At 36.2% G+C, this 72,089-nt stretch overlaps 1 pseudogene; it reads left to right on the top strand.

Moving 5' to 3' along the window:
* The first annotated feature begins 38,548 nt into the window (after nucleotides 1–38,548).
* On the top strand, nucleotides 38,549–40,007 carry LOC113311730 (annotated as a pseudogene).
* Nucleotides 40,008–72,089: the final 32,082 nt, after the last annotated feature.

Genomic DNA, 72,089 nt, shown 5'->3' with positions numbered 1-72,089 from the left:
GAGGAAATTGAGATCGCTTCCATGGACATGAACAAGAAGCTGATGCACATACTGAAAATGGGATTCGTGGAAAGATTGAGCTCATTGTATTTTCGCTGGATTGGGTAGATGGTTAGAGTTGTTACTACCGGGCAGGAAAGAAATGCACATCACTGAAGAAGAGAAATGTCAAGTGGTCCAATGGAGCTGTTCGCAAAGGAGATGAATGGTCTGTTGGATGTTTGATCGAATGGAGGATGGGTGTTGTGTTCGAGCTGTTGTCGCTGCCATCGGTTTAGTGTCTGCACGAAAGGGTTCGATCTATGAAGGCATGGATGCTTTTTCTCTACAATCTACAGTAGATTATGACTAAAAATGGTGTTGTTTGGCAAAGATAAACAAGGGTTAAAACTGTCGAGAGTTGGAGGTTAGGAAGTCGAAGGTGGGTGAACAACTGTTGCCGGTGATGACTTGGAGTTAGCTGTGTTGGATTTGCGTCCTCTAATGACTGAGATAAGTTTAGTTGGCGAAACTGGAATCGAAATAGGACTGTGGTTCATACTGCGAATTAAAGATAGAGAATGTGGAGATAAAACTGCGACTATAATGGGAACTCGAAGATGGAATGTTTGTTGGCTGATTTGAATTCGAAGTGGAGATGTTTGTTGGCTGCACTAGTCGAGAATAGATGAGATATTGTTGTTGGTTAGCTGGTCAGAGAATAAGCAAGGAAGTGGAGGGAAGAGGATGCATGATGTATGAGTAGTCGATTGAATCAGAGGTGTTGCTGCTGCCATGACCTGAACAAGGAAGCTAAGACTTGATTGATGCATTACTCGTTATGCAGATTTGAAAATGGTTGCATAACCTGTTATACATATACAAAAGTTGTTGCATAACTTGTTATGCAATTTAGAAAATGGTTGCATAACACGTTATGTAGTAACTTTTTTGTGACTATTGAAACCAATAAAAATAAAGAGAGCATAACTTGTTATGCACCTATAATAATATCTGCATAACAAGAACAAAGACCGCATAATTTGTCATACACCTATAATAATATCTGCATAACATGTTATGCAGTCGCGAAAATGGATGCATAACCTGTTATGCATCCGAAAATATGTCTGCATAATGCATTATGCATCGAGAAAATTGTTGCACAATCTTTTATGCATCGAGAAAATAGATGCATAATGCATTATGCATCAATTTTTTATGTAGTTACGCACTAATACAATGAATACATAACTTGTTATAGATGCATAACTTTGTTATGCAAATTATGCAGTGGAGAAAATGGTTGCATAATTCGTTATGCGTCTGCAAAAGGTGTTATGCATCTTTTTTGGTGACTGCATAATGGTTATGTATCAAGTTTTCGAAAATTTAGCCTAAAATGATGATCACCTCCGATTTTTTCGTGAAAAACAAAAATTTGTTATTGTTGTTTGTACTCGTTGTGTAGCTCTCTTAAAAAGATTTACAACAATATAAAATTTGTAAAATTCCAAGACGCGGATTTTTAGATATGTTATATCCAAGTTGCGTTGCCAATTATGCCCCTGAAAAATTAGGCTGCATAACGAGTTATGCCTGAAAAATAGTATGCATAACGAGTTATGTATTAATTCTTAATAATTTTGGATAATTTTGGGTGTCATAGAAATAATTATGGGTGTCACGTTATACACATTTAATTGTGGGCCTGAGAATGAGAATATTATTTTTTTGGGGTCTCCCCCTAATTTCCCCTTTTAGAAACCGAGACGTACTGATTTTTTTATTTTTATTTTCCAGGCATGCTAAATGATTTTCTTTGAGTCATACTAAACTACGACATCATATAGGATATTTTTTTAAGTGGGTCCATGTCAAAATTACTAGGTTACCTTTATTTAGATTAAATTATTTAAATACCCTTTAATTTAATTAAAAACTTAAACTAAAACTACTTAGATCACTGAAGTACTCTTTGACTAAATTAAAAATCTAAATGAAAACTAATCAAAACAAAATATCTGTCAACACCTTTCTTCATTCTCTCTTCTTCTATCTCGAGCAGCCGAACACACTCCATAAACCGATTAATCGTTTAAAAAATCTTTGGTCGTCGATTAAAATCAAAACAAAAATAATATCTAAAACGAAGCGTTGCATTAGAAATTTACTTCCATATCCGCACTTAAGAACTCAATTCAATCAAGCAGGTTTTAGGGCAAGTGAATAACAAATCCAGCTGAGGCCTAAGGGGCGTTGATTCACGAAATCCAGATTCGAATACCCCGATAATATATATTAGAAGGTATTTCATACTAACCCATCTTGATCTTTATTGTTCTTGCTCTGTTTGATCGAAATATGATTTCTTAGATGAATTTAGTTTTGAGCTGAACCTGATACTTTCAGAACAAACACTCATTCTTGTAAGGTTCGGCTCATAATTCTATAGTGTGTGCTATAGTTTAGAGACGAACTTTTGTATGTATTTCCAAGGTTTGTGCTATAGTTTCTAATTTTTCCTATGAACTTAGCGTAGGTGTGGGTATATGATCACTTCCTGAAGTTAAAATTACGCACACCGATTGAGGTCGTGGTTGATACATTTCCAATTTCGGACAAATATAAAAGTTCAAAGACCATAAGAAGAGGGATCATCCCGGAAAGATAGCCTCTTTAAGAGAAAAGTTAGACTCTATGGATTGGCACAATGTTGAATTTGAACCATATAACACGGAAGAAGATGAAGTTGTTCAAGATGAAGATATGCCGTTGGGGATGTATTACGGACTGCTATTCTATCCAAGTGAGTGTGTAAATTTCTATCCTCGTCGAGTACTCCGCAAATTTGGATTTATCCAAACAGTATCGTGGGACAATAACCAAAAGTTCAAGTTATTTCCAAAGGGAAGTAAATGTACAAAGAGCACCACCGTTCATGGAAAACCAAATATGACCCTGAGTCGTCGCTTCGTCATTAAAATAAAACGGATAACAACATGTTGATTTGGGAGGGGTTAGAGAGTTTGCGTCAAGATCTTCGTGAAGTTGTAGAAGAGTAAATGGATTGGTATAATCAAATATCTAATCCCTTTATTATTAATAGAGAAAGTCAAGATCTTGTTGAAGCTGAAAAAGCGGAGGCACGAGTAAAGGAAGTTACGGAAAAGAAAGCGTCTGACAACAATATCCATAGTGTATCCGAGGCAATGACGGTAGTGGTAAGTTACGTCTTTATTATTTACTCTTTTAAAAATATTATAACATATGAAAGTATATCAATTTTTAATTTTTGGTTTGAAATGAAATTAGTTGTCGTCGGCGACGAAGTTGTTGAAGAAAATGAAGAAGAAAATTAGTTGCAAACAGACGACATCAGAGGCTGAGAAACAAGGTTTCTGCAACAAATTGGAAGAGGTCATTTACATATATCAATCCATCAGTACGAAGAAAAAGGCGATGAAGAGTACCCGACAAGAACCCAGAGGCACAAGTGGAAGTGGTGTTGCCAATGATGAACATGAAGGCGGAAGTGGAAGAAAATGAGGACATAGAGCAAGTAAAATAGGCTGTGGAAGTGATTGTGGAGGTGGTAAAAGAGGTCGTGGAAGTGGTTGTCGAGGTGGTAGTGCATGAATATGTTTTGTTATTGCACTTTGATGTTCTGGATTTTAGTTTAAGTTTTTATTAATCTTCGACTTGTGCTTTAAATTTTGGCTATCAATCTGATGTTTGGGAGGTTAGATTATTATGCTATCTAGAAGAATATAACTTAGATTATCATCCACTTTTTTAATAATTTTATATTAACAGTGTCAGGTTCGGTTGTCCCGTAAAGATTATTAATATTCTGAACCTAGTTCCTTCTTCTTTTAAGTAATCCCAACAGGTTTGGTTGTTAGGAGAAATAGCATTTTGAGCCGAACCCGTGACTCATCAGTGGAACTTCCAAAATTTGGCCCATTCGACAAATTACTTTATAAGCCAAACCTTAATTTTCAAATTCACAAATTTCGAGGAACGACTATTTTTTTCAAAAAATTAGTCGTTACTCAGGTAGCTTTTGTGTATACCTACTCTGGATACCCATTGTTGATTCATATTTCTGGAAAAAAATGGCATTTCATGCTCCAAACTTTACTTTAGACGAAGATGTATCATTATGCACATACTATGTGACCTATTATCCAAAAAGGGGTGAAGAACGTCGCATGAATGGTATAATGATTCGGAGTTATTGGGGGAAAATTCATGAAATCTTCTGCTCTGATATCAGAAACCCTCACAACCGAGATCGTGCCGCGTTATTTTGTCAATTTTTTGATATAAGAAAACATGTCGAAGATTTTATTGCTTAAGTTCGGATTGTAAGGAGAATCGACTTAAGGGTGAAACCATTGCTGAAACTGAAGAGCGCTCTCGAGCGGAATTGCGACGATGGAAGGGAAAGGATTTAGAATATGACGCCCAATACCGCATCCTTAAGGACTTCCTCAAAAAATGTATGTGATTCTAATAACTCGTGTTTAGGTTTTATTAAACTATTTAATATCGTGTAGTGTGCATTTTATTTTATAATTGGTAACGATTATGAATGAAAACAATTATGAATGAGAAGTAATGAAATTACCAAAAATATAAGTAGGTTCGGCTCATAATCCAAATTAGAGAACCAACCGAACCTGTCATGCAAACCTTTTGATCATATGTCAGGTGCAGCTGAAAACTAGCTAATTCTTCATTTGTCAGTCGAACCTGGAAATTCCAACAAGTTTTCCTTTGATTTTTCAGGTTCGGCTTAAAGTGGTATATTAATTTTAAGCTGAACATTTGTCCGTAAGTTTGGTATCAGTTTTGCATTGAGGTTCGACTTTCTCATAATCAGAAACATAAGCCGAACATAAAGGTTCAGCTCATTTTTCCAATTACGGGAGGGTCGAACTTTATACCTTCTTTTTTCAATTTGCATTAAAAAACACATAAATAACACAAAATAAAAATATTTCATTCATATGTGTATTTGAGGATATATTGTATACAATTTATAATTTTACCTCATCCTCACAAAAAAAAGAAACGATCCTTTATGACATTTCCAAAAAGACTTTTTATTATGTCTTATGGACTTCCTAATCTTACCGTGGATTCATTTATCTCTTCCAATTAATATTTACTTGGCTCTTCATCTGTCATTACAATTATTTGATTGTTCATCCGCGGATTCATTTACCTCGTGCAAAGGTTCATTTTCGTCACGTAATTTGCACACCAATCCATAGAGTAATTATGTTGGAATCCCCACCAAAATACTTCACAATTCAAAAGAGGTAATGGGAAACCCGGATTAAGTTTGAGGCCGATAAAATAACATCCTTGAACAAACGCAAGAACAAGTCTTCTATCGTTTAAATCTTCACGGTTACCAACTATCCCGAAACAATGAATCATGCAATTGAAAATTTGTGCTATCGAAAACCCACAAATTGACATCGCATCCAATGGTCTATTGTGATGTCGACATCCACATGTAAACGTCGTTCGAATGCAATACACTCTGATGCCACCCTTTCGTCTATTCTTGGACCCCCTCTCATCATTGTATTGTAGAAGTCTGTGTTTCAGCACAATGTTTGTAACAAACGATTCCTTATATACTTAATTTCATCTCCTTGCCACTCTGAATTCTTCGCCTTTTGAAAAGGTCCTAGTTGTTCCGTTGTGACATGATAACCGCAATTTCCATCCCATTTGACGTCATCCATGGTTATAATGCACTCACGAATAATTTCGAGTAGTTCCTCCATGTAATTGTCATATCTCATATTAGTAAGCCGGAAGTACTTACCATCCTCATCCTTTTTAGGTCCTTTCATTTTGCCCACCGCATATATGTTTTTTTTTCCCCTTCATCTTGATTTATTTCCCCATTTCTTGCGAAGAAACATCTTCCTTTTGAGTATCATTTTGGTTACTTGTTTCACCCTTATCCTTACTCCTCCGACCATGTTTCCTTGAAACATTAACTTCTCCCAACTATATCACTTTCTAAATTTCTTTTTTCCTCTTTGTACCTTGCATCATGATACTCAACTCTTGATGGATCTCTTTGGGTAGCCAACAACTTTTTTTTTTGCTCTCTCATTTTGTCGTGTCAATTTGGTACTTTTTCTACCTTTACCCTCACCCTTTTCCGTTTCCAAAAGATCCTCCTCGGTGAAAGGATAGACGATTGTTCTCAAGTTGTGGTAAATGATTTGATTTTTACCCCGATTCCTTATGCAGTGTGCTGCAGAGCTTGATATTTTGCATAACCTTTTGAATCTTTCTGCATTATTCTTCTGTGGAGGAATCCATGGAGACTCAAAATGCTTATATAATTTTCAATGACCTACAAATGGCGGAAAACTACTCGTTGCTGATTTTTTTGATCCTAAAGATGTGAAAATGTGGGCTGAAGCACCTATTGCAGCTTCTGGCAGCACCATCCCAACTCCGCAGCCAGCAATGTTAACATCCAAACCACCCGCTGAAGTTTCTCCCCGTCAAGCAGTTCAGAAGAAGAAACTTCCACCACTACCTCCAATGACATCTGAACCTCCCATTTTTTTTGAATGTGTGTGTTTAACACTGGCAGGTTAACTTGAATGAATGTAAATGTGTTACACTGGAAGGTTAATGTGAATGTGAATTACTTTCGGCAATTCGGTTCCAGCTATAATTTTTTTCTTTCAAAATTGTATTATGCACATAACTTCAAAAAATGTTGTAGTTTCACATTCATTTACTGAAAACAAAAGTTATTACTTCAAATATTACAACCTTTAAGGATGTTGTGTTAGAGATTATGACTACACTAGCCAAAGGTTGTGAAAGAAAGTATAAAAATATAAATACGAGTTTTGCAAAAAATATTAACAACCCGAATAAGATTAGTGACAGGACTATTCACAATCATAGTAAGAGTTGTGAAAGAAACTCTAAAATATTATGTTAGAGTTTGACAACCTAACAAGGAGTTGTGATAAAGTTTTCTACCATACATAATGATTATTGTGGAAGGATGTCCTACAACTCTTGTAGGTAAAGTGAAAGTAGGATTCACAATCCTTGTAAAAGTTGTGTTAGGATTTAAAAAGAAATCAAAAGACAATCAGACTGAAGAAAAAGGTAGTCCAAACTTGAACCACAACTACAGTTACAACTCTTAGCTGATAGTTGTAGCAAGTCGTGGACCTTCCACAACCCCATCCCCCCACCCGTTCGACAACCTATTGAAAAGTGTCGTCATTGTGCTAATACAACCTTTATGGGGGGTCGTCAATGTATATTTTTCTGTAGTTTTTAACGAAATCCGGGTGAGCAAGAAATGGGTGTGTGACTTGGCCGAAGTCATCAAATTCCTTTTGGACCATGTAGTTGTTGTTCCCTGCCAACCAAATCAATTATTGCATCACTACTCTACCTTGCAAATCTTTCCTCCTCAAAGTACTTTTAGCGCTATAGATATTTCGTATGGTGAATTTGTTATTAGGTTCATCCGCCTTCAACTTCCAAAGTATTTTAATTGGTGGCATGCGGGATCGATACATCTTATATATTTCCAAGTATTCATGGTCTTTGATCCCTGCGACTCTTGCATTCTATGAAGATCAAGTGTGTGTGGGTGGTTATGACGACAATCTTATCTTTGTTATAGTCGAAAACGATCTTGAAAGGGCACTGTCTTTTGTTTGTCTTGGACTTATTATTTCTCCTGGAAGTGATTTAATTTGTTACCTACCAGGTCATTTTGGAAGTGATTTATATTAACTGAAGGTTCGACTAGTTCGATCTACAAGAATACTGTAGTTGCAGGAAACCCTACACTACACCCCTCACAAGATTTCATTAACATTCAACTCATTTTTGGATTAATAATCTTAATTTTATTGATAAATCTTTCGACAATCTTACAAGAAAAGATAAAGGAATCAAGAATAACCACTGCTCTATATTTTCTCTCTCCTATTTACTTGCTTCTCACTCAAAAAAGATCTCTCTCCTTCCTTTACAACTGAACGGCTATTTATAGGAAATTACATAGTGGATGACAGCTAATCTGTCCTTTATTTTCGGATATGACTTTCGACATTTTCGCAACCTTATAAATATCAATCTCGCAAACTTCCTTATTTTCGCAGGATCGTCACACTTTTCTCATGATTTGGCTGATGTCGTTTCTGAAGTTGTTCTGCGACACTGTCGTGTTGTGTTGTTAATAATTTCGCTGAGGCATTATTGCTGCGAGATTCTGATCCTACATCTGAGAAGCAAGTAAATAGGAGAGAGAAAATCTAGAGCAGTGGTTATTCTTGATTCCTTTATCTTTTCTTGTAAGATTGTCCAAAGATTTATCAATAAAATTAAGATTATTAATCCAAAAATGAGTTGAATGTTAATGAAATCTTGTGAGGGGTGTAGTGTAGGATTTCCTGCAACTACATAATGGCGCTAGAAACAGGGAAATTAGAATAACTGGTGAAGAAATTTACGGAATCTCTTACAATTCATTAGTATTAAAGAAATGGCTAGAAGGAGAAATATATCCGAACAACCGACAACTGCTAGAAGAAGAAGTAAAAGACTTGTAGGATCATAATCTCGCAGCAATAATGTCTCAGCAAAATTATCAACAACACAACAGTGTCGCAGAACAATTTCAGAAACGATATAATAAACGACGTCAGCTAAAATCATGAGAAAGATGTGATGGTCCTGCGAAAATTAGAGAGTTTGCGAGATTAACATTTGTAAGTTTGCGAGAATGTCGCAAGCCATATCCGAAAATAAAGGACAGATTAGATGTCATCCACTATGTATTTCCTTATAAATAGTCGTTCAGTTGTAAAGGAGAGAGAGAGATCCTTTTTGAGTAAGAAACAAGTAAATAGGAGAGAGAAAATCTATAGCAGTGGTTATTCTTGATTCCTTTATCTTTTCTTGTAAGATTGTTCAAAGATTCAACAATAAAATTAAGATTGTTAATCTAAAATGAGTTGAGTGTTAATAAAATCATATGAGGGGTGTAGTGTAGGATTTCCTGCAACTACATAATGGCGCTAGAAACAGGGAGATGAAGATCGAAAGTTGAAGATTGTTGTTGAGATTGTTCAAATCAAGAAAGTGATTAAATAAATCAGTGAACCAGTTAAAAGAAAAATGATTAGAGTCAATGAAGATGAAAAAAGATTGGAGTGTAATATGATAACAAAAACAATGATTAATGAATTCCACGAAAACATCAAAGGAATAATACATAAACGAAATTTTGAAGGAAGGAAGGTTTTGGCAGTAGAAAAGACATCATCCTTGAAAAATTGGGAAAAGCAAAAAATCACATTCATGGCGGCAGAAATACCAAAATAAAATTTGAACCACACATCTCCATTGGTTATTACAGTGCCTATTACGCGAAAAGAGAAGGGGACAACAACAAAATCCACGGAAGAATGGATATTGAAGAGAACTTTAGTCGATACAGGAAGTTCAGTGGATATAATATTTTATCATGCGTTCAGGGGAATGGGATTTAAAGATGAAGAAATGTCCAGTTCAACATATCTTGTTCATGGCTTTGGAAAATCCACAACAAAACCTAAAGGAGAAATAGTGGTACGAATTTCACTATGAGAGATCGAAACACATGTGACACTATGCGTGGTGGATATGGAATCGCCATATAATATGTTGCTAGGAAGACCATGGATACATGCGATAAAAGTTGTAGTATCAACGTTACATCAATGTATTAAATTCCCCACACCAAATGGAATAGGTAAAATTAAAGGAGATGTTGACAATGCGAAATTATGTCATCAAATTGAAGTAAAGCATTATGAAGGACAAGCAAAAAGGAAAAAATTTCGTAGAAAGTTGGCAAAGGAGGCAAAGAAAGAAGAAGAATTTAGAGTATACATGATAAGGGCAAAAGAAGGCAGGGGAATACCCAGCGAAATTTCGGAAGAAGGAGAAGGACCTGTGAAAAAAATAAAAGAACCAACACCAATAGGAGAATCCGAGTCCAGTTACACTACCGTAGAACCAACAAAAGAAGTAAACGTTGGGACTATGGAAGAACCTCTAATATTTAGAATTGGAACCAAGATGGATGTAGAAGAAGAAGAAAAAACTGTTAACCTTTTGCGAGAATATAAAGACGTTTTTGCAGGGAGCATGGATGATATACCGGGAATAGATCCATCAATTGCATGTCACAAGTTGGAGATTAACAAGAATGTGAGACCATTTAAACAAAGAATAAGAAAAATCTCAACAGCTTACCATTCCCAAATAGAAGAAGAACTACAGAAAATGCTTGATGCAGGAATCATAAGATAAGCTAAATACCCAGAATGGATAGCGAATATGGTCATTGTCCCAAAGAAAAACAAAGGAATAAGGATTTGCATAGATTTCACTGATTTAAACAAAGCTTGTCCTAAAGATAGTTTTCCGTTACCAGATATTCCTCAAATGGTGGAATCAGCAGCGGGAAATGATAGGGTATCGTCTTTAGATGGGTACAAAGGGTATAACCAAATCCCTCTCGCTGAAGAAGATCAAGAACATACTGCTTTCTTCTCCCTTAGAGGTTTATATTATTACACTAAAATGCCATTTGGTTTGCGAAATGCGGGAGCGACATACCAAAGAATGGTAGAGAAGGTATTCGCAAAATGGATACACAAAACATTAGAAGTATACGTGGACGACATGTTAGTAAAGAGTAAAGAATCCAAAGACCATGTACAGGACCTGAGGGAGATTTTTGAAAAAATGCGGCGGTACAACATTAAATTGAATCCTGAGAAGTGTATTATTGGAGTTGTATCGGGAAAAAATTTAGGCTACATTGTATCAAAAGAAGGAATACAGGTTGATCCAGAAAAAGTGCAAGCATTTCGTGACATGCCAACACCAGCAACGATAAAAGATGTACATAAATTGAATGGACTTCTAGCTTCGCTGGGGAGATTCATCTCGCGATCATCAGACAAATGCAAATATTTTTTCGATATACTCAAGAAGGGTGCAAAATTCAAATGGACTTATGAATGCCAAAAAGCTTTTCAAGGGATCAAAGAACATCTTATGAATACAACCATTTTACAAAAAGAAGAATCAGGAGAAGAATTATTGATCTATCTTGCGACGACGTCGCATGCATTAAGTGTTGTGTTATTGCGAATAGACGCAGGAGTGGAGAAACCCATTTATTACATTAGCAAAACTTTTAATACTGTCGAGAATAATTACTCAAAGATTGAGAAGTTGATCTTAGCATTAGTTTATACATCATTTAAGCTCCGCATATATTTTCAAGCGCACAAGATAAAGGTATTAACGAAAGTACCAATTGAATCAGTGATGAAGAATTCTAAAAGATCAGGAAGAGCGGAGAGATGGAATGCACAAGTAGGCCACTTTGATATTAAATATGAAATTTTGTCTTCACCAAAATCACAAGTTGCAGCAGATTTCTTGGCATAATTTCCTTTAGATGAAGACGAAGCGGTAAAAGAAATGATGGATATAGAAGAAGAACACGGAGATCCAAAATATTTATTAACGGAACCAAATATATGGGAGATATTGGTAGATGGATTATCAAATGGAGAAGGCAATGGAGTTGGAATTGTTTTAATTTCGCCAGAAGGAATAAAGATGGCTTTTTCATTCAGACTGGAATTCGCGTCCACTAATAACGAAACGGAATATGAAGTTGTGATACATTCCTTAAAATTTGCAATAGAAATGAAACTAGAAAATGCCAGGATCACTAGTGATTCGCAGCTAGTTATTCGCCAAATAAAGGGAGAATATACTACAAATGAACCATCCTTGAAGAAATACAAGAAGCTCGCTGAAGAATTGTCAGCAAAAATCGCAAAAATAAAATGGAGGCACATTTCAAGAAAGGATAACAGACTCGCAGATTCTTTTGCTTTCATCTCAAGTATGATGACAGATCCAACTGCGAGATGCATAAAAATACAAACACTCCTGTCACCATCAATCAATAAAGAAGAAGAAGAAGTGGACGTGATGATAATAGACGGTGAAGAAGAAGAACAAACGAACATTATCGCAGATTGGAGAACGGAACTTCATGTATATTTGGCGAAAGGAGAAACACCAAGAAATAGATTGGAAACACACAAGTTAAAAATCCGCGCAACAAATTATGAATAAAGAGATGGGATGCTATACCGAAAATCCTTTAATGGACCATCACTCAGATGTTTAACACGAGAGGAATGAGAAAAAGTGCTAAAAATGTTACATAGTGGGGATGCTGGCAATCATAGCGGAGGAAGATCTTTGACACATAGAGCAAAAATGCAAGGTTATTACTGGCCATACATGCACGAAGATGCAAAACAAATATCAAGACGTTGCGAAGATTGTCAGCTACACGGAAAGAAAATACATGCACCTGGAGCACCATTGTCATCTTCAACCAGTGTGTGGCCTTTTGGAAAGTGGAGCTTAGATATTGTGGGGTCATTTTTACCAGGTTCTGGACAAAGAAGATACTTAATAGTCGCAACAGATTATTTCACAAAATGGACAGAAGTGAAGGCAGTACAACATATTCACGAGAAGATATCTTTACATTCATATTCGAAAATATCATTTGCAGATTCGGAATTCCTGCGCAGTTGATATCTGATAATGGGAAACAGTTTGAAGGACAGAACATAGAAATGTTACTTAATGCATTTAAGATAAAATGTGGAAAGTCTACTCCTTTGTATCCACAAGCTAATGGGCAGGTAGAAGCAACAAACAAAACAATCGCAGATATATTAAAGAAGAAATTGGAAGGACATCACAGAGCATGGTGCGAACAAGTACATAATGCAGTATGGGCTTATAATACAACTAGAAGAGAAGCTACTGGAATGTCACCTTTTTGTTTAACATACGGAGTTGAAGCGGTGTTACCAACAGAAGTTGTTATTCCGACAACAAAGAGAGAAGCTTGGGAGAAAAATCTAAGTGCGGGTTTGATCTTAAACAAACTTGATGAATTAGAAGAAAGAAGACAAAAAGCTTTACAACATATGGAGAATTATCAGCGAAGATTAGCCCGAGAATATAATAAACGTGTCAAAATACGCGAATTTCAACCAGGAGATTTAGTTCTGCAAGAGATACCAATATATCAGCGAGAAAATGGTGGAAAATTAGTGAAAAAATGGGATGGACCTTACATCATTAAGGAGATAGTTGGAACAGGAGCTTATAGATTAATGGATCCAGAAGGTAGAGATGTTGGTCATAGACTTGACAGACCATGGAACAGGTTGTACTTAAAAAGATATTATCCATAAGAAGCTTTGAGAAGTTATGGATTATGAAAGAATAATTGCAAGATTATTCATATCAAAACAAGATCATGATGTGCGAAACTTTCGCAGAGATAATCACAGAAGAATGACATAAAAGAAAGGGGCGAACCTTTATGGCGTACACCCTAGTTCGCGAATGAAATTTCGCAAGAGGAAAATGTAAGACCTAAAGTACGCCATATAAGGGGGTACCTGTTGCATGGCTCAGGGAAAGGCTACACCGCCACCGGAACCTGAGTCATGGAGATTTGGGGTCAATAAAGCCCATCCGGGAGAGGCACCTTGGATTCTCAGCTTAAGCATATGACTTAGGTTGGGCGACTAAGGTAATAAGGACTCTCCCAAGGAGTGCAGATCTGATCAAGGCGCCGAGGTACACGGTTGAGTCAAGAGTGCCAGGGGTGTTTGAAGCGCACCTTGCCATTCTTGACAAGTCTTGGCTTATACTGCACTCGGCCTGAAGAAAACCCCACTTAGGGTGCAGTCTCGTAACCATAAGCCCTATAGGTAAAAGGGATAAGAGGCTGCGAAAACAACTGGTTGTTGTTAATACCGGATGGGAGGAGCTAACCTTGTATGGTAGAAGTACGCCTCCTTGAAGGGACAACCAGGGGGGAGATAAGGGCGGCACCGTCCATTAGGGAGCTGATAAGTGTCTTAAGACGCAAATGTCATGAGGCTTTTTATTCGCAAGGGTATTAAGCCTTGTCATATTTGTGTAACAATCCTGAAGAGGAAATAATACAAAAGAAAAAGATAAGACGAGATCAATGGGTTTTCGCATGAAAGTGCGAAGACATCCTGCGATTTCGTCGCAAGACGACAATATCATGGGGCTTTATTTTCGCAAGAATATTTAGGCCTGTCATATTGTCGCAACATTCCTGAAGAGGTCATAATATAAAAGAAAATATTAAGGCAAGATCAATGGGTTTTTGCATGAAAATGAAAGGACGTCCTGCGATTTTGTCGCAATGACAAGAGGTGGCATAATAAGACCTTTAATTAGGAAGGCAAAATACGATCACATGACAAAACAAAATATTTATAAGTATTCATAACAGATTATTTTTTTCGCAAGAAAGATAATGAGAGGCAAGTATGGGAATCAATAAACAAGAAGCATTATCTTTCTCACCAGCAAAATACTAAAAGGGAAAATTGATTCCAAAGTTGGTTGAAGAATATTATTCGCAAAAAGTAATAACGATAAGACAATTCAAGAATATAGAACTAGATAAGAAGCTCATGCTTCAATATTAATTCCAGTATAAGGAGATAATAGACGTTCTTCGCCAATCTTCTCATTATCGCAAGCCTCTCGTTCATTTCGATTCTGATCTTCGCCTTGATTAGCACCTTGATTATCGCCAGCAATTACTTCTTCAAAAGAGATTTCTTTTTCATTCTCATTTTGATTACCACCAGCAGATGCTTCCTTAGAAGGAATTTCTTCTTCATCTTCCAAGAGATTATCCTCTGCACCACTTTCGTAATCATAATCACTATCAGCAGGACAAGGAACTTCATCATCATCTACTTCCAAAGGTTCGATTGATGTAGGAGGAAGAGATTTAGACAATAAGATATCATTTACAAGGACTTCAGCCCGGAGATGAACTTGACGAAGAAGTGCTCTCTGATGATTCCTATCTTGAATATCCTTAAAGTAAGCAAGATAATCAAGTCTTCTTTCTGCTCGGTCGCGAGAACCAGTAAAGACAGAGACAAGTAATGCATTTTGTTTGCGAATTTTTGCATATTTAGTCTCCAAAGCAGAAATGGAGGAATGAAGGTTCTTCTCAGACTCTGCGAAAGGTAAAATACAAAATTTCAATAAGACGAAAAACTCAAAAAGATATGACAAAGAAAAGATAGTTAAGGTAGCCAAACTATTATGACTACCTTCCTTTTGCGAAATAAGATGTTGAATCAAATTCAGACAACTATTCTCCCAACGGCCCATCGCATCATCAAATTTATCTCCAACTAAACCTTTAAGTCGAGACTGAAGATTTTTCTCTTTAGAAATAAGAAAGACATTTTTCTTCGCAGAGAAGAATAATATTCTTCTAATTTGCAATATTGTTCTTTAAGTTGATTCGCCTTTACACTTAAAGCTATTCTACCTTGAATGAGTGTATCTCTTTCAACAATAGATGACTCTGTTACTTCTTTAAGTTCATTTCTCAAAGAGCGAAGAGATTGTTCTTGGTCATCACATACTTTCTGAAGAATGCTAAGTTATTGCGAAGATATATCTCCATCTTGTTTAAACAAGTTCACTTCTCTTGAGATAAGGTTTTATTCTCATCTGATAAAGTTTACATCCCTAAATTAGCTTTAGTTAAAGAATAAGAAAGGCGAGATACTTCATTACTTAATAAATCTTGCCCCTGAACTAATTGGGTATTTTCATTGGTAAGATTATTTATATGATCAAGGGAATATGAATAGAGGTTATCTAATTGGTTATAGCTATTCCTTCCACGGTTTCTTTCGAAAAGGGAAGAGGCTCAGGTAGAGAACTGGCAATGATAGAAGGTTGAGAAACATTATCAATGGGAAGAGAAGAAGTTTCATTCACAGAAGGATCAATAATGGGGGTTTCAATCATTGAAAAGTCAGTTGAAGAAATGAAGTCTGAGGCAGCTTTTTCGCGAATTGGAGATGATGGTTTATCTTGCGAAGATGTCGCAGGAGATTTAGAAGAGATAAGTAAGTGGAATGGAACAGAGGTTTCAACAGTTTTAAGGTGGCGAGATTTCTTGAGAGGTTTATTGACATCCTTATCACCTTGCGAATTACAATCCAGATAAGAAACAGAGGCAACAATATTGTTATTAGAAAAGAATAATGTTTCTTACTACCTTCTGATTCGCAGACTTTCTTTTATGCACAATAATATTATGCTGCGGTTTGGGAATATTAGGGTTCTGAACCGTAAATTTAGTGTTGGAGGCGCTTTTGCTGAAATAACAAGAGTATGGGAATCACATAAACAACATCAAATAAGGCAGTAAGCAAGATCAATTTCAGCAAAATTCATAAGGAAGAAAAAAAGAAACTAACCTTGATGAATCCATGGAAAACACTAGCATGAAGATTATTTCGAAAAAAATTACGAATGATGAAGATCTACAGAGGAAGTAGTATGAAGATGAAGAAGAACTTAAAAAGATTGAAAGAAGAAGAAAGAAGAAAAGTTGCAATAACAGGATTTGGAGAAGAACAATGAAGTTGCAGAGAAAATAAAAAGAAAGAAAAAGAGAGTGAGAAAGAGTATATATAGAGGGAATTTTTCCTCGAGAAGATAAACACGGTTAATACGGAAAGATATAAGCGGTTAAAAAGCAACGGTTAAAAAAGACGTGTCAAGAAACAGATGGGAAAAAGGATAGTGTGATAAATGCAGAATATGAAATAATGGATAACTGCGGCATTTATCACATCATTCTCTACTTCGCAGAGAAGATATGAGAAGAGGCAAGATGTAGGATCATAATCTCGCAGCAATAATTTCTCAGCGAAATTATCAACAACACAACAGCGTCGCAGAACAATTTCATAAACGATATAATAAATGACGTCAGCTAAAATCATGAGAAAGATGTGATGGTCCTGCAAAAATTAGAGAGTTTGAGAGATTAACATATGTAAGGTTGCGAGAATGTCGCAAGCCATATCCGAAAATAAAGGACAGATTAGCTGTCATCCACTATGTATTTCCTTATAAATAGTCGTTCAGCTGTAAAGGAGAGAGAGAGATCTTTTTTGAGTAAGAAAAAAGTAAATAGGAGAGAGAAAATCTAGAGCAGTGGTTAGATGAGGAAATTGGAGCGTTAGATGAAGGAATAATTCATGGAGATGAGGAAATTGGAGCGTTAGAAACGCTAAGACGAAGAATACATGAAGAAAGAAGAGCTGAATTAGAAGAACATGCAAATCTAACAAGGCAAAATCACGAATTGAGGATGGAAAATATGAGACTACAGAGTAGAAGATCGAGAAGTACTATAAGATCATATTCAAGATCGACTAGAAGAGAGATGAGGCGAAACTCACCCACGGTTAATGCTGGAAATAATATTCGAGAAGAAATACCAAATCCTAATGAAGAATATCGCGAAGATAGAGAGAGGACTGATGATCGTTACGTTCCACAAAATGAAACTTTTGATGATAGGAGAAATGATAGAAATAAAGAGAATGAACACCGTGAGGGACGAAATAATCAAGATGGCGAAGGGAATCGAGAGGAAGGAAGGAGAATTTTACATGAGAGAGAAGCTCAAAGAAATCAACAAACGATTGAAGAAGAAATTGAAACACATTATGCTGAACAAGCACGTTTAATTTGCGAACGTGAAAGATTGAGAGAGTAAATGGAAGAACAAGAGCTTCAGGAGACAATTCTCCAGAACAATCACGACAATCGAGAAAGAAGGCGTACACAAAACCGGAATAACGATAATCTCAATGAAGAGTATGATAGAGTACAGAGGATGGATGAAAGACAGCGAATCGAATTGCAAAATCATGGAGGGGAAAATGAAAGACATCATCATATGCGAATTCAAGATAGAGATGAGGAAGAGAATCGCAGGAGAAGACGAGATGAGGATGATGAAGAAGAAATGCATAATTTCGCAAGAGAAGAAAGACATGAACGTAGAAGAAATGAGGCGAAATTAAAGAGACCAATGGATCAAAATTCAGGCGTAAATAAACAAATCTTAAAAGAATTGGAAAAAATGAGAGGAATGTTGAACAATAGAGGAGAAGTAGGTAGAAGACAATTGGATGAAGCTATAGAATAAGCTGCGAAAACTCCATTTACAAGAGAAGTACAACTAGGAGGAATACCTCCGAAATGCAATTTTCCCGCATTAACCAACATCTTTGATGGAACAACTTGTGCAATTCAACACATCAAAGCCTATGTGAGATGCATGTTACAGTAGGAAAATCATGATGCCGTATTGTGCAAGTATTTTGCATCCAGTCTAACAGGAGAGGCGTTGAAATAGTTCGAAGGTTTACCAAAAAATATAATTACATCTTTCAATCATTTTGAGACCATATTCTTGGGGGCATATATAAGTAACAATTCTTCGCGACCTGGTATTGAAGATGTGTTTGGATTAATACAAAGGATTGGAGAAAGTCTGAAACATCTGACCAAAAGGTGGAGGACTATGTGTAGTGAGATGGCTGTCCGTGTGTATGAGAGATATCTTATCTTATCATATATCAATGCTATGTTCGCAACCAATCTATTATATGTCCAAATTTTCAGAATCAAGAACACCATCACAATGACCGAACTACGAGAACTTCAGGAAGAGTATATTTCTCTAGAGGAAAGGCAAAATGAGATGGAATCATACCCAATTGAGAATACCAGTTCACAAGCATCAAATGCAAGCTCATTACCCAAACTAATAAACACAGTTGCGAGCACTTCGCAAGGACAACAAGAAAAGGTGATGGGAATCAACAGAAACTGGTGGCTATGGGAAGCCGAGATCAAGAGGGGTATGAAAGAGAAAGAAATTTCTACAATCGTGGCGGAAATAATAAGATTCAAAGACTGGATCAACCGCAAGAAACCTATGGAGGTCACAAGGTAGTATGGGAAATCAAGATCCCACCTCTGAATGCAAGTGTGAAGAAAATATGGGAATCTATAATTTTGATGGAGAATATACCGACACCATGGAACATGGGAACTGAACCACCTCCAAGAAACAGAAGTCATGAGTTTTGTTCTTATCATCATTTCCATGGACATACTACAAATGATTGCAGAAATGTAAAGACAATTATTCTGAGAATGATAGATCAAGGAAAGATAAACCACTTTCTGGTAGGGCATCCACAATCTCAACCATTGCCGCCACCACCACGAGAGCATCACAGGGTAAACACGGTAAAAGGAAATTGTACAAAAGACAATCAGAGAACAATGACAAAAGAGAAGAGGGCGAACCTTTATGGCGTACACCCTAGTTCGCGAATAAACTTGCGCAAGAGGCAAATGTAAGACCTAAAGTAGTCATATAAGGGAGTACCTGTTTCATGGCTTAGGGAAAGGCTACACCGCCACCGGAACCTGAGTCATGGAGATTTGGGGTCAATAAAGCCCATCCGGGAGAGGCACCTTGGATTCTCAGCTTAAGCATATGACTTAGGTTGGGCGACTAAGGTAATAAGGACTCTCCCAAGGAGTGCAGAATCTGACCAAGGCGCCGAGGTACACGGTTGAGTCAAGAGTGCCAGGGGCGTCAGGAGCGTACCTTGCCATTCTTGACAAGTCTTGGCTTATACTGCACTCGGCCCAAAGAAAACCCCACTTAGGGTGCAGTCTCGTAACCATAAGCCCTATAGGTAAAAGGGATAAGAGGCTGCGAAAACAACTGGTTGTTGTTAAGACCGGATGAGAGGATCCAACCTTGTATGGAAGAGGTACGCCTCCTTGAAGGGGCAACCAGGGGGAAGATAAGGGCGGCACCCTCCATTAGGGAGCTGATAAGTGTCTTAAGACGCAAATGTCATGAGGCTTTTTACTCGCAAGGGTATTAAGGCTTGTCATATTTGTGCCAAAATCCTGAAGAGGAAACAATACTAAAGAGAAAGATAAGACGAGATCAATGGGTTTTCGCATGAAAATGCGAAGACGTCCTGCGATTTCGTCGCAAGACGGCAATGTCATGGGGCTTTATTTCCGCAAGAAAATTTAGGCCTGTCATATTGTCGCAACTATTCCTGGAGAGGCAATAATACAAAGAAAAAAGTTAAGGCAATATCAATGGGTTCTTGCATGAAAGTGCAAGGACGTCCTGCGATTTTGTCGCAATGACAAGAGGTGGCATAATAAGACCTTTAACTAGGAAGGCAAAATAAAACCACACAAGAATGAGATTTTGAAAAGAATCAAAATGCACTTCGCATATGATTGCGAAATAACACATAAACAACTGCGAAGTTGAGGAACAAAATAAGAAAAATCTGCAAAATCTCTCATTTGGATACAAATAACAGAGGCAAGTATGGGAATGAATGAAATTAGAAAATGTTATTTTTCTCCACATGATAGATTTACGCAAAAATTCAAAAATTAATGATTATGTTGATTAACCGTATTGCGAAGAAGAATTGTTTTAATGAATGCAGGTCGAAATGAAAGAAATTCATATATTAAGGAATATGGGGAACCAAAAGAATTCGCAAATATACAAAAAGAAGGAATAAATGTACAAGTATTACAGAAGATCAAATAAAGAAACAAAGACTACTTCTTAGTTGATCCTTCATCATGTTCATCAGACTTGTTCTTGTCTTCGTATGCATCAGAACCTTTATCTCCATCAGAACCTTCATCACCATCAGATTCTTCATCATCAGCTTCGCTATCAGAGATGGTCAGACTAGGAATATTCTTTGGGATCTCCTCCAAGAGACAAGAATAATCAGAGTGAGGAATATTATGGTCATCACAAACCATTTGAATAGTATGATTACGAAAATGCAGAGCGTCGTTCTTAAAGTTCGCAACAATGATCTTGATTTGATTCTTTAATCTAGAATATTTGTCGTTGCGATAAGAAATATTCTTTGCGAGTTCCTCTTTTTCAGCTTCAAGTTCCTCAACTCTTTGGTGATATCTACTTTCAGATTCTGCGAAGCATATATCAATTAATTAGTAACTTGATAAAAACTCGTGAAAAACCAAAGATTAATAAAGGAAAACAGTTAATGACCTTCTCTCTCAGAAATCATATCTCTAATCAAGGATGTATGCTCAACTTGGAGACTAACATTTACACCTAAATCTTTTCTGGCGTTATCCAAGATTGTCGCGGCCCAAGCGAACTCATCATCACTATTTATAAGGAAACGAGAACGGACTTGACTTTTTCTTTCGCAGAGCTCGGTATTCTTGCGGTTAGCTTCATCTCGTTCAAGTTGAACCTCAAGAAGGGTCTCTTGGAATTTCGCCAAAGCCTTAACACCTTGATCAAAGATACGATCTTTATCATCTATAAGTTTGCTAATCTTGGTTCTTAATTTGTTGATCTTCTCATTAGAATTGAGATAAAAACGTTTAAATTGGTTGGCTAAACCTAAACCAGATCTATGATCAATCTCTAAGAGGCGAAATTTGGATTTAAGTTCATTCAAAGGCAGAGATGAAAGTTTATCATTAGAGAAACTATTCAAAGATTTATTAAGATGTTCAAGAAAAGTGTCATTATCTAGGGCATCGGGAAATGAATGAAGAAGAATGGCTTCATTAGAAAGACCATAAATGTCTGCAAAAAGGATTAATCAAATAAGATAAGATAATAGGATGAATGAATGAAAGGAAAGGAGAAAAATTGCATACCATAGAGCTGATCATTAGCTTTTTGAAGAGTAGAAATTTTGTTCCTTTGCGAAGGAGTGTCGATTTTCAGTTGTTTGTTCTTCTCGCGAAGACCTTTAACTTCAGCTTCTAATTGTTCTTCTTCTCACGAAGACCTTTAGCTTCAGTTTCTAGTTCTTCATTCTTCGTACGAAATTGAAGATTCTTCTTTTCAAGAATTTCGCGTCTCCTCTCCAAATCTGAGGCAACAGCGAAAGAAGAGTGTCGGTTTTCAGTTGTTTGTTCTTCTCGCGAAGACCTTTAACTTCAGCTTCTAATTGTTCTTCTTCTTACGAAGACCTTTAGCTTCAGTTTCTAGTTCTTCATTCTTCGTACGAAATTGAAGATTCTTCTTTTCAAGAATTTCGCGTCTCCTCTCCAAATCTGAGGCAACAGCGAAAGAAGATTTTCCAGCCTACGAGAAAATGTAAAAAGTATTAAAATAGAAAGAGATTTTGAATTACAATAATGAAGAAGTAAAAAGACGAAAGCATACCAGACTATTAAGAGAATGCAGGAAGTTGGGAGTCACCGATCTAGAAACTCCGCGAAGAGAATTATCACCATCCAATAAAGGAACATCGCAAATCATGGCGAGAGCTTTGCAGGTATTAGCGATTTGACTATCTCTCATTCCTTGCCAAGAATCAGAAAAGATGCCAGAGAGCTTAGCCATAGAAGATTCAGATGGAGAATCTTCATTTGCAGCAGAGTCATCATTATCCTCATCATCCTCATCACTCTCGGAGTTTTCATGAGAAGGAGTATTTGAAGGAGAGGAAGAATGTATTTTTCTCTTTTTTGAAGGAGGAGCAGTTGGTTTTTCCCTGTGAAGAGCACCTTTGCATTTATCACTAGTCTTCGCAACATTGGCAGGCTCTTCTATTTCAGCGATAACCTTCACACACATATAGAAATAAGAAATAGAGGCAACAATATATTGTTTAAAATCATAAGAGAATATTTCTTACCTCATCTGTGTATGAGCGAAGAGCTAACAAGGTATTAGCCTTCCTAGTCCTGCGGTAGCTATCTTTCAATTTCTGGATCTGTAGAATGTCGCAAGAATCAGCGAACAAGATAATAAAGAAAAATAAAGAAATGTAAAGTGGGCGAAACTGGAAGAAACATACCTCTTTCTTCTTCTCGGGACAAGAGAATACCAAAGGTTGATAAGTAGAGAGATTCTCAAGAAGAACATTTGACCCAGCAATGTAAGGTCCTTTTAGCATCAAGGGAAAAACGCACCATTTATCATCTTTGGATTGGCGAGGGGTTGTATTCTTACCAGAGTGCCAATCAATGTCATGCATGAGCATTTTATCTTCAGCAATAACATCCTTCCTTTTCAAGCGAATACCCCAGCGAGTATTCTCTTTCTTCATGGATATTAATTCATGATTTCGAAGAAATTCGCTACTGTATACTTCTCAGCGACTATCTCTAGATCTACGAATTTAGGATCCCTAAGTTCTTTGGAATAAAGAGATCCTTTACCAGCACCACGGTTAGCGAACTCCATCATCAGACGGATGCAATCCCCACTCAATTGGAAGATAGCTCGTGAAAATCCCGAGTGAGCGAGAATCTCATAGAACAGAGGAATATCTGGGTCATAAAGAGGAATGGGGAGACCTGCGAGAATTTGACCCAACGAAACTATGATTGATTGATCATCACAATGTTGATCATAGAAAAGTTTGATAGAAAGAATTGACTTGGCACTTTCACCAGGAATGGTAGAAAGTGTGAAACCTTTCTCGGCAAGATCTTTTTGAACATCCTTTAAGGTTTTCTCATGTTTTTGACCACTTGGAGGCATATTTGAATATAGAGTATGGGAATGAATGAAAAATAAGAAGATTGAAGAGGGAATAATTCCAATAGCATAACTTACGGAAGAACAATAGAGTTGCAGAGATGAGAGAGTACAAAGAGAAGAGAAAGTAAAAAGAAAATGGAAAGAAGAGTAAGAAGAATATATAGAGAATATTTTTTTACTCGAAGAAATAAACACCATTAATGCGAAAAGACGTGAGCGGTTGAAAAGCTGCGGTTACAGAAGACGTGTCAAAAAATAGATGGAAGAAAGGATACGTGTGATAAATGCAGAATATGAAGAGATGGACAGCTGCGGCATTTCTCACATCTTTCTCTACTTTGCAGAGAAGATATGAGAAGAGGCAAGATGTAGGATCAGAATCTCGCAGCAATAATGCCTCAGCGAAATTATTAACAACACAACACGACAGTGTCGCAGAACAACTTCAGAAACGACATAATAAACGACATCAGCCAAATCATGAGAAAAGTGTGATGATCCTGCGAAAATAAGGAAGTTTGCGAGATTGATATTTATAAGGTTGCGAAAATGTCGCAAGTCATATCCGAAAATAAATGACAGATTAGCTGTCATCCACTATATAATTTCCTATAAATAGCCGTTCAGTTGTAAAGGAAGGAGGGAGATCTTTTTTGATTGAGAAGCAAGTAAATAGGAGAGAGAAAATCTAGAGCAGTGGTTATTCTTGATTCCTTTATCTTTTCTTGTAAGATTGTCCAAATATTTATCAATAAAATTAAGATTATTAATCCAAAAATGAGTTGAATGTTAATGAAATCTTGTGAGGGGTGTAGTGTAGGATTTCCTGCAACTACAAATACGACGTGGTTAGATAACTCAAACAAAGAAAATAACTGAAGGTTCGACTAATTCAAAAATTTAGAACCAGAGTCGAACCTTGGAAAATCTCAGAGTAAAGCTAGATTAGGATCATGCGAAATGTAAGTCATAAGCCGAACCTTTAGCCTTCTGAATTTCGGCTAATACAATTGTTAGAGCACTGCTCGGTCTAACTCGCAAGCGTTGTTGTCTCAATCTTGTTTTCAAGTTTAGTTTCTAAAACTATAAGTCTTTATTTCTAGTCTACTTATAGCTAAGTCTCAGATTAGGATATAAAGTGTAGTTGAGCATTAGACTTCACGACGTTCATCGATTGAAGACGAAGAACTACTAAGGGGAGCTTGTGGAACTTCATCAACAAAAGGTATGTGGAGACTTGAACTCATCTATCACTCAAAAGTTTATCTACTTTATCTCCTATTTAAGATAAAAGTCGTACACATTTGATATTTCGAGATGAGTTTAACTCGCTTACATATTTCTCGAAATATGTGTTGGTAAGCTTTCGCTTTAACCAATTTCATCTTATATACTTGACGAAAGTCAAAAGATGATCATGTGAAAATCGCTTGGTAACATCTTACATGATTTGTGTGAGACAGTCATATGATGTACACTCGGAATGTTTCATATTGATCATTCGATCACTTGAAAATTTCTTGGAAGCTAATAGTTTGTGTGAGACAGCTATTGTCGTCTTCTAAGAATGTTTCAATGATTGAAATGGGAGTTTGGAACACTTAACCATAATTGGATTATAAGCACAGTATGCGTACTTCCATATGTGTTGATGCAAGACAGGAATGTAGTATGCATACCCGTATGCGTACTGGCAAGGTCAGGTAAAGTCCGGGAGCTAGAGTATTCGTACATGTACGTGTACTGGCGAAGTCAGTTGAAGTCCGAGTACTATAGTATGTGTACCAGTACGCGTACTAGATTCAACTGAAACTTGGAAGTGTACGACAGTATGCGTACCCGTTTGCATGCTGGCGAACACAGTCCAAATCCAGCTATTTAAGTATGCGTACCCGTTTGCATACTTGAGTGGGTTATGTTCTAAAATCGGTTTGTTCATGAACTAATACATTTATATAATAAGGAATGCAATCTTTTGCAAACCGTGGCTATATGTTCATGAATTGATTCGAGTGAATCAAAATCGATTTTGCTTCAATTGTGTCTTGTATACTTCTATGAGAATATAAACAATTGAAACAAATCTAGTACTAGTTTCATTTGAGTCATTTAAACTAGTTACGGTTAAGATGAATAAGGTTAGTATGAAAGTTTTCATATGTCTAACTTTGGTTAACTATTATTGAGCCAACAAAGGTGTACACGTTTAGGTACGGTTACTCATATCTAAATGAATTCACTTTTCATTTGTGTGTAACAAGCTAAGTTCGATCTAATAGTTGAAATATATTAGCTTGAGTCCAATCAGGTTTTCATCTAACAATGAATATTGAATGATTTGTTGCTTAGGTAACATTGATTGCAAACTATGATTTGAAGACTACATAAAGGAGAATTCTAGCAACTGGGAAACCTAATCCCCACACCTCTTGTGTGATACTAGTTGCGACTAGAGTCAATTCTCCTTTAACCTTAGGTTTTTCCAAAACCCTGTAGGTTAACGACTAAAAGACTTCATTGGGAGTGTGAAGCCAGACCCAACTATTTTCTCTGTAGTTGCGTGTTCTGATCTTGTTGTTTTCTATCATGATTGAGTACTATCTTCTCTAAGATTTTCTCGAGATTTAATCTCCGATAGGAAAGATAAAAAGTAGTCACAAACATCTTCGTCTCATCGTTTATGATTCCACAATATCTTGTTTCGCTACCATACGATTAAGATTATTGTGAGGTGATTGATATTTCTAGGTTGTTCTTCGGGAATATAAGTCTGGTATATCAATTGGTTCATGTTCACCTTGATTTATCAAAAGACGGAACAAAACTCATAGGTATATCTGTGGGAGACAGATTTATCTATTCAATAGATTTTTCTGTGTGAGGCGGATTGGTTTATCAAGTCTTCGACTTTGGGTCGTAGCAACTATTGTGGGTGAGATCAGATAAGGGAATCAAGTGCGCAGAATCCGGCGTGTTTTAAAGGCGTAAGGAACGCGACTGTACCTTGATCAGTGTGAGATTGGTTAGGGCTCAACTATATTCCAGTCTGAAGTTAACTTGGAGTAGGCTAGTGTCTGTAGCGGCTTAATACAGTTTGGTGTTCAAATCTAGACTAGGTCACAGGGTTCTTCTGCATTTGCGGTTTCCTCGTAAAAAAAATTATGGTGTCTGTGTTATTTCTTTTCCGCAGTATATTTGTTTATATAATTGAAATATCACAGGTTGTGCGTAAGTTCAATCAATTGTGAATCTAACCTTTGGTTGTTGATTAAATGGATTGACACTTGGATATTGGTTTTTGATACCGTCCAAGTTGTTTCTTATAATAATCAGGCTCACGAATTTCTATCTGTTTGATTTGTTGATTACATTAAGAAACAGAGATATAACTCTTGGATATACTTTTCTTAAGATTGAGTCTGACTGTCTAGTTGATTCTCTTGAAAGTATATTGGAGTTAGTCCATACAGATTGCTAAGCGAAATATTGGGTATAGTTGTTCGACCCCCGCTTTTTCAAAAGTGAATGTACATTTACGACTGAACTTCTGAATTAGGTTTTTATTGAAGTTACACCACAATTTTCGACTGAGATCATGTTAGTCGAACATTACATTATAAGTCGAGAAACAATAACAAAAAACATGTTCAGTTATCCACTGAAAGAATTCGAATGAGCCGAACCTTTAATACTTTTTAAATCTCTTGGGTTCGGCTTTAAATATATTAGCCAAATCATTCTTCCCTCGCAAAGTTCGACTCTTATATAACAGCCGAACCAAACATTGAACTCCGGAATTTTTTGTAAAAGTTCAATTTTTTGGAGAATTGAAGCTAAAAAAAAGATTAAAAATCGTGTACGAATATACCTGTGTATTATTAGCAGAAGGTTATTCATTAATGTATTCATCCTCTGGATTTGTCTCATAAAAACCATCATCTTGAGTTTTAGGTTGAGTTGGAGTTTGAGTAAAATCATTCTTATAATCCAAAAATTTAGCCAAATATGGATCATTGTTGTAGTTGATGTGTATCTTATCTCTTTACTAGATGAAGATTCTCTCGGATCATTTGAATCATCCATTTTGAATCATAAAATTCCTCCAAATCTCAAAAACCTAGTTTCTTTTTTCCACTTCTTTTTCCTCTCTCAAAAACCCCAGCTCTCTCACACAAAAATCAGATTTTTTTCCAACTAATATATAAGACTAGTTAACAACTTAACTTAACTTAACTAGCCAATCATTAACATTATTAATTTAATCATTATCATTAATACTAAACATAATCATTAACAATAATTAAGTAAGGGTAGTTATATCATTATATAAAAAATGGTGGATATGGGATGATGGCATTTTTTATCTAGTGACCCTATTTTGGCATCATTAGGTATGCCTAAAAAATATCAGTATACCTCAAAACAGGATTCTAATATTTAATAAGTAGAAATTAACTTTTAAATTCGAATCTCCTTTTTCTTGGGCTTTGGATGCTCTAGTCATGTCCCTCAGTACTCTCTAGACCAATATTTCCCTGCCCAAACGATTTAGTCCAAATTAAACGAGTTAATCCAAATTCTCACTGATCCAATAAATATGTTTTCTTCTTCTATTACCTAGATCTTCTTTATATAAAAAGAAAACATACAATAGTTTACTCAGAAAGAGAGGTGATTCTAATTTTGAGAGTTTTCATTATTTACCAATGAATCGGGTAAGTATTTTATCTTCTTTTACATCGATTATTCTTTGATTTTGTTTTTTCTTTTTGTCTTTTTGATAGTTATTTGATCCTTTTGATCGATTTTTTTTTTATCTTGTTGATTGTTTTATCTTCAAAAATAGTTTTTTTGATTTTTTTATTATTTATAACATGTCCTGAAAATATGTTTTATTTTATCTTCAAAGATATTTTTTTTGATATTTTTTTTGATATTTTTTTTATTATTTTCAACACGTCCTGAATTTTTTTTTTCCGTATAAATAACAAAAGAAGAGATGAAATGTTTTCTCCAATCGCTGGTGTTCATGTATTTTTCGTACTACTTCTCAAACTACTCGCCTCCTCCTCAAATTACTTACACTTGTATTTGTATTCTGCAGTTGCTATAGTGAAGGAGAGAGGTGATTATCCCCTCCCATAGCTAGGTCTAAATTTTGCAAACTCGGTATGTTTGTCTCTCCCGTCTCCTATTATTACATGTCTCGGTTGATAAAATAAATTCATTTAACAAGTAAGGATGTCCATGGTTACAGTAGGTACAAATATTTAATCAATTGTTAAAAACCCTAAAGAGAAATAATAACTTTTTTAGTATGAAATAGGCAATTATGGTCCTTGTAATAATGTGAACTATGAGCCTATTATGGGTTGACATCAGATAATTAGGGTGTTGTTCTTTATTCAAATCCCCATGGATGTTGTTCTTTACTCATAGTCCCCTGGTGAATGATGGCCATGGCATCAGATTTAGAGGATCCAGTGGCCAAAGCAGGTTTGTCCATATGTTGATGGCCAGTGTTATCTTATTATAGTCCCCTGTCTTTATTCAACCTTTTGTCTATACCCTCCTCTCCACATCAACCACCGGTGTTAAAATACTTCAACCTTTTGTGTATACCCTCCTCCTCTCCACATCAACCACCATTACTCTTGTGTTAAAAAAACAAGGTACCCTTGAAAGTTTTGGCTAAATCTGAGTCGGACCAGAATGTGTCTATGAAATATTTTGTAAAATTCGCATGAAAATATTACAGTGCAGTCATAACTTTACCTTCTAAATCCATAACTTCGCAATATCATCAACCATAACAATAACCGAATTGAGATAGATAATTCGATTAACATCAACTAGTATTATATCCGGCAGGTATATTCTTGTGTAGTTTAATGGTTGGTCTATTGCTTGTCGAATCGACTTAGATATTTCACCACAAACACAGTTAGAATCGAAACCACAAACCTTGGAGTTGAGGTAAGGGGAAGTTGATCTAACACTAGAGAATAGTCAGGTTCAAACCTTGCACAAATGAAATGAAATATTTTCAGGACATGTTGAAAAATATAAAAAAAAAAAATCTTTGAAGATAAAATGAAAAAAATCTTATGTAAGTAAATGAAACGAAATATCTTTTTCATCTCTTTTTCTTTAAAGATTCAATTGTTTATTGATCTTTTCCAATTTGGTTTCATTTTAGCTTAAATGATTTTGATATAAGTTTGATTCGTTTTTGTTTTATTTTTGTTTTTGTATCTTGTTGGTTTTATGATTATACATATTCAATTGAGATCTTATGTGTTTATAATTTTTGTTTTTAGGTGCAAAGAATTTCCAATGAGGCGAAGGATTATGATCAACCACTCATCTGCATCTAACTTATTACAAAGGTAAGTTTCCACCTTAATTTGTTTATCCATCTGAGTAATATCCATATTACAATTTATATTCTTGAAAGAAATCTTAAGCATATGATCTTGACTGGACCTCATGTATGGATACCTACTTTGTTCGAATCGATGTTCGATTTTTTTATTTGTTTTTGTAGATGTGTATATGTTTGTACAATGAAATGCTCCGTGACGAATATATGGGTTTTTTTGTTTGAATCGATGGTATATTTGGTATATGTGTACATATTTGTAGAATGAAATTCTTTGTAATGAATGCATGGGTTGTTTTGTTTGAAGAAATGCTCTATTTTGTTATTTATACATACTTGTACACTAGTACGCCCTGTAATGAATGCATGGCCTTTTTTGTGGGTATGGATGCTAGATTTGAGACTTATTTCCTTCCCTTGAAAGATAGAACACCATTTTGGCAGTCGTCTTCCAAGTGAAAATTCCTTGTGCATCTTTTCTTGTTCCATATTTGTTTGTCCCATATGATTGTACATCCATGTTAGAAAACTATTCGGTTAAACCCACCAAGCGTTGGTTTTCAAGTTTAGTTCCAAAATTCGTAGTTTCTTGATTTGATTACTAAAGTTAACTTCGTTAGGTTAGACTAGGAACATGGAAATTTTTAGACTTGCTTTGATTACTCACGAAGACCTCAACATATATCGATATCAACGAAGACATCATCTTTTTGTTCGTATTAGTAATTACATAACTTATTCTATTTATATATTTGTTCTTTCAAGTCTATATTCATTCAAAACATAACATAGTGAAGTTTTTTAAAATTATTTGAGTATTGGTGACTTGGTCATTATACTAAGTATCAAAGAATGATATACTAGTTGTTTTTACAACTTGAGCATATGGAATTGTGAAGTATATTTTATCTTTGCACTTCGTGTTGTCGACATTTCACTAATTGGTATTACTTAGTGTATTGAACTTCCGGATGAATCCATACCTTGGAATTATATTTATTTACATAGTTTGAGGAAGTAGACTTGTGAAAAAAATTTCGTAATTGAAAAGGTGATTCAAAGGTCGATTCTAGGCTGATCCAAAATAATGATCTAATCTAGGATCGATCTCTAATCAGGATATATTCCAGGACTGATTCAAATATGTCTAACTGGATTTTGCACTTCGATGGGTCTGTTATCTTCGGTTTACTGCGGACATCAAGGTGTAGATGAGTTAGAATAGAATTATTTATCGATCCTGACATAGTGATTTGGGCATGCTAAACTTTAAATAATTTAATGTTCAAGCATTTTCCTTTGATACTCAAGGCATGGTCCTAAAATCGATTTTCAGTATCTTTTAGATATTTATGTTTTACCACATCCCAGAGGTTCGCATATCTCTAGTGACTATATTAGTAAAATACATGGATGTTAACTAGTTAATATTATTTTTTCAATTATGAGTGACATCGGTTTAATAGTTGGAATACGATTGGTATTTGTCAAATTCAAAAATATATCTATATCGCATTTCATAAGGATTTTTGGAATTGATAATACCTTGTCCTCCAATTAAGCCTTGGTCATAATACTATAAATAGTGGAGCTTGTATTCTTACAAACTCAACCCTCAACACGCAACTTGATAGATTTGTGCAAATTAAGCTCGTTATGAGATATGAGTAATTTAATTAGGTGAAACATCTTGTGTTGCATTTTAAAGTCTTCTTTGGGATCAAGAAGCTTTTAGTAGTACCTTTGGTGGGAAACTAAATATTTTTGTTATTTTAGTTTTTCTATTAATTGATTTGATAAAGAACTGACATTATAGTTATCCTTGATAAATTGAACGTGTTTATCTTGTAGTCCTTTTCTTCTGATATAAAGCCACACAAGTTTGTTTGAGGATTTGACTACTACATATATAGTGATATCAGATATATAGATGAAACCGTTGATTAATCAACGTTAACAAAATTCATTTTGTGTGTTGATCAACAATGGAATCAAGTTGTTTGTGCATCCGCTACTTTGAAGATTGAAGATTTTATTTTTTGTTTATGATCTTTATGATTCTTCTCGCACACTTGATTCTCCTGGATCTAATTAACAAGAAGTCTATTCAAATAAACATAAGACTTGTGGAAAGTTTCTTTGATAGAGTTTGTTTACTGAGATTGATTATTATCATCTTGGTTTGATCTTTGACCAAACGAGTTTATATCGATTAAACGGAAGATCATATACTTTACTTTATCTCTGGTCGAAATATTGATTTGAAGGATTGATAAATGAGTTGGTTACGTACTGAAACAAATTTAGTATGTTGTTGTTTCAGGTTACGATATCCCAAAGGAGTTGAGAGCAGAAGTCTCCACAACAGTGAATCAACTTAAGATAGTGGACTTTGTCTTGTGATTTAAGTGCATATGCTAGATTTGTTGTACGTGCAGGGATACTGAAGGAACTTAGTAACTAAATAGTGTTTACTTGGTCTCAACTACACGACGTTGCGGTAGTCATTTTGTATAACGGCTTAATTTTGAGAATATTCAAAACTAGACTAGGTTTTTTCTGCCCGACAATTTTCCTCGTTAACAAAATCTTGTGTGTTGTGGCACTAATTTTTCCGCATTATAATTATTGTTATAGTTACAATCAAGTAATTTTACTTGTATGTTAATCCACTTGGTAATCGATCACATATATAATATTCATTTCTGAACTTAGAGTACTATTTACCAAGTTACATATTGTTGAAGTAATTCTTTGGCCATTATTGTTTTGGTAGAATTACAAAAGGTGTATCTATGTTGGTTGATACCGAAAGATCATGTGTACTTGGTATCCTCGTTATTTCAATACAAAATTTATTTAGCCTCACATTAATCTGCATCTAGTGCTTGAGTCAGGAAGCGTATAACTCCATTCTATGCACCTGTACAATCAAGAGGTATCAGTTCATACCTCCTTTACCATTTGTTTTTTAGAAGCAACATCAAAAGTTTAATTTCAGATATGGTGTCGTTGCATGGCATCATCAAATATTCAGGACTAGTTGGTAAACCTATTACGCCCCATGGAATTATTCCCTCTGCTTGAGTTTCACCGATCACTATAAAAAGAATTTTTTGTTCTTACATGCTCAACCTCATTAACTTGCAAATCCCCATATAAGATCATAATACGCATTTTTCCAAAAATATGCCAAAGAGTATTTTTATTTTCAGAAGGGTTGGGAATTGATTTTAACCACTAGACGTATCAACAACAATCTATCTAAAATATCTTAGAGATATCGATTATAATACAAAGAAAGTGTTACATTCCCTCAATTCAATTCTTACATAAAAACAAACAATATTAATTTTACAAATATATCTAAACATTTGATCACTAATGGAAACATAACCGCTCACAAACAGTTTCACAATAAAATGATGGATTCTAGGAAGAATTTTAAGCTTCCAAAAGTGTTTCAATTAATGAATTTTGAGTATCACTGTTACTACATTTCTCACACTTCCATCTAAATTACATTATAAGCAGCCTTAACAGTAAACTTTTCATTGCAGCTAGATAATCATGCATCTAAGTTTCTCTGTACCTCTGAAAGGAATTATGATATATAGGATATCCCTACAAGCATGTACACATCTACAAAAAAAAAAAAAAAAAAAAAAAAAAAAAAAAAAAAAAAAAAAAACAAAAAATAAAATCTAGCATCCATACCCATATATTCATCATAGAGATGTATGTCCTGTTGCGCCTCAGATGTGGGCACACCCAGACAGGAGATGTCCTAGTTAAAATGAAAGGCAACAAAAAGAGATAAATACAATCAAATTAAAAAGAGATTTTCTCAGTTAATGTTATGTGCAAGAGCACATTATAATATATAAATATTATAAGAAGAAGTAGTTTAAAAAATAATAACAAAACTCGATAATATATTTATCTTATCTTAATTTGGGTATTTACTATGCACATCAATACTAGCTAAATTGTCAAAATATTTCTCATGGGTAAAAAAAAAATGTATCACGTGTTAACAACATGACGTCTCATGAAATAAATTCTACTTTTTTTGTATATGAATATTTTCAAATGCATATCTTTTTACATATGATCTCAAAGGATTTCCAGTTTGAAGATGGATTTAAGATAAATCCGTTGAATGCCCAAAACATCCCTCATGGTGGAAAGCTTGATTACTCCAGTTTATGAAAATAATGCATGTGTATCTCAGTCGGCAGAGCGCAAGGCTTTTAACTTTGTAGTTGTGGGTTTGATCCCACGATGGGCATATTTTTTCTTTTTACTTGTGCTTGTTTTTTCAACTTAGAACTTGTTATAGAAATTTGCCTAATTAGAAAAGTTTATGCTTGCTAACAAGATTAAAGAAACTCTCAATCGTGTAACAGACTTGAAAGAAAAGGATTTTTTTTTTAAACTAACCAATCCACATACGGTTCAACAAAGTTAAACTAAAAGAGAAAGAACCACGGTTTACATATTCCAAACATATGCAAACTTAACAACAAGGTTCTAAGTTTCTCACTCACGCTATTATTGTATATATTGTATGTCATGTGTCCAAGTATGCCCACATCTGAGGATAACTAGCACGTATTTTTATTTCTTTGGAAGTGCTAACACACTTTGCAAGCCAACATGATGTTCTTCCTCTTCGCAGTGCAGGCATGAATCATCCTCAGCTATTCTAATATGTGGAGTTGGGGGGAAGTGGTCCTCTTCCACATCATTCTCATCGCCTTATATTCCTCATCATTATCATCTTCATCGTCATTCTCTTCTTCATTGTTTTCATTGTTTCCCTCTCTACCAATACCATCATGCCTTCCTCCACTATTACCATCCTGCACGCCTCCACCATTAATATCCTGCCCTCCTCCCCCATTAACATCATTGCTTTCAGGGTTTGGACTCTCGTATCCATTCTTACCATCTGGTTGTTGTTAAGCGATCTCTGCTGGTAGATAACCATTATCTCCTTCTTTACCAATGAATCAGGTTAGTATTTTATCTTATTTTACATTGATTCTTCTTTGATTTTGTTTTTCTGGTTTTTTCCTTTTGATGGTTATTTGATCATTTTGATTGATTTTTTATCTTTCTGATTGATTTCATCACTTTTTCTTCAAAGTTTCAATTGTTTATTGGTATCTTCCGATTTGATTTTATTTTATGTTAAATGATTTGAAATAAGTTTGATTCATTTTTGTTTATTTTTGATTTTTGTATTATGTTGGTTTTATGATTATACATATTCGATTGAGATCTAATTTGTTTTTATGATTTTTGTTTTTAGGTGAATTAGTGCAAGGGTACACCATATATCTAGAATTTTTTAAAGCATAGAAATATCCAATGAGGCGAAGGATTATGAACAACCACCGATATGCGTCTAACTGATTACAAAGGTAAGTTTCCACTTCTTTTTATTCATCTGAGTAATATCCATATTGCAATTTATGTTCTTGAAAGAAATCTTAAGCATATGATCTTGACTAGAACTCATGTATAGATACCTACTTTGTTTGTATCAATGTTTGATTTTGTTATTTTTTTGTAGATGTGTACATGATTGTACACTGAGGATATATGGGTTGTTTTGTTTGAATCGATGCTCTATTTGGTAGATGTGTACATATTTGTACACTGAAATTCTTTGCATGGGTTGTTTTTTTTGAATAAATGCTATATTTTGTTATTTTTTCTATAGATGCGTACATACTTATACACTACTATATATGCTATGTGATGAATGCATGGCCTTTTTTGTAGGTTTGGATGCTAGATTTGTTAGTTTTTTTTGGAGATCTGTACATGTTTCTACACTGAAATGCTCTGTGATGAATATATGGCCTGTCATGTGGATACATATGCTAGATTTTGTTAGGTTTTTATAGAGGTGTACATATTTGTGCACTGGTATGCTCTGTGATGAATGGATGGCTTGTCCTGTAGATATGGATGCTAGAATTTATTAGGTTTCCGTTACATATTTGTTCACTAGTATAATCTTTAATGATTTTTTCTAAGTTTATTTTTTGATTTTAAGATTTTTGAAATCATGTTTTGGGCCGATGTACATAATTATATACATGTTAATTACTAATGTGCAGATAGTTGTACACATGTTAATTATCAACGTGCACATAGTGGTAAACATACTAATAATATGTACATAGTTGTACACCTGTTAATTATTAATTTTCACATAGTTGTCCACATGCTGATCATGGACAACATATCACTTGGTCGCAGTTAATGAAGTACTGTTTGACATGGATATGACACACATATGATTACCTTTTTGATTTCTATTTATAGATGGTAGATATCACTAGGTTAAGTTTCTTTATCTTTAAGTTTAGTGTCATTTTTGTTTGGTTTCCATTAGAAAATTCGGTTGAGACAAATTAATTAGCATTCAACTGAATTTCACACACAAAAAAAGTAAAAACTTCGTAATCGAACTCAAAACCTTATTTTGAGTATAATTAACAAATGGGGATACCTTAATGATGGGGATAGCTTGGGTGAGTTTTTTATTTTTTTTGCTGGTATCGGTACGGTCTAAAACAAATGGGGATAGCTATTGGGTGGACTGGAATTGAGTAAATTTGGTTATATATCAGCAAAAACAATGGATTTGGGGGCATTTCTGCATGTGAATTGAAATTGATCTTCATTGATGTTCTTGAGATAGTGTGTAACTGGGGTTTCTTTGGTTGATACAGTTGAAGTCGGCGATGATATTTTCTGGTACTCGAATGGGTTCGGCCTGAAAATATCTCGATTTGTGGTGGTGTCTTGAAACATGTTAGAGATTAGGGGTTGCTATCCATGAATGAAAACTGAAGTTGGGGTTTGGTGTGAATCTGATTTTAGGTGGAGGCACTATTGCCTTCGATTTTATATGGGATTTGAGATGTAATAGATGATTGAGGTCAGGGACGGACCCAAGAAGTTCTAATTTTTTTTCTCAGCCTGGGCTAATAGCCTTGGCCCAATATAACATTTCAATTTTTAGGTAGTTGGGCTGTGACGACTACCTGGGCTAAAGCCCGGATTAGCCCAGCTGTGGGTCCGTCAGTGATTGAGGTGAAATGTTGGTTGTATAGAAATGAAAGTATTGGCATAATTTAGCTGAATTCGTATGTGGGGTTTGGCTAGAGTGGTTGTGCTTATCAGGTGGATGGATTGAGGTTCGGTTAGGTTGGATGTAAACTGGAGTTGAAGGTGTTGTAGCCAGTGGTTAAACGGACAGGAAATACAGATCGGTGGAGTCAGGATTTAAGAAGAAGTGGATTTGGAAACAAGAGCCAAGAGGTAGTAATGGACCAGATGGATTGGGCCTGGAAATTGTGCTAGGTTGTAATTGGACTCCTACGCAACATCATTTATATTTACGAATAAAAACTCAACAGAAAATTTGAGGGGAGGGGGAGCCGGTAGCTAGTGTCGAGAGTAATAGTTTCACGATTTTCTTTTATTTAGTTTTTCTTTAGTTTTTTTCTCGTTTCATTGGGACAATAGATGAAGCCAAATTTCATCATTGTGGTAATTCGATGTAATCCTTTTATGATTTTTTGCATTAATTCTAATTACATTATGATTTTTCTTAATTATTTGTGATCTTATTTGATGGTGCATGCTTAGTCTTAAGTACTTTTGATGCGCCATATTTATAATTTACATCTAATGTTTCAAAAATCAACCTTGGCAAAGAATCAAAGTCAATATTTTCTTATTGTGTGAGTTGTAATTGTCTAGAAATAATAGTTGAACTACATGAATATGAAAATTGGTATAATCCTGAATCCCAATATTTTCTTATTGTTTGTGCTTTTACTGTTTCCGCATCTTAAGTTATTAATTATAAAAGCTTTATCCGTACTCGTATACTTGAAGCCATTGGATTCGGAAGATTGGTAGCGTACTTGGTGCCCTTATCTTTTCAAAGGGGAACACATCTGTTCCATTCACTAGTAAACAACTGCCTGATAGAAACTCATTTTCTGTATAATTTTGTTTTTTGACGAATGTTCAGTTTTCGTAAATATATGTTTGAGGAAACGATTTTTGACATGAATTGAGTATCCCTATTCATATTTTCATTTTCTTATCTATTTTTATTCTTAATATTTTTCTTTTTAACTATTTTAATTTCTAAAATTCTGTTTCTCCTTATTATACCTACATTTCTTTTTCTTAATATTTTTAACCCATAACTTACAACCAACCAAATAAAACATGAATGAATTATTATTTTCTGACTGAAACTCTAATAAGCAACCCTCTCATAGTGGGGTTCTTTCTATTGGCTCTTGGCTTCGCTATACCGCCAAGCAAAATGGCCAACCATAATGCATAATGCTTGGCCTAAGACCGGAAGCCATCGCAAAAAGCTAGTGCCCGTATACCAAGCAGCCCAGCATTCTTCTGATTCCCAACTAGCCCCAAACCCCCTCCAACCATCAGTGGGAGTGAGTTCTTCTAGAATCCCCAAATTTCTCTATTCTCGTTCTTCTTCTTCATCATCAACAATGATACGTTCTCTGTGTCGGTCACTGTACCAAGTAAGAATCATCAATGGAGATTGTTCGAATACCCATGCTTTAAATTTTCATCTTATTAGGGATAATTTCATTTCCTCTTCTTCCTCGACCAGTTCTTCCTCAATTCACGACAAGTATCCTTCTTCTTCTTCATCTTCTTCTTCATTTGTAGTGAATTACTTAATCAATTCATGTGGATTATCTGAACATCAAGCTGCTATTGCTTCTAAAAAAATCGATTTCACAACTTCAACAAACCCAGATTCAGTCTTAAACCTACTTGAAAACTACGGCTTTACCAAAAAATACATAACCGAACTCATTACTAATTGCCCTTCATTTCTGTTGTCAGTAATAGCAGTGTATCGATTACAGAAAACTCTCTCAGAGAGACATGATTCTTTACACGTTAAATGAAAAGTTCAGACAGTATTAATACAGGAAGAGAAAGTCAAACTATCACATGTGTGAGAAGTAACAGCACATACACAGCTGTCCTGCACGTGTGACAGTGAGAGGGAATCTTGTGATTCAAACCTTAACCTTCACTGCAATACTCTGTTATCCTACACCACTACAAGATACACTATTAGTCAGATCCTCTGAAAACCCTAAAACCAAAGCTAGATTTCTTCAACTCTATAGGGATCTCTGGACTTGATTTAGCCAAGTTTCTATCTAGTCATACATCTGTCTTTTCATCGGGCTTAGTTAGCTCAATAATCCCTTCCTTCGATGAAATCAAGAAAACTGGTCGTTGTAACAAGAATGTAATCACAGTCATCAAACGCCATTCATGGATTCTTACTCGAAATCATTATGTAAAGAATTTGAAGGTCAACATTGAGCTTCTGAGAAATGAAGGTGTCCCTCACTCCAATGTTTCTAAGTTTCTTATAAACCAACCAAGTGCACTTACGATCAGCAGCACTAAATTTGAGGAGGTTGTACAGGAGGTTAAAGGTAAGGGTTTTGATCCTTACAAAATTGATTTCCTTACTGCTATCCGTGGATTGACAGCCATGAGCAAATCCACCTCGGAAGCCAAGTTGAATGATTACAGGAAATGGGGTTTGTCAGAAGAAGAAATTCAAGATGCATTCAAGAAGAATCCTGCTTGTATGATTTGTTCTGAGAAGAAGATAATGTCAATAATGGAATTCATTGTGAATCAAATGGGTTATCATCCGTCGATGCTGGCCAAATGCCCGTTAATTTTTAATTTTAGCCTGGAGAAGAGGATTGTTCCGAGATGTGTTGTTATTCAGCTTATAGTCTCTCGGGGACTGATTAAGGAACATTAAGTACAGTATTAATAATCTCTGAGAAGTCTTTCTTGGAGAAGTATTTGAGCAAGTACGAGGCAGAAGTTCCAGAACTGTGGAAGGTATACCATAATTCACTCTCTAGTACTTCTTTAGCATCTAATGACATTAAACTGCTATAGAATGTACAACTTATAGTTACTCAGTCGGTGGTTTTTGCTTTTGTGTAGTTTCTGCTTCTCTCTAATGTAATATGTCAGCTGTAGCCTTGCCGTACTTCTGCCAAAATGAAAATTATTTAGCTATAAATCATTGTTTAGTGTGGTGTGTGCTTAACGGGAAGCCATTGTTTAGTGGAATCTTGCATCCTCTCTGTTTCAGCAGTGAGTAGTCCAATGACATTAAATTGCCATTTAATGCACCACTTATAGTTACTCTGTGGTTTTTGCTTTTGCGTAGTTTCTGCTTCTATCTAATGTGATATGTCAGCTGTTGGCTTGCCGTACTTTTGCCAAAATGAAAGTTGATGTAACTTATAGTCACTTGGCCCAAGGAATTTTATGAATCTTTGCTATTTTGGCTCAAGGAAATTTTTTTATTTTTGATCTGAATTCTGAACTGCCTGTACTATCGTAGTGTTGGCATTGCTATTTCACTGGCAGCACATGCATACCTTGATATTAAGGAGTATCAATAAGCAGTTCCATTTAGGTATAAATCATTGTTTAGTGTGGTGTGTGCTTAATGGGAAGTCATTGTTTTGTGGAATCTTGCATCCCTTCTGTTTCAGCAGTGACTAGTCTACAGACATCCTAAATGTCATCATTTCAAGTAAAAGAGGGGCACACCCATCTTTTAAAGTGTGCTAGATAAGATAATCACATGATCTAGTTCAATAGCTCATTTAAAGTCACTTGAATCTAATCAAAATGAATAATCCACTTTTGCAAAAATATGTGATTGCGATTTCACGGTTTTATAGGTAGGGCCTGCTTTTATGGTTTTGCGATTCTGATGTGATGCTTACCCTTTAATATTGCTCGAGTAAACCCTTGTAGGCAGGCTTGTTGGACCTGGCCATTACACAAAATAAATAAATAATGCCAGCTACAGTGGTGTATTGGCTAAGAATGACATATACACCTCCGATGGCATGCCCTAAAGTGTCTCCTATCCTGACTGGGTATTACTGTATTAGCATTTGTGCCCAGCAGTAAAACTTTTTACTTTCTATGGATAGGCAAATTTATTTGAAAATTTTAGGCAGTTACAAAGGATAGAGTCCTATCCGGATGAGTGCACTTGGCCAAAAGGCAAAAACTATTCAGAATGAGAAATGAATATGCTTGTTTTAGAAATTCATTAAAAGCTAGACTTCCTTTCTGTCATGCAACGAAGAGTCGAAGAGCTCTCAAGAATGCCTCTGGTGGTGGACCACGATATCATCCCCAATGAGCTTATCTCCCATTTCGAGCAAATGTACCAGCTGGACCTGTATGTTCGTGCTCCTCTTTTCTTTTTTTACTGCCAACAACCAGATCACTGAAGAGCAAAAGAACCAACTGAACTCTATACCAACCGGAGAGGAGATTAAAGCTACTCTGGATCTCAGTGGGGATCTTTGAAGTCCTGGTCCGGATGGTTACTCAGCTATCATCTTCAAGAAATGCTGGCATCTTGTGGGGAAAGTGGTAATTGATCTCATCAAAGGTTGCTTCATTTCAGGTACTCTCCCTGCTGGTATCAATCACACCAATCTTATTTTAACTCCTAAATGTTAAACTCCTGAAACTGCTGCTGACTGTAGGCCTATAGCCCTATGCAATGACTTGTACAAAATAGTCACTAAGCTTATTGCTAGGAGATTAAGACACTTTATGGATAGCCTCATAGCAAAAAACTAGTCCCCCTTTATCGCAGGCAGACGGATTCTAAATGATACAACACAGCTAAAGAGCTCATTCACTCTATGAGGCAATCTCAATCTGTGTTAGGCTCATTTGTTCTCAAGTTAGACATGAGCAAGGCATTTAATATCGTTGATTGAACTTTCCTGAAGCACAAGTTGATGGGAATAAGCATCAGTGGCTCTCTTTTAAATCTGATAATGAATTGTGTGTATGTTGCCTTTTTCTCCGTGCTTATTAGTGGTTCTCCGATGGGTTATTTTCATGGGGAAGAGAGGTATCAGACAGGGCTGTCCTCTGTCTCCCTATTTACTTATTCCATTATCTCACAGATTATTTTGGCTTACGGAAAAAACGGAAATGGCTAATCTCTATAATGTCTATTACATTAGGGCCGCTACTAGAATCAACAGATATGCTCCTGCAGTTAGCCACCTTATGTTTGCAGACGATCTAATGTTCTTTGGAGTACTTAATGAAAGCACCATCTCCACTCTGCAAGACATCCTCAAAACTTACAGTAGTTGGCCTGTGCAGAAAACTAATTTCTGAAGTCATCCATTCACTTAAGCAAGTGTGTCGGTATGCACCCTGAGGAGAAGTATCTTGGCACTTATATCCTCAAATCAAAGAAAGCTCGTGCCTCTTTTTAAGTTTCTTGAGCAAAAAATGGACACCAAACTGGCTGGTTGGAGAATGGCCTGGAGTCTGGATTTTAATTGGAAGAAGTTCTGGAATTTGAAATCTATGCCTCCAAAAGTGACCTTACTGTCCAAGAGTTTCTGTTGCTGAGTACTTGTTTAAATGAGAATGATAAAGGTCAAGCTTTTGGTTCTCTTGCCTGCATTCTCTGGTGCGCTGGGGGAAGACTAAAAGCAATTTTGTGTTTGAAGAAAAGCCTCCTTACAGAAGACTTGTTAAATAGATGCTCCCACTCTCTTCACCACTTACTGGAATATGCCTCGGGGTATGGAATACTTCACCTCAACGAGAGATTGTTTTTGAGGTTTTAAAATAATTTTATTTATTAGTTTGTCAAAATTAAAAAAAAAAAATAAAACAAAAATGAAACAAAATAAAATTGGTTTCACTGTACTTGCGAACAATCATGTAATTTGAAGATTATTTGGCACGGCGTGCCTTGCGATGCCAATAAAACAGATGGTTGTATTGTACTTGTAGCCCAAGGCCATTTCTGTTGGGCTATGTTCCATTTCGTCATCATCTGAAACCGAGAACCCTATTATTAGGGGGGCAAGTAAAGGGTTTCAAGAGCTGAATAAGGACAAAAAAAAGGATGGTGAAACAGTAATTGTTAAAATCTCTTATCCTATAAATTTTGTGAATGGTCGGTTAATTTGTGCAAATGAGATTTATTAACTAAACTAAATTAGTCATTATGTTAAAGAGAGAGGATGAGGATTCAGTCACATGGCTATATTTATACCATCTCACACTTTGCCTGCGTTTTTCCTGATAAATTCTAAACTTTAATAAATTTGAAGTTGATTTTTCGGGATATGTTCTTCGTACAAAGCTCTATATACCCACCACAAATGAGCACGTTCCAAAATAACAAACTTCACTATCTATCAACCTTAATTCAACCGTTGAAAATTCACTAATTTTTAACGGTTAATTTTCAACACAGTAGATGGTAGTGTTATATATTTCTGAATGTGATCATTTTTAGTAGGAATATAGATCTTTATAACAGGAACATATCCTCAAATATCAGTTTGAAATCCGTCATCGCTTAAATTTTATGAGAAAAAATGTTGGTAAAAGTGTGAGATAGTGTGAATATAGCCATGTGAAGGGATCCTCCCTCTATGTTAAATTAGTGACTTGATTTATAACTAGCGTTATAAAACTCAAAATAAAAAATTGGGACAAAATAATTTTTGCAAACTGAACTTACTGTTAGGAATGTAATCGTAAATACAACAAACAGTTGGTTAAGAAAAAACACATACAGTTGGTAAAATTAACGTAATTTATGATTGGGTTGGAAAAATTGTGAAGAATAACCACTTACGTACGGTTGGGAAAGTTTAAACAAATAAAAATAAATAAAATAAGAGTAAGCCGAATATTCGCTAGACCGCGATGAATGGCCAACCATGACATATGGTCGGATACCTCTACAGGCTAAGAATGAGCAATGAGTAAAGTTAATGCCAAGGGTTATTTGGTTTTTGGTACTTACATTTTGTCCAAAATTAGTGTTTGGTCTAATATTTGTTCAACCTAGTGTTTGGTACTTAAAACTAACGTTGACTTGCGTTGACTTTGTTACATTTAATTTTAATTAAGTTATTATCCAAATATTTAGGCATTTACTATTTTTTCCTTGCACACACACTTTTTACCCACCTTAAAATCAACCTAACCTATCTGTTATCTCATTTTCTTCCACGTTTCATCTCTCTTCCATCTGCCGACCATACTTTCACCATCCCGACCACCACCAGAACCTTGAATCAATCAAACAACAATCATCATAAAAATCAATTTTCAAAAATACGTTCATTCATCAATCAAAACCGACACCTATCTACCACCATTTCAATTTCTTCATGTTGTTGGTGTCGTTTTAATGGTCAAATGATTGAAGCTGCATTTCAGGTAATCGTATTGCAGGTGGTAGTGGCTTAGGGAGATGAATAAGAATATGAATAAATCAAATGTTGATATGGTGATGTTGGAATTGCATGAAGAGCAAGTTCTGGTGATCAAAATGGTGGAGTCTGCAGTTACAATGAGTTGTTGCTGCTAAGGATAGTTTGAGTTGAGCAGATGTTGGTAATACTGAGATCGCTGTGAACAAGAAGGTGGGTGTTTCTCTGATTCAATTGTTGCTGGGATTCCCAGTTCGGAAATTTTCTGTATTCAAGCTTCAACCCCGAACAAAGTACATTTTCTCGTTTATAACTCCATCAATTGCAAATATCGTTATAAAAAGATAGCCATTTGAAAAAGTGGGGTCTAACAACCACACACAATATTTCACTAAGCAATCTGTATGGACTAACTCCAATATAATTTCAAGAGAATCAACTAGACAGTCAGACTCAATCTTAAGAAAACTATATCAAAGAGTTATATCTCAATTTCTCAATTCAATCCACAATCAAACAAATAGGAATTTGCGAGCCCGATTGAACATAAGAAATAACTTGGACGGTATCAAAAACCAATACCCAAGTGTCAATCAATTTAATCAACAACCAAAGGTTGGATGCACAATTGATTGAACTTACGCACAACCTGTGATATTTCTATTATATAACAAAATATAATGCGGAAAAGAAATAACACAGACACCAGAAATTATGTTAACGAGGAAACCGCAAATGCAGAAAAACCCTGGGACCTAGTCCAGATTTGAACACTACACTGTATTAAGCCGCTACAGACACTAGCTTATTCCAAGTTAACTTCGGACTGGAATGTAGTCGAGCCCTAACCAATCTCACACTGATCAAGGTACAGTTGCGCTTCTTATGTCTCTGAATCCCAGCAGGATTCTACGCACTTGATTAGTTAGTTGATCTCACCCACAACTAGCTTATTCCAAGTTAACTTCGGACTGGAATGTAGTCGAGCCCTAACCAATCTCACACTGATCAAGGTACAGTTGCGCTTCTTACGTCTCTGAATCCCAGCAGGATTCTACGCACTTGATTAGTTAGTTGATCTCACCCACAACTAAGAGTTTCTACGACCCAAAGTCGAAGACTTGATAAACAAATCCGTCCCACACATAAAAGTCGATTGAATAAATAAATCTGTCTCCCACAGATAAACCTATGAGTTTTGTTCTGTCTTTTGATAAATCAAGGTGAACATGAACCAATTGATATATCGGACTTATATTCTAGAAGAACAACCTAGAAATATCAATCACCTCACAATAATCTTAATCGTATGGTAGCGAAACAAGATATTATGGAATCACAAACGATGAGATGAAGATGTTTGTGACTAATTTTTATCTTGCCTATCGGAGATTAAATCTCGAGCCAATCTTAGAGAAGATAGTACTCAATCACGATAGAAAACAACAAGATCAGATGACGCAACTACAGAGAAAATAGTTGGTTTGGCTTCACAATCCCAATGAAGTCTTCAAGTCGTTAACATACAGGCTTTCATGAAAAACCTAAAGTTAAAGGAGAATCGACTCTAGTCGCAACTCGTATCACACATGAGGTGTGGGGATTTGGTTTCCTAGTTTCTAAAGTTCTCCTTTATATATTCTTCAAATCAGGGTATGCAATCAACGTTACCTTGGCAACAAAGCATTCAATATTCACTGTTAGATGAAAACCTTATTAGACTCAAGCTAATATCTTTCAACCGTTAGATCGAACTTAGCTTGTTATACACAAATGAAATGTACCTTCATTTAGATATGAGTAACCGTACCTAAACGTGTTCACCTTGTTGGCTCAGCAATAGTTAACTGAAGTTATCCATATGAACACTTTCATATCAACCATATTCACCTTAACGATAACTAGTTCAAATGACTCAAATGAAACTAGTTCTAGAGTTGTTGAGTTGTTTATATTCTCATAGAAGTATACAAGACACAATTGAAGAAAAATCAATTTTGATTCACTCGAATAAAGTCATGAACATTATAGCCACGATTTTAAAAAGATTGCATTCGTTATTATATAAATGTATTAGTTCATGAACAAACCGATTTTAGAATATTATCCACTCAGGTATGCGAACGGGTAAGCATACCTTAGTGGTCGGACTAAGTTTGGGTTCTCCAGTATGCGAACGAGTACGCATACCTATAAACTCAGCAGAAATTCCTAGACCTTAACCTTACGCCAATACGCGTACCGGTATGTGTACAAGGTTCCCGGACTTTCTCAAACCAACCATTACGCATACGGGTATACATATATGCAAGTACGCATACTATTGTTAAATCCAATTGTTCTAAACTCTCATTTCAACCATTGAAACATTCTCGGAAGACGGGAATAGCTGTGTCACACAAACTATTAGCTTCAAAGTAATTTTCAAGTGATCGAATGATCAATACGAAACATTCCCAGTCTACATCAAATGACTGTCTCACACAAATCATGTAAGATATTACCAGGATATTTTCACATAATCATCTATTGACTTTCGTCAAGAATATAAGATGAACTTGTTCAAATCGAAATCTTACCAAAACATATTTCTAGAAATATGTAAGCGAGTTAAACTCAGCTCGAAATATCAAATGTGCATAATTGAAGTTTATATAGCTACACGACTTTTATCTCAATTAGGAGATAGAGTAGATAGACTTTTGAGTGATAGATGAGTTCAAGTATCCACATACCTTTTGTTGATGAATTTCCACAATCTTCCTTAGTAGTTCTTCGTCTTCAATGAATGAACACCGTGAAGTCTAGGCTCAACTACACTTTATATACTAATCTGAGACATATCTATAAGTAGACTAGAAATCAAGACTTATAGTTTTGGCAACTAAACTTGACAAACAAGCTTGAGATAGCAACTCTTGCGAGTTCGACCGAGCAGTGCTCTAATAATCTCCCCCTTTGTCAATTTTATTGACAAAACTATCAATACATATGGATTATAAAATAAATAAACTTTTTAGCTTCTCATCCAAGTGCTTTATCTCCTTGGTTCTTCAACATTACTCGAAATCTTCGTCACTTCTAAATACTGCAGTGATTTTGTACGTGTTCAACTCAGCATCAATGTTGTTGAAGATGCTTAGCTATAACAATGAGAAAACAGTTGCTCTCAATCATTGTTATATAGTGTCATAGTATTATTACACAACATCAAAGTTAAATTGTATCACAACTTTGATAACAATACTATGGTGATAGGTATCACTCCCCCTTAGTCAATACTTCATCTCACATGAAAACCACTCCCCCTTACATAATGATCCGTAAACCATATGTATTTGTATTGTGAACTACACATTAATTCTCCCCCTTTTTGTCAATAAAAATTGGCAAAGGTATGAAAACTAGTGGGATCCTAATGAAATTCTCATGGAGATTCTTCATGACCAAAAGAAACAACATATCAACTTGTTTAGATGCAATCATTTAGTTGAAACTAAATGCATTCATCAAGAAGTTAATAGAGATACAAGAAAACCCCTACAATATTCCATATCCGCACTCCCCATAAATATTTGGCAATTAAGCACAAGTTCAAATAAGAACTCTCCCCTATAAAATGTCATTCCCGAAAGAACACCAAGAGCGACCTTACTTTCACAAGAAAAAAGGATTTCTTTGGACATTAACAAATCACATGAAACATGAATTTGTATCCAAAATGCTCAAATTAACCACAAGAGAACCCATGATTAATCTAATCGGAAATGCTCACATAAGAGAACTTATGGAGCCGCACAGTATTTACACAAAGATGTGGATCAGGAAAAGACCAATACTGCGGAATATTCAAAGATTCATTCTTTTTTTTATCACTATTTGCATTGAGATATGTAATAGACTTAATCTTTGTAAATAAAAGTTCATCTTATCTTCCATCAATATTTGCATAATGACATAATAGGCTTAACTTTTGTTGTCAAAAGTTCATTCAATCCCATAAAAATTTGCAATATATGAAACCATAAAGATTAATACTGGAAAATCATCTTCCAAATAAACTTTAGAATTTAAATAAATAAATCTAAAAACATTGCAAGATGAAAACCGTTGGAGATAGCTATGTGTACTCACAATAATGGCTATTCCAAACCCTAGTTATCCTTCTTAAAACACAAGAATAAATTCTCGTAAAAAGTTTTCTAGACATTGAGGCCTCTAAAAAATTATTTATCGTCCCCGAACTCCTTGTCGTCAGTATCCATTGGAACATAAGGTTCATGAAGAAAGGAGTCAATTGCAACAGACCTTCTAAACTGATGCTGAACCAGGGCCTTCTGAATTTCGAGAGTCTTCAAAACAATAACCTTTATTTTCTGAATCTCCTTTCTTGTTTGAATAAACTCTTCAAGAACACCAGAAAACTTCTGAAGATTTGAAGGAACATCACTTGGTTTCCTCACATTCCTTCTTTTTCTTTTTAAAGTTGGTGGAACAGGAGATTTAACTTTTTCCTTTATGATTGACGGCTTAACAATCATATTAACATCTTTTCCATCAAAAGACATAGTGCTTGGATTCTCCAAATCATACTCAACAAGCAATCTTGTGATAAAAAGAGTTTTTTCAGAGAAGGAAAAGGGAATGTAGGGTAACAGAACCTCTATACACTAAAAGAATTCACGTACGCACAACTCTTAACCCTAATAAAGACAGAAATGTCGATTTTAACCGCCTATTTATTGATTAAACAGGGAAATCCCTTTCAATATCAATTTAGATATGAAAAGATGGACGAACTCCAAACTGGAAAAAATAAAAAAAAAAATAACAAAACTTTACTTTTCCTAAATCCTGGAGAGTGCACACTCTTGTCTCTTTTTGAATCAGGCACATGAGACAAGATGCACAAACAACACAATTAAGTTGTACTGGGGTGACATGATTTGTCCACCAAAACCTTCTTGTAATTCCTAACATCCTTTTTATCAGTCTGTTTAGACTGCATTCTTTTCTCTAGAGGTCGATACTTAACCTTGGAAATTAACTTCTTTGGAGAGGGGATAAGATTACATACCTCAGTCGACTTCTGAACAAATCTAAGTTTGTTTGCTAATCGATTTGCTCTCCGTTGTAGTTTATTGACATATCTTATCTTATGCTTGTAATTGAAACATTTTGAGAGTTCATGACCCTTGAGAATACAATAAGAGCATGTCAATGTAGAGGATGGTTCAGATGCCATGGTTATACAAGATGCTAGCCACATGGTAGAATCTGAAAAATTAGAAGTAAAATATCCAGTAGACAAAGAGAAATCTATTTTATCCTCCAAGTTGGTTGAAGTCTCTCCTGGAAGAATATCGAGGTTGATGTACGTATTGATACAATTATCAAAATCAATATTTTCACAGAGGAGTGAAACACTTGATTTTCATCTTCATTAGAATCATAATGATCAGACATTTCATCAAGAGTTTTAGCAAGACCTTTGTTTCCATTGTACTTTCTACGATTTGGACATTCATTTGCAAAATGACCAAAATCTTTACACTTGAAGCACTGTGGCATATCCTCATCATTAGTATCGTCATTATCCCTGTTATTAGGAGGAACACGATTATGAGGTTTAACCGATGACTTAGGTTTGTCTCTGGTGAACCGTTTACTTCTCTTCAAAAGAAGATCTCTAAATTGTCTTGTAATCAAAGAGACTGACTGGTCAAGATCTTCATCTGATGAATCAGTCTCAGAAGGATCATCTTTAGAGATGCCCGCACTCTTACTTTTATCAAGTAATTTAGTGTTCTTTTGTGCCTTGAAAGCAATATCCTTTCCATATTTAGATATATGCTCATGATCAAAGATCTTTAACTTCTCAACCAAGGTATTTCTGGAAAGAGTCTTGAGGTTATTTCGTTCAGCGATGGCATGCTTTTTATAATCGTATTTGAATGGTAACAATCTGAGAATTTTCATCATAATGTCCTTTTCAGGAATTGTCTTACCCATTGCAAAAGATGCATTAATAATTTCAGAAACTTTGTGATTAAACTCATCAAACGAATATTCATAAGCCATACGAAGGTTTTCCCAATCAGAATTTAGGATTTGAAGCCTAGCTTCATTTTCAGAGGTATTCCCTTCGAATACAGTTTCTAATATATCACAGGCTTCTTTAGACTTAGTGCACGTAGTCACATGGTGCTGAAGATCTGGGGTAATGACATGGATGATAGCATTTAATCCGTCAGAATTTTGCTTTGCAGCAAGAATCTCGGCAACATCATATTTACCAATATCCTTAGGAAACGTTACATCACCTTCTGTAACTTCTGGAGGATCATATCCATCAACTATATATACCCATGATTGAAAATCACGCGCTTGAAAAAAGGCACGGATAACAATTTTCCACCATAAGTAATTTGAGCCATCGAAGATTGGTGGTACGTTTATAGAGATAACACTTATGTCCATAGAGTCAGATCGTTATAAACATAGACTAATGAGGTCTAAAACGTGTTTGCCTGCTCTGATACCAAGTGAAAAACGGGGGTCTAACAACCACACCCAATATTTCACTTAGCAATCTGTATGGACTAACTCCAATATACTTTCAAGAGAATCAACTAGACAGTCATACTCAATCTTAAGAAAACTATATCAAAGAGTTACATCTCAATTTCTCAATTCAATCCGCAATCAAACAAATAGGAATTTGCGCTCCCGATTGAATATAAGAAATAACTTGGACGATATCAAAAACCAATATCCAAGTATCAATCAATTTAATCAACAACCAAAGGCTGGATTCACAATTTATTAAACTTATGCACAACCTGTGATATTTCTATTATATAACAAAATATAATACGGAAAAGAAATAACACAGACACCAAAAATTTTATTAACGAGGAAACCAAAAATGCAGAAAAACCCCGGGACCTAGTCCAGATTTGAACATCACACTGTATTAAGCCGCTACAGACACTAGCATACTCCAAGTTAACTTCAGACTGGAATGTAGTTGAGCCATAACCAATCTCACACTGATCAAGGTACAATTGCGCTCCTTACGTATCTGAATCCCAATAAGATTCTACGCACTTGATTCCCTTAGATGATCTCACCCACAACTAAGAGTTTCTACGAACCAAATTCGAAGACTTGATAAACATATCTATCTTACACAGAAAAGTCTATTGAATAGATAAATCTGTCTCCCACAGACAAACCTATGAGTTTTGTTCCGTCTTTTGATAAATCAAGGTGAACATGAACCAATTGATATACCGAACTTATATTCCCAAAGAACATCCTTGAAATATCAATCACCTCAAAATAATCTTAATTGTATGGTAGCGAAACAAGATATTGTGGAATCAAAAACGATGAGACGAAGATGTTTGTGAGTACTTTTTATCTTGCCTATCAGAGATTAAATATCGATCCAATCTTAGAGAAGTTAGTACTCAATCACGATAGAAAACAGCAAAATCAGATCATGCAACTACAGAGAAAATAGTTGGGTCTAGCTTCACAATCCCAATGAAGTCTTCAAGTCGTTAACCTATAGGGTTTTGTGAAAAACCTAAGGTTAAAAGAGAATCGACTCTAGTCGCAACTAGTATCACACAGGAGGTGTGGGGATTAGGATTCCTAGTTGCAATCAATGTTACCTTGGTAACAAAGCATTCAATATTCACCGTTAGATGAAAACTTGATTGGACTCAAGCTAATATCTTTCAACCGTTAGATCGAACTTATCTTGTTATATAGAGATGAAATGTATCTTTATTTAGATATGAGTAACCGTACCTAAACGTGTACACCTTATTGGATCAACAATAGTTAATCGAAGTTAGCCATATGAACACTTTCATATCAACCATATTCACCTTAACGATAACTAGTTCAAGTGACTCAAATGACATTAGTTCTAGAGTGTTCAATTGTTTATATTCTCATAGAAGTATACAAGAAAAAATTGAAGCAAAATCGATTTTGATTCACTCGTATCAAGTCATGAACATTATAACCACGGTTTGCAAAAGATTGCATTCCTTATTATATATAAATATATTAGTTCTTGAACAAACCGATTTTAGAACATTATCCACTTAGGTATGCAAACGGGTACGCATACCTTAGTGGCCGAACTAAGTTTGGGTTCGCCAGTATGCGAACGGGTACGTATACCTCCAAACTAAGCAGAAATTACCGGACCTGAACCTTACGCCAGCACGCGTGCCGGTATGTGTACAAGGTTCCCGGACTTTCTCAAACAAACCAGTACGCATACGGGTATGCATATTGTGGTTCCCGGACATGGATTACTGATAGACGCATTTATGTGTCTAATTTGTCCTCAATGTTTCGTATTGTTAGTACTTGTTTTCATCCTTATTATGGTGTTTTGTGTGTCTGTAGGTATTTATTTGAAATAAATATTTTTGGGAAATTCGGCTCGAAAAGTGATAAAAGCACCCGAAGTATATCTATTATTCAGACTCTCAGTTTGGATAAGAGGTAACCAAATTGCTAAGGGGCACCTCACTGCTAAAGGGATTCCAGCGCTGGATTAGGGGGACACCCTTCTTCTTCACGGTTTGAAATGGAATTTTGGCGGGAAAGAAAGTTGCAGCGAACAAGTTTTAGGGTTCAATTTCTGGGCAACTTTTGAGGAGATTCGATCGGAGAAATTCGTTAGTTCGTACTTGAATGGAGTAACAGGCATGGTATATTTGATTAAGTCAAGAAACTTGGGCTGGATAACCCGGAATTCGAGGAGAGAAATCTACGGGTTCTCTGTTGATTTGCATGGAGTTCTTCTCGGATTTCTTTGAGGTTTACTTTCATGGGATGCTCGGGATTTACTTTCATAGCAGTGACGGCGAGTGTCCCTGGATTGACGTGGACGAGATTTTTGTGGAGTTCTTATTGGATATGAATTGGTATTTGTCCGGTAAATCCAAACAGTGAAGTTAGTTGATCCTGTCACGTAAATAAGGAAGATTTCACGATAAAACACGGAAGCTAGTTGTCAAGATTTGGGTACACACAATCAACCATGAGAGTATCTCGGGGTTTTATTTTCTTACCTGAGTTCTCTGTTTATTTCTGGGACGTCGTATTGTGTTTTCAGCGTGTTTAAACTCTTTTGAGAACGTGCTGGCATCGGTTTGGGAGAATTTCAGCTACCAGTTGACGTGTGAAAGAGAGAAATAAAGAAATAATACCCGAAATGTGGCTGAATATTATTCTTGAGTAATGAAGGTGATTCTCAAGTTATGGCCGAGATTTAGTGGGACTGTTATGTATTTAAAGGGTGCTTGGGGGTCATAGTTGAGGATGGAGAGTTATGTGTTAGAATAGAGCACCAGAGAGTCGAGAGAATTGCTGCAGCAGCAGAAAAACAGTGAAGAACGAAGAACTGACTGGCAAAGACAGTCGTTTTCCAACAGTGACAATGACACTTAGCCGTGGGTTGTATATCTACAGTGGTTGCGACACATAGTGACAGTCGTAGAAGCTACATCGTCAATAACAGTTTATTGTTGTATCTGTAACAATTATAATTGTTACAAAAGCCCTGTTTTATACCTTTTCTCCTTGTAAACACCTTTTTGAGCAATGAAATATTATTTTGAGAGTGTTTTCACCATGTGCAGCTAGACCCCATCACTGGGATAACGGAGGAAGCAACTTTTCATAATTATGGTAAATGAATTAATTCTTTTATTGACTTTTGCATAGATTTAATTGCTTTATGATTTCTATTAATTATTTGTTATTTTGTTAGATGCCGCATGCTTAGTTCTAAATACTTTAGATGCTTCATGCTTTTAACTTACAAATAATATTTTACGAAATCTATTTTTGGCAAAGAACTAGAGTCACAACTTCTTTTGTTTGAGCTATATTATCTAGAGTTAATGACTGAACCATAACAATATGAAAAGTAGTGGAATCCCGCGTCTCAGCGTCTCTTCATCTTGTGACATAATTTGTATATTTTTAGTATTTCTCCTTTATTAATCCTAAAAACAATTTCAACAAGTCTGAGTGAACGAATCATCTTACTATAACATCATTGAAAATAAATATCAATTTTTGGCGCCGCTGCCGAGGATTTGTTTATAAATTTGTTTTTAGGTTTTTTTTTTATTTGTTCCTTTTTACGCGTTTTGGTATTTCTTGTTTGCTTTCAGATTTGGAACTGAGCTAAAGAAAAGGGGAGAGTTGGGGAGAGAAAATAAAATCATTGCGTTAATAATTTTCTCCCATTTTCATTATTTGTAAACACTTTGAGCAATGAAATTATATTTCGAGCGTGTTTCCAACCTAATGAGCTAAACCCAACACTGGGATGACGGAGGAAGCTGGATTTCATCAATGTGGTAATTTGATTAATTCTTTTATTTACTTTTTGCACCGATTTTAAATGATTTATGATTTATATTAATCAATTGTCTTTCTTGTTAGATAGTGTATGCTTAGTCTTAGGTGCTTTAGATGCACTATGCTTGTAATTTACAATTGATGTTTTACAAAATCTATCCTTGGCAAGGGAGAAAGTGCTGAAAACAAAAGCGAGGCCAAAGAAGAAAAGAAAGGAGGAATCCAAAAGGAGTGAAGAAGAAATTTTTTGTATATAGATATTCTATCTTATTTTATTTTTTTTAGAAACTGTAATTAAGGTTTTTATTTTTGTAATCTTTTATTTTTGGACATTTTTTTATTTTCAGACATTGAACTTTGGGACTTTTTTTTTTAAACCCAACGGAAGGCTAGTTTTAAATATAAATTGTGTGCAGAGAAGGACGACGATTACGATATCGTCTCGGCCCCTCGGGTTCTTACACGACATTGGAGTTTTGGACCGAGTCGACTTCAACGGTTCATCCCCCGTCTGGAACGGGAGGTAAGAATTCTAAACACCCGCGAATCCCCTGTCAGCGGGTTTACTGGATGATTTTGTATGCATATAGGTTAAGGACCTGAAATCGGATTTAATTTTCTAGTAAAGGGAAAGGCCTGGCCAAATCAAGATAAGGACTCGGATTTCATCAGCGTTTCCTTCTTGCCCGTCTTAGGAACACGTAACCTACGCGAACCTAAGCTTAAAATACTGACTAGAACGAGACCGATAGCGTAACGGGCTTAATAGGAAAGTCATTCGAAAAATATTGGTTACTCTTTTAAGCATACTTCAAAGTTCATGATGGTTTCTGTGAGTTGAATGCGTGACTGTGCCGCCTTGTAATGCGGTGAGGCCTTGGGTATCAAAGCTCCACGCAGCTTCCCTCGCCTCTATTCAACTTACTTTGACTCGGATTGATTCCATAGGGGTTTGCTTAAATTGTAACGAATTCCCTTTCGAAGGATTAGAAGCTGTTCTAGAAACAATCTAAGTGGAGCCATCATGCTTTTTGTTTGCTAGATAAATTAGGCTTGTTGTGGTCGAGTCAACCTTCTTTGTGTTTGTTTAGAATTTCCTTGCAGTTAGGATGTCTAACTGGTATTATAATAGCCAATACAATGAGTATCCGACTGAGCAGTATGAACATTATTCCTATTATGACCAGAGTGTGAATAGTGGTTGGGAACGCCATCCTTTTGAAGGATATGGGTCATACCATGGTGAGCCAAATTACTATCCACATGCATACCAGTCATGCGAGCAAGATTCTTATAATTCCTCTCCTCTAGATGAAGCACATAAGATACTTGAGTCAACGCGTAAGTTGCTTGAGTCGACACATAAGTTAACGGACACAGATGACTTAGTTATGGACGAAAGAACTTTAACGGTGAGTGAACCTTCTTTAGAAGATAACCTCAAGAAGTTAGCTGAGTCAACATGTAAGTTAACTGAGTCAACACGTGAGTTTGCTGAGTTAACACGTATGCATAAATTAGAGACGGAAGAAAGAACTGCTCGAATTACTCGTGATTGCCAATATATTCTTTCCTATCTCACCCGTGAAAATGAGGATAATTTTTATAATAATGAAGATGAAGAGGTTCTAATTGGTGACACAACTTGTTTAGATGAGGTTCGATTATTTTCATGTTATAATAATGATGACTATGATGAGGATAGTATTGATGAAGAACATGAAATATGTATGCATAGTGATCAGGAATTTGTTACTCCAATTGAGCTTTATAATGATAGTGTTGTTTCTAGTTCAAATCCAAATAATTTTAATAATTATTCACCTATTCAAAAGGATAAGGATTTGACTAGAGATACCACCGTTTTAGACGATGCAGTACATGATCCTTTAGCCTGCTGTGTGTTGGATAATCCATTATTTGATGTGCCTATCAGTGAATCATAGGAAGTTATTATGACTAACACCTTTGTAATGAGCCTTTACTAGAAAATTCCGCTGATAATCCTTTATATGATTGTGATGATGGTTTAGAGGAAAGAGTTTACCCTTAGAATACTGTTTTAGAATCTAGCGATTTAGAAACACTAGTCTTAGAAGATGATAAACTCGTAGAAATAAGTGAGGATGAACCGAACTTAGAAGAATCAATTGACCATTTCCAGGAATCTGATGACCTAGAAATTAGGGAAGTTGTGACTAGTCTTTTCTAGAGACACAAAAAACTCTAAGTTTGGGGGCGATTATCATTCTCCATGTGCTTTAACTCTTAGAAAGTTCCCTCGTGTAGGACTTGACATTTATGCCTCAACCATCTTACAAGATTATCTGCATACATGTTTTCCCGAACCTAATGATGTCCAGAAAGAAGCTCAGTCGTTAGAAGCCCATCCTCTGGTTGATGTGGTTAACCCAGGCTATGATACCAAAATTGACTTTGTTTTCCCACCAAAAACTTTTCTTCCAATTGTGGGAACATATGATTTTCAGATGTGTCGGTTATTAAGTTTTGAGACTAAACCTAATTACTTTAGGATATTAGGGTCGACACATTTTCTTAAGAATGACCATTATTATGGTCAACTTTGTGAGTCAAATCTAATTGACTTAGAGGATCCCCAATTATTCAGGTTGTTGTTATGTGCTTTCTAAGTTCTTAGTTGAGTTTTTCCAGAATCTAATACCTGAACCGGATCTTAGCTTTGAAGAAATCCAACAGATGAAAACCTTTTATTTAGACCCTTTTATAGAGCCTGAACTGAACCACAACTAGATGTAGTTGTCTTAAGCAAGGATATGTTCGGTATCTTCTTGGTCTGTTGTAGTTTCCTCTTCTTGTGGGTAACACTTTTTGATCCAGATCACCCACAATTATTTCGGCTACTGCTATACGATTCTACGAGGTGACTAATTCTTCCAATGTCTGGCTGAAGACTTTAAACTTAGCACTTCTTGGGAGGTAACCCATTTTCATTCGACACGGTAATATTCTTCCTTATTTCTTTTCCCTCAAGTGGTAATAGTTTCTCCTTGTTCATGATTTTAATTTTATCTTTAGAACATTGAAGACAATGTTATATTTAAGTTTGGGGGTAAGGGAGAAACTTCTAGCGTCACATAGTATCTGGTTACCTAAGTTTACATACTGTTTCTCACCGAAAAGATGGAAATTGGAATTGCTAGGGATAACATTCTATTGAGACATTAGAGAAAAAGACATTGATATCTTTGAAATTCAGGAAAGAACTTTTTCCTTTTATAGGGTAACCGTGATGGACCTAACCATCCATGATGGAAAGGCAAATAGGTCAGGAAATGCCAGAAAGACAAAGCAACCTCATAATGTAGTCTTAGTTACTGGATTGAGACTCTCTCTCAGTAGAAACTTATCATCATCAACAAGCAGGGCGACATCAAAATCAATGAAAAAAGTTGAGGACGTTCACGTTTAAGGTTTAGAAGCAACAATAGAAGAGAATAATTCAAAAATCAAAGTTGAAGACTTAGTTACAAAAAGCTATAAGAGCAAAAGACTTAAGTTGTTGAAGTTCATGATACCAAGACATCACAAGTTGCGAAGATCCAAGTTCTAAGTCCTTCTCTCATGGCCATATAAATTTTTATCTTGTAATTTTTTTGTTACAAAAAAAAATGAAAATGAAAAAAAAAAAGAAATTAAAAATCATCATTGCGTTCTTTTTATTATATAATTAGTTTTTTGTTTTTTGTTCAATAAGGCCATAGGGAAGTTGAAAATTTTAAGTTAAGCAAGAAATCGAAGAGAAGAGTTAATTCTCAAGGCTCTATGAGGTTCGATAGTTTATCATCAACAGTTGAAGACCGAAGAAGACGTTGTTTCTACTGATCACTATGAGAGAGTCGAAGAAAGATACATTTGGTTTCTTTGTTAGTCCGCTTTCCATCTGGCAAAAGATCTTTCCAGCGCTGGTTCAACTCATCACACGTAATTAGTCCAGCTGTGTAGCACATGTCCCTCTCATCTTTATCTCTCTCCTAATCTTATCCAGCTGTAAATCAGCGGACGCATCTTACAATGTTTATCTAGCTATGTAGCGGATATCTCTTTATCTAGCAGTATTGCGGATGCGTCTCCCCTTTTCTTCAGTCAGCTTTATAGCTGGCACCTTAAAGTTCTCTGGCATTCTAGTCACTTGGATATAGGTTGAGAATACGTATGTCCTCATAGCTCTTTGGATACTTGTGACCAATTAGAAGTAATGGTTTTGTGGGTACACCTCTGGTAAACCCTCCAGAGATTAACTCAGTTTTATTTTTTATTTTTAGTTTTGCTCGAGGACTAGCAAATAATAAGTTTGGGGGTATTTGATAGACGCATTTATGTGTCTAATTTGTCCTCAATGTTTCGTATTGTTAGTACTTGTTTTCGTCCTTATTATGGTGTTTTGTGTGTCTGTAGGTATTTATTTGAAATAAATATTTTTGAGAAATTTGGCTCGAAAAGTGATAAAAGCACCCGAAGTATATCTATTATTCAGACTCTCAGTTTGGATAAGAGGTAACCAAATTGCTAAGGGGCACCTCACTGCTAAAGGGAGTCCAGCGCTGGATTAGGGGGACACCCTTCTTCTTCACGGTTTGAAATGGAATTTTGGCGGGAAAGAAAGTTGCAGCGAACAAGTTTTAGGGTTCAATTTCTGGGCAACTTTTGAGGAGATTCGATCGGAGAAATTCGTTAGTTCGTACTTGAATGGAGTAACATGCATGGTATATTTGATTAAGTCAAGAAACTTGGGTTGGATAACCCGGAATTCGAGGAGAGAAATCTACGGGTTCTCTGTTGATTTGCATGGAGTTCTTCTCGTATTTCTTTGAGGTTTACTTTCATGGGATGCTCGGAATTTACTTTCATAGCAGTGACGGCGAGTGTCCCTGGATTGACGTGGACGAGATTTTTGTGGAGTTCTTATTGGATATGAATTGGTATTTGTCCGGTAAATCCAAACAGTGAAGTTAGTTGATCCTGTCACGTAAATAAGGAAGATTTCACGATAAAACACGGAGGCTAGTTGTCAGGATTTGGATACACACAATCAGCCATGAGAGTATCTCGGGGTTTTATTTTCTTACCCGAGTTCTCTGTTTATTTCTGGGACGTCGGATTGTGTTTTCAGCGTGTTTAAACTCTGTTGAGAACGTGCTGGCGTCGCTTTGGGAGAATTTCAGCTACCAGTTGACGTGTGAAAGAGAGAAATAAAGAAATAATACCCGAAATGTGGATGAATATTATTCTTGAGTAATGAAGGTGATTCTCGAGTTATGGCCGAGATTTTATGGGACTGTTATGTATTTAAAGGGTGCTTGGGGGTCAGAGTTGAGAATGGAGAGTTAGGGGTTAGAATAGAGCACCAGAGAGTCGAGAGAATTGCTGCAGATTTCTCTGCAGCAGCAGCAGAAAAACAGTGAAGAACGAAGAACAGACTGGCAAAGACAGTCGTTTTCCAACAGTGACAATGACACTTAGCCGTGGGTTGTATATCTACAGTGGTTGCGACACATAGTGACAGTCGTAGAAGCTACAACGTCAATAACAGTTTATTGTTGTATCTGTAACAATTATAACTGTTACAAAAGCCCAGTTTTATACCTTTTCTCCTTGTAAACACCTTTTTGAGCAATGAAATATTATTTTGAGAGTGTTTTCACCATGTGGAGCTAGACCCCATCACTGGGATAACGGAGGAAGCAACTTTTCATGATTGTGATAAATGAATTAATTTTTTTATTGACTTTTTGCATAGATTTAATTGCTTTATGATTTCTAATAATTATTTGTTATTTTGTTAGATGCCGCATGCTTAGTTCTAAATACTTTAGATGCTTCATGCTTTTAACTTACAAATAATATTTTACGAAATCTATTTTTGGCAAAGAACTAGAGTCACAACTTCTTTTGTTTGAGCTATATTGTCTAGAGTTAATGACTGAACCATAACAATATGAAAAGTAGTGGAATCCCGCGTCTCAACGTCTCTTCATCTTGTGACATAATTTGTATATTTTTAGTATTTCTCCTTTATTAATCCTAAAAACAATTTCAACAAGTCTGAGTGAACGAATCATCTTATTATAACATCATTGAAAATAAATATCAATTACATATATGCAAGTACGCATACTATGCTTAAATCCAGTTGTTCTAAACTCTTATTTCAACCATTGAAACATTCTCGGATGACAGGAAAAGTTGTGTCACACAAAGTATTAGATTCAAAGCAATTTTCAAGTGATCGAATGATCAATACGAAACATTCCGAGTCTACGTCAAATGTCAGTCTCACACAAATCATGTAAGATGTTACCAGGCGATTTTCACATGATCTTCTTTTGACTTTCATCAAGAATATAAGATGAACTTGTTCAAAGCGAAAGCTTACCAACACATATTTCGAGAAATATGTAAGCGAGTTAATTTCATCTCGAAATATCAAATGTGCATAATTGAAGTTTATATAGATATGTGACTTTTGTCTCAATTAGGAGATAGAGTAGATAGACTTTTGAGTGATATATGAGTTCAATTCTCCACATATCTTTTGTGGATGAAGTTCCACAAGCTCTCCGTAGTATTTCTTCGTCTTCAATAGATGAATGCCGTGAAGTCTAGGTTCAACTAGACTTTCTATCCTAATCCGAGACATAACTATAAGTAGACTAGAAATCAAGACTTATAGTTTTGGCAACTAAACTTGACATACAAGCTTGAGATAGCAACGCTTGCGATTTCGACCGAGCAGTGCTCTAATACCATTTAATTTTATTAACTGACTGAATTTTACAGTACCTTCATTTTCTTCCAATCTTCTCCAAAACCCTAAATTGAACCTTGAGTTCTTCAATTTTTAATTAAAATCTGATTATGATAATAACCATTGTGATTTGATCAAAACCCATTCACCAATTTCAGTAAAACTCGTCGATGTCAATCTATTCTTTAACATCAATGTATTCTGATCATAACCTGCTTTTAAATTATTTCAATGTGCATTTCCAGACCAACTTCACAAATCTGGGAACTCAATCCAAACCTAATTAAGTCTATAAGTGATGTCTCGTTACTGTTTTGGAGAAGGAATTGAACATTGATAGGAAATAGAGAAACTGAGAAGGTGATTGTGATGGTTTTACAGTGGTAGTGATAGAGAGAAATAAAGTGATTTTAGTGCGACGGTGAAGGGTCTGTGGAAGGAAGAATTGGTATTTCTTTCTTCAGAAAGGGTTAGGTTTAATGATGATAAGGATGTACTGGTAAATTTATTTATTTATTATATTTTATAAAAGAAATTTAATAAATTTTTAACAGAAGTCAAGATTTAAGCTAGTTAATCGGGTCAACGTCAATTCCAAGTACCAAACCCTAAGTTGGACAAAAGTTAGACCAAACACTAACTTTGGACAAAATGTAAGTAACAAAAACTAAATAACCCTAATGCCAACTACATCTGGTCCATCTAAATAACATATGTTAGATTTCCATCTGCACCCGATGCATCTCCCGCATGTAGGGATGTTCATGGTCGGTTTTGGTTCGGTTTCTAGCGAAACCAATACTATTGGTTTCTAAAAATCCAATCCAAACCAATCCATTAACCATTGGTTCGGTTTCCAAATAGTTCCAGTTGGTTTCTGTTTGTCCCAGTGGTTTTTGGTTAACCAATAATTATGTCAAACCAAAAAAAAAAACACAAATTTACAGATAAAAAAATCGTAGTTGCCGATAGTATTGGTTTACACAAATTTACTGACAAAAAAAATAAAATAAAATAATATCAAGAATAGTTAAAGCTTACTCTAATTCTAGAGATCAAAAGAAGATATATAAGATATCTTAATTTAGTTATTGACAAATAAAAAAGAAGGAAGACGGGAAGAAAAAAGTCGAGTAGCAACAGCTGTAGTTGGGGGTGGAGAAAGGAGGCGACTGAGAGAAGGAGAAAGAGAAAGAGGGAGTGAATCATAATGAATTATTAGATTTAGGGTTTCTATTTATCCTCTAAATCAATGGGTAGAATCTAATACTTGTAAATTAACGGTAGAAACTAAGTTTAAAAATTAATCGGTTTTCCAATGACTTTTGGTTCGGTTTTAGAGATCAAACCAAACCAAAACCAACACTATCGGTTTTCCACTTTGGTCTGGTTTGGTACGGTTTGGTTTCTTCCTAATTGGTCTGGTTTGGTCCGGTTCCAGCGGAAAACCGAAACCATGTTCAGCCCTACCCGCATGTCTAACATTTGGGGGTGGGCGAGTAGATGAGTTGGATGCTGGCGGTTAAGCATGTTTATGTTAAAAAATTTATTTAAGTAAGATGAAAACCAATAAAAAATTACTTAATTAATGATTTATAATCCTAAATCATTCTTGGATGAAATATCCTTACCTATTTAACCGCCTCTCCACTAGAAACATGTACAATTAAAATTTTAATAGATAGATGAACAATACACTGTATATACACTATTGGGTACAAACTACATTTACCTTCATACCTTGCATAATTCTAAAAATACCCTTTACACTAACCAAGCAGGTGTCTAATAAATTTCAATATTTACAAGGGTGTATTGAATCAAGATTTATATGGTGTTTTGGGGTAAAACCCGATTCTGCTGGTATTGGTAAATTTGGGTGTGTCGCGGAGAAACGAATCTAAACCCTAAACAAATGCACTGCACGGGAGTAGTTTAGATTCGAGAGATCAATCTGTACAATCATGGACTAAACCAAGAAATGGTCGTTCCAGTCTTGCTTCTGTCACAAAGTGAAGGAGAAGGGTCGATCTTAGGGAGGGAAGCGAAGAAGGTGTTGAGATAAAAATGGTTAACTCTGAAGGTGTGGCTATTTTATGACTTGTATCAGAATATGGAACTGGCTTGCGGAATGTAAGCTATCAGTTCTTGGTGTTTTTCTGGATACTTATGTTGTTAACCAAAAAACTGTTGTTAGTTGAAATAGGTTGAAAACCAATTTATATCAGTCATAGTTGCACGCACCCTGATCTCATAGGAACTGGTAATATTTGAGTGATGGAGGAGTGGGATCGTGCATGATGGTGAAAACCACGTCTCCACTATGAGGGGAAGACTGGGTGGTTTCGTCCCACTACCCCTTTATCATCTCTAACTGCCCGACTTTCGTGAGACTTTCTTGTAATGAGCGTGTTGCACGCCGCACGCTGTAGACCACCAGACCAATACTCAGATGAACATCCCCCAGTTTGTGACATGTTTGATGTCTTGAGTATTTTCATGGAAAATATGCAGCAGGTTGCTGAGTGGGTCTTGTTTGCAAAACCTAGTTATTTTGACCAATCACGCGCAAGCCAGGCAGTGGGTGGTCATGTGTGACGAGTCAAGTCATGAGACTTGCCCCAAAGAATAACATGTAACACTATTAGGTTAAATAACTAAGTTATTCGTGAAACCGATGCTCATAAAATGTCGTATGTATTCGATGCATGTAAAGCATCGCTTTTAAGCAAGCAGCTCAAAATAATCGATGTATGTGAAGTATCGTTGTACAAATTAAGCTCGTTTAATTTAGTCGCGAAACTTAATTTCTTAAAAGGAGCGTGACCGACCATTTTCGGGAAGCTTCCAGGAGCCATTCGCGCGCGCTAAAGGCAGGTCGGTCGGTCCTTATAGGAGAGTGACGGCTGGCTACCACGGCGACATCCTATTGGTCGCCTAAAATTGGATCTAGGACGGTCAATTCGGCTAGCGAAGTTGGACAGACGAGATGATTTGCCACAGTTAGTGGCTGTCGTTGAATTCATTCAATTATCTGTAAGCAGCGCGACTGACCGCCTTTTGGAGATCGTTTGGGATCCGTATGGGAAAGTCTTGGCTTGGCTGATCGCTCCTCATGAAAGAGGGGTGGTCGGTGATCACGACGTCACCCTGTTGGACACCTGAAATTAAATCTAAGTCGTCCGACTAGGCTAGCGAAGTTGGACGGACGAGATGATTTGCGGCAGTTGCATAATGACGCCGACTCAATTTAGGGTTTTAAAGCCGCGTGGCCAACCCTCTTTAGGCTAATCGATTCAAAGTGTTGAGCGTCGGTTTGAGCAGGCCGATTGGTCAGACGCAAAGGTGGGTTGCCGAAGAGCATGCTGGCATCCTATTGGCTGTCTAGAATTGGATCTAAGCGAGTCAATTTGGATGGAGAAGATGAACGACCGTGATCGTTTTGCCACATTAGTATGTTGCCGCTGACACGAATTAGGGTTTTCAAAACGCGCGTTCACCCTATTTTGAGCAAACAGTTTGACGTGTTCCTGGTTTGTTGTGTGTAGTTCGACTAGCCAGGGATGGAGGCGAGTCACCGACGACACCTCTTTGATCATTCGAAGAAATATCTAAACCGTTCAATTAGGATGGCTAAGTTAGACGAATGTTATGGGTTTGAGACCGTTATGGTCGGTCTTAGCTCGTTGAGCTTCTCTTTCAACAACGCAACTAGCTTAGTTCAGGCTAGCGATTAGGGATGCCGCTGGCGGGGTTTGAGGATTTCAATTGGCTGGCATGATAGTGGGCCCGTCGGTGGATATCATGGAGTTTGCTCGGTCCCGTCGGAAGCGGCCAAGCTTGACAAACCGGCCGGCCAAAACGTGCGGTTGTGATCATTTTGAGACTGACATGTGCAAGCTATGTTTAATTTCTTAAGGACTTAGGTGTGTCGACCAACCAACTTCCAATTTTAATTAAAAATGCGCGTGGCGCTTTTGGAGCGATCTGATTGGTCGGTGGGAAGAGGGGGCCGGAAAGTAGCAACATGGAGCGTAGCCGGCCAGCCACGGGCGGCGCATGCTGAGGAAAATCGGTCGGCCAAGTGTCGCGGCCACGCCTTCTTTTGCTGCTGCTCTTACTTTCCGCAATTCCTCTGTATTTCTTGTTTTCTGATTTTGGTAGGATCTTTCTCCTACTAGCTCCGTGATGGATCAATTTCCTAGTTTACCTTGGTTTAGTTTCGACCAATGGGTTTCGAATTATCGCGCAGGGCGCAAAAAACCTAATTTTTGCAAATTGATAAAATTAGGTTAAAGAACTGAATTTTGCGGGTTGCCGCAAAACCAATCAATTTTTGGTGAATTTCGCATATTAATATAGAAATCACTAATTATGTTTCAGAGGGCATCATAACTTTGCGTTCCCCTAATTGAGTATTTCCATGCATATCTTATCCCGACACTTCGGGAAATTCATGTTGCTCAGCTGCGAGCGAGCATTAATTGTCATGTCATGTCAAAATCAAGAGTTCGGCTGGGAATATAACATGAAATGAATACTCGACAGGATCCGCCATTAGTGAGTAATGCAACTAGGATCTTAAATACTCATTAGGATCTATACTAGTGAACAATTCATCTAGGAGCTTGAGTTTCAATATAATATGAAGAGAGACATAAGCACTCATCAAATTCTGATATATTCTTCAAATTCCTTGCGGAATATAGACATATCAAGGTCTACTACTTCTGATTCTGGGTCAGGTAGGCAAACTTTTACTGTTTTCTCCCTATGCTAAAAACCATCATCAACATATAGATAAAAATAAATATTAGTTTACCTGAATCTAGTGGATTTATAATGTTTCTTGAAAGAATCTGATAGATTCTTAAAGATATATAATATGGATTATAATGGATTTGATTAGAATTAATTCATATGAATAAAAATTTAAAGTGGATTACCAAATCGTAATATAGTTGAAAAATAAAAATTACGATGCTTCTCTTTCAAAAAAAACCCCATCAATAAGTATAAGTGGTGGTGGTAGTTGGTGTTTATGGTGGCGGTGGTGGCGAGGTGGTTGTTATTGGTGGTGGTGGTGGTGGTGATTGTTGGTGGTCAGTTGTGGTTGTTGTTGTTGGAGGTGGTGCTGGTTGTTTGTCGTGGGTGCTGGCGATCACTAGTGGTTTTTGTTGAAGGTGGTAGTGGTTGGTGGTGTGTGGTGGTGGTGCTGTTTGACGGTTTTTGGTGGTGGTAGTGGTCGGCAATGGTGGGTGGCGGTGGCGGGAAAACATATCATGATGTGAAAAAATAAAACCAAAAAATAAGAACGCGCGATTGGGTGATATGGAAACTAATTTGGGGATATGAATTACTTCCCCCAACCAAAGGTGTCTGTTAAGGGGTGTTTTTTGGGCCGAAAATACTAAAACACCCTTAGATTAATTAAAAAACATTATGAAAAGACTGTTATACCCTTTCTACTAAAACATAAAATCTAAAAAACAAATCAAATATCCACCATTTGTATACCATGAGTTCTGGCATACTCGTAGGCTAGGGTTTTCGATTTTTTCTTCTTCATCTCCTTCATCGTTCTTCATCCGTTCTTCATCGACGATTAATCGTTCAATCAAAAATTTCTTCGTCGATTAAAACCAACCCATAAGAATGCCTCCACGAAAGAAGTCAGATGCCCAATCGAAATCAAATCGATTTCTAAACAAAAACAAGAAAACAGGATTGCTTTGATTGCTCAAGAGAAAGAACACGAAGAACAAGAGTTATCGGACGATCAACTACTCAGGAATATGGCTTATATGAGAAGGTAAATCATTTAAAACCGTTTAATTAGTGTTTCAATCGATTTGTAGCTATGGGTTTAGGTCAAAATCGTGAAACCCTAACTGGAAGTGTTGAGTTTCAGAGGTTCCGGGATTCAATTTAGTATGAATGCCACACCGGAACTTTGTAGTGGCCATCAATTTAGGATGAAGACCACACCGGAACTATATAACGACATTCGATTTAGGATGAAGACCACACCAGTACTGCGTCCCGACATTCGATGTAGGATGAAGACCACACCGGAACCCTGTCACATCGTTAAAATTAGGTTGAATACCATGCCGGTATTGAGCTTCTAATAAACAGAGAACCCTAGGATTTTCTTATCAGCACCGTCTTATAATTTATGTTAGATTCTATGCCGATATCCAGTTACGGCATGTGTTTCAATTTTCCGTTTGTGCCAGCAAAGATGTTTTTGTATCCAGAAACTTCCTAAAGATTACCGGCATTCTCGTCAATAATTTATCAATGCCGATACCAGGTCCCGGAATGTGATGGTTTGAAATTACTATGCCGGGTTTTGGTCACGACGTGGTCGATACTTTGTTTTTGTATGCCGGGATTGATGATTTTATGCCGTTATGTAGTGTATCTATGCCGGTATTAGGAATGAAAGTTAGTTTTCTTATATTTATTTCGTGCTTCTTTTTGAATAGGGCTAAAGCAATGCAAGCTACCAAACGAAAAACTAAAGATGATGGCATTAAGAAAAGAAGGAACGACGGTGTTGGTACTCCTCAATCTCTTTCTCCTAGAGGGAAAGAACAAGGTCGCAATAAGCGTTTGGGGGCTGATACAAGAGGTGAAGTTTGGGAGAGTGGTCGTGACCGTAGTAAACTCGCAATCCGTGAACCTACCGGAGCAGTTGAGGAGGAAGAGGAGCAATATGAGAAAGATGAAGAGGAAAATGAGGAGGAATATAATGAGATTGATTCAAGTCAAGTAGTAGTGGAACAAGTTGGGTCAAGTCAACAACCGACACAAGGCAAGGGCACATGCAGAGTAAAAGTTAAAGGTTCAAACCTTCCTCATATTGATGACATGATACCTGACCTTGATCGTGGTAAAATTTGGGGTGAAACTTATTATGATCCGGGGCATCTATTTGGCTACAAGGACTCTTGGGCTTGTACTATCTGTCAAACCTATGTAAGAATTTCTATCTCGTGCATATGTATTGTTTTGTATTTATATAAAACCTCTTAATCGTATTATCTCCTAATTGTAGGATAATAAGAAGGTTGTGCGTTGTTGCCGAAACCAAGCCGCGTCTCATTGGGATTTGTCTAAGGAATGTGCAGAGGTCCAAATATTAGTAAAGGATTCTAGTCTATATCCTTTGGTTGAAAATTATGTGAAGCCAGATATTGTGACAGTCAATTGCTTCGTCGAAAGGTATCATGGTGAAACAGATACCATGCACTTCCCGTTTGGCGAGATGACCTTGATCCCTGATGATGCTCAGAACATTCTAGGCTTGAGTGTTACCGGCAAATCAATTGCAGAAGGAGATCATTGTCCGGAGCTAGAATGGTCGAAGTTGCACGCTCTTACTAACAAGCTGTTGGGTTGGGACTACAAAAATTCTGTGGAAAGCTTCTATGTATCTAAGAATAGTAGGACAAAGACCATCAAGCTGACGCTTCTTAATAAGACCTTTGAAGGAACGACGCATAGAAAAGACAAGGATGGATGGGACCCCGCACAGATTTTTTATATAGCCGCTGCGTACCTGTTATTCATCTTGGGAACTAGGGTGTTCCCCGACACTAGTGGAAACAGGGTTAGTGCAAACTACCTTCAATACTTGGATCCATTGGAAGAGGTCTTTAACTATTATTGGGGCACCGTGGTAATGGCACATTTGATGATGGAGATGAGAAGGGCTTCTAAGGCGGTTACAAACCAATTTGTCAGAAATTTCACTCTACTCCAGGTAATTTTATTTTTAAACTTATGTTCTTATTTATATTGTTCACATGTACCCTTATGATGAAATTAGAAACAAAATTTACTGATTTTTAAATGTATCATTTCACATTTGTATAGGTGTGGGATTATGAACATTTCCCAACATTGTTCAAGGGCAACTCTTTCTTGAAGATTATACCCATTGATGACCCCGAGGAGCCTAGATCCAAGAGATACAAGTTCAACAGCCATCCGAAGCCCGGTACAATCGTCGACTGATAGCTATGAGATTGGCTCTGGACGCGATGACTACCAAAGATGTTGTGTTCGACCCTTACAGGGAGTCTAGAGAAAACCACCAATATTTGAGGTCCTATAACGTTGCATTTTACAATGGGACTTTGTTCCACCCAAAGGTATACGTTATGGCTGACCCTCGACGTGTGATGCAACAACTTGGATATAAGCAATTACCCCACTTCATGACAGCCTCTCATGAAAGGTATCTGCTTGACCTTACTGTGTCTATGTCAAGTTCCACAAGGTTGAGGGTAGAGTATGATCCAATTCCAGAACCAACACACTAGAGGGATATGGAACCACGTCGTTTGGTAGATGCTACTAATTGGGAGCTTGTGAACAACGGTGATGAAGCAGATCCCGCCTACATTGATAATTACTTGGAATGGTCACATCCTTTTGTCATGCGCCCGAACGACGTTGAAGTTCCACCCTAGAAAAACCCTCACGTTCCATCTCCTACAGAGGCACCACCTACGATGGCCCAACTTCATAAGACTGTTGGATTGCTAGTAAGTATTGTTAGTTACTTAGTCGTTTAATTTACACATAATTTTATATCAGCAAATATATACTAATTATGTGTTGTATGTATGAAACTAGCGGCGTCGGCTTCGCAAGTTGAGGAAGCAATTAGGCTGCAAGTACAACGAAGGAGAGGTGCTATCCATTGAAGAAGTGAAGGAAGTCGTGGAGAAGCTTGATAAAATTGAAGACCCAAGTTCAAGAGCTTTGTTTGGGGAAACGAGGAAGGCTCCCGTTGCCAAGAAGCAAAAGACCAAATGATAAACTCCATAGTTGTGTTTCGTTATTTGGATGATGGTTGTTATGTTTTGAACAATTTCTAACTTTTTTTCGGTTGAACTCTTTAGTTGTTTGGTTTACTTTTGGTTTATGATACCGTGATGAAGAACGTTTAAGCACGATTCAGTTGTTTAGTTTATGTTGAACATGTTTAGATTTCTAGTGAAACGTTTTCTTTGCAAGTTTTCTTTACACCAGAGTTTTCGGCATAAAAACATCTAGGTTATACAGTTCCGGGACAGCTTCCGGCGTGTAAAAGTTATTACAATTCTATGCCGCCTCTCATACCAGCATTGAAATATTTTCCTAAACCTATACCGGAACAAGGAGAGGAAAGGGTTCAAGCTCCTGTGTGGAATTTGGACAGTACCGGCATGGATGTATTATGAATCTACGCCGGAACTCTGTGTTTTTCTAACACCTTGCTAGTTTTTCCATAAAACTGGCATTGAAATATTTATTGAATCTATGCCGGTATTGATTATAAATCCGTTCTGAATGCTATTTTATTTCATTCCTAAGTAATCTATTACATTAGATTTGAAACTTTAAATTAAAACATACTAAAAAACATGGAATGGAGCAACTTTGGTTAAAGATGATCTCATAATCTATTTCCATCCCTTTTCAACAATTGAGGATCCTTTGAGCCTTTCGCAAATATCTTCGAAGACATCGTATGGAATGGGGGTGCCAAAGACAATCTTCATTAGTTCATCTTCTCTTTCAACATATTCCTCTCCCTTCATATAACACCCATCAATAGGCTTGCATTGGCCCTTGTGGTTTTCTCTTGATTGTGCTAGTGCAACAGCTTTGTCAAACCATTGAAACTCATCACACTTTTGGTAATTCAAACACCTTAGAAACATTCTTCCATTTTCAGCATCATCAGTTTTTGCAATCCAAAACCGGCGTGTCCCATCACAGCTTCTAAACTTTGAATAAATAAAAGGACAGTCCATTGCTAGATGAGAAGGTGACTTGCAAATTTGAGAGATGCAATGATGACTCTGTAAGAGAAGATTATATTAGTGATACGTCATAATAGAGAAGATTTTAACTGTCCATATATAGTTAATAATGTTGAATCTACTTACTTTGCAATTAGAGCTTGATGATGAATCTCCCATCGGTTGTGAAGCTTTAACCGTGCTAGATTGATCTATTTTTTGGTGCTTGCTTTCTTGATATAAGGATTTTTGTTATTTGGTGGGTTCTTTGTGTAGATTTTTCTAAAGGAATAGGGAGGTATTATATAGAAATGAATCTCCAATGGTCTTATTTTTCAAAAAACTAGTCTTTTTTTTTGAAATTCAATACCACCGGCATGGTCGCAATTATATATGCAATGCTGGTGTTACATACCGGCGCTAAACCATGTTGTTGAATCATGCCGGTAAAGGTTGCATATTTCTCTGTGAAGAAATTCACTCGTACCGGCATAAACATCTAATGGTAAACAATACCGGGACCGGGTGCCGGCGTTGTATGTCACATTTATTTCAATGCCGGGTTTTGTGTGATTTCAAAAAAATTAGTCGTTGAGGTTTTTCTCTACATAAAGAGATCTAATACTTGCACCCAAAGGCCCAAAACTCGTGTGTTCTTATATATCTCCTTGAGCCTCTTAACTTAGAACCCCTAAACCCTATAATAATCATCTATAAATACCTTAGTATAGTACCTAATCCC

The sequence above is a fragment of the Papaver somniferum genome, chromosome 9, assembly GCF_003573695.1.
Source record: "Papaver somniferum cultivar HN1 chromosome 9, ASM357369v1, whole genome shotgun sequence".
NCBI classification, from domain to species: Eukaryota; Viridiplantae; Streptophyta; class Magnoliopsida; order Ranunculales; family Papaveraceae; genus Papaver; species Papaver somniferum.
Note: the sequence above shows the minus strand (reverse complement) of the source record. Positions and strands in the feature narration are given on the sequence as shown.